Genomic DNA, 72089 nt, shown 5'->3' with positions numbered 1-72089 from the left:
AGGACATTTTCAAGGTTGATAGAACGCTTTAGGCTATGACCAAGGGGAGGGAATTGGGTAGTAAGGATATGATGACTACGCGCTAATGTCACGTGTAGCCCTTCATTGTGGAGTGATTATCGGGCATTGTGTGGGGTGATCCTGTAGGCTAACCAACCTTGTACCCCCTTTCCAACTCCCGTTGTTTAAATGAATTTGCTTTTCTTTATACATGTGCAACTTGTTCAAACCTTTTCCCTTGTTTTATCACTTGAATCATACATGTGCTTAGAATGTCAAAACATGTCTTTGCTTGCAAGTACGTGGTGAAACTGTTTATCTGTTTGTTTGACTAATTCACATGAATATAAGTTCGGCCGGGACCCACCGTTGTGGACCGCGAGGGGTGCCTAACACCTTCCCCTCAAGGTTATCTTGAGCCCTTACCCTAAATCTCTGGTAATGCAGAACTAGTCCATGAGTTAATTACTCTAGGTGCCCTAACGCACCATAATCCTTTAGGTGGTGACTCTTCAAAACCCAATTCCCAAAAGGAAACGAGTCGATTCCCCCATGAAAATGTCGAAACCCGGACCTTTCTCCGCGAGGAGGGAAAAAGGGGGCGCGACACCTTTCTCTCCAGCTCGGTTAAGTTTCTCATCCATTCCGCACTCATTGACTCGATCCTGATGGCGTTCTGATCCAAACTCAGCTTGCATCGACCGCACCCTCGCCTGAAGATGCTCACACTCTGCGGAAACTCCTTTGCCCACTTCAAGTTCTTCGTCCTTTACGCGAAGTTGCTCCTCGAGCTCGCTACTCCTGCGAATAGCCTGCATCAGCTCCTGATCCCGCTTCTCCAGTTCCTCACTAAGGGATCGATCACCTGCATTCGCCCTCAGTTGCTCGTGCATCTCACGGCACTTGTTGCGGTAGCGCCGATACTTCTCCAACATCGTCAGAAAAATCTTAGCTCGAGTGTCGGCCCTACGAGCACTCTCAATCTCCACCATGTACGTCTGAAAAACCAAAAAATTCTATTAAGGCCAAGATCGACAAGGATGAAAAGAGCACAATAGGAAAGAGAAACTTACCCTCAGGCCCATAGCGGCCACCTCGTGCATCAAATCGATGTCACGAACGTCCCGGAGAGCTTCACTCTCGGCGGTAGAACACAAAAGGTCAAACTACAAAACCAGGTCTTCCGTATCCCCCAAGAGGTTAATATCAGACGAGATTTCAAGTATACGGGATGGGCCTCCCGCATGTACCACCGTACGGGTAAGGCCCTCTTCAAACATCTTGACGTCATCATGATCAAGATCAGACTCAGATTCGTAGTCATCAATCACGACACTTTTTCCCCTCTCTGCGGCCGAAGAAGAGGCACGACCCGGTCCGGATGATGAAGGCCCGCCCAAAGTAACTGTAGCAGCCTCGGGACTACGACTCCCTATCGTAGTAGCCTTATCATCATTTATGACTGTCGGAGTCTCTGCCGATGGGTCGGTCGCGGTGACAGGATCTCTGCAGACAGGTTAGCATCATCTCCTGCCTCAGACTCCGTCGAGGGAAGACCGCCTTCTGAACAGAACACGGCTGAATGAGCCATTTCAGACTCTACTTGCCGCCTCTTTAATGGCCCCTCCCCGTGCTCAGCACGGGAATATCCCCCCATTGGATGAGTAGTAGGGGTCGAAGTCTCAGATCGAGGGGCAGCTTCCGTGTGCACGGCTACGATCGTAGATTCGGCTTGAGCACCCCTCGCCGAAGGTCGGGTAGTAGACCCTGAGACGGGGAGAGCGGACGTCGTCGAATGATGAAATGCAAGTGGAGGAGCCCTCGCCCTTCGCACTCTCCCTGACATCGACGAACGTCGTATAAGCAACAAAATCTAATCGTAAAGTGGAAAACAAAATGGACTTTACTTACCAGTAAGGGGCTTGCGTCCATATTTCTCATAAAAGGATGACCATGCGTGAACCCCCTCCGTATGAGGAAGGATAGCATTTACCCACTCGCGGATATCGTCAACAGGCGCGGGGGGTAGTCTCGCGGCTGCAAAAACGAAAACAGTTTAAACATTTCCAAAAGAAAATCGGTTGGCCATCACTCCGACAAAAGATATAGAAACTTACGTGCGAAGTTCCATCTCTCGGGGAACCCCTCAGGATCCGCCACAAGGTGCTCGGTCCGCACATAGAAATAGTTCTCATAGAAATGACGGTTGGCTCTGTCATCCATCTTTACCACCAGACTCTTCATCCCTCGGTGGCGCATATAAATCATCGTACCACGAATGAGTTGAGGAGCAAAGAGATTGAGCATGTGCCTCAACGTGATCTCCCGACCGGCAAGCTCCGCGAACTTGAGCAGCATAAGGAACAATTTATACAGGTACGGCAAAAGTTGAGCCGGGCACACCTCGTAGAAACGGCAAAAATCTACCACCAAGGGAGGGAGAGGAAGCGTATACCCAACAATAAAGGGATAAGCATAGAACGCACAATATCCTGAGCGATCAAAATGGATAATATCATCCCCCACTGCTGGCAACATTTTGACGTGGTGAGGGATCCCCCATCTGGCCTTCAGCTCCGCGATCCCCGCCTCAGTCATAACTGAAGAAGCAGGTTCCGGCTCTTCTCCGGAAGGACTGCGGAAATCGTTCCACGGCTTTCCAGGACGAGGCAATATCTCGGCCGCCGTAGAAACCCCCTCATCCTCTATCACTTCTACTCCTCCGGGAGCAAGAACATCATTTTTCGGCGCCGGAGTTGCGGCAGGATTGCCAGCACGGGAAGAACTACCAGCCATTTATCTCGACTTGAAAGAACGAAGAAACTGAGATGCCGATTTCCAGCTAACAGAATAGAACCAACACTCTGAAGTATTGGAGAAGAAGTAGATCCACAAAATTCTTTTAACAAAGGCAAAAGTGTGCCAATCGAATGGTGTTTTTCTCCTATTTATAGGGACATAAATGCTCCAAGCGGGAAACCCAAGAGTCGCCAATCGAAACTGATAGGGCATGAAGCGGTTCAATCCCCAGGGAACGGGTGTCATAATGACAGCAGCCACAAACGACGTTTTAAACTAAACAATGTTCTGATTCTGAAACGGTCGCGACGGTCCGAAGGTATCGTTGGAGAGCCGCGCCGTTATCTGGATCTACAAGCTATGCCCAAGGCGCGAACAGTCAGATTTCTCCTAAGTGTTTGAAATCGTAAATCTGCCCGCCGGTCCCGACAAGAGACGACCTCGACGACCGGAGGGACTAACTGTATTGGTCAAAATCTGACCATTGTGGTCGATTCAACTGGGATCCCGCCTAAGTGGCGGGATAGTGAGAAACGTCACAACTTGCTCCAACACGAGTACCTACAGTGCACATTATAAGTGAAAAAACAATACTCAAGTAACGACGAACACGGTCGTGGTAGGGAGGCCCATCGGCTAAGGAATGTAGCAAGGACTCCAGGACTACATATACAGGAGAAATCCTCCAAGTGAAAGGGGGCTTCGGGGGGGGTTCTCTTCCTCTCTCTCTCTCTCTCTCTCTCTCTCTCTCTCTCTCTCTCTCTCTTCTGCAGCTCTCTTAGAAGAAAGGATGCAAGTTGATCATCCTCACTATATCATGTAAATTCATCATCCCCACTAGATCATGTAAATTAATCATCTCCATTGTATCGTGAAAGAAGAAATGAAAAGACATCAATAAGATTGATTGCCCATATTTTATCTTATTCATCGCATTCAGATTCATTTTTAGATCTGGAGTTTATTACGTTTGACTAAGATTTACCCTTCATTATCATTAATTGCTTTAATCGAAAAGGTTTTGACATCATTTGGTCAAACACACACAGAATCTTTTATCTTTCAATATGCAATTTTCTTACTATTATCCTTTACAAGTAGACCCCTTATGGAAAGAAAAGAAAAAAGAAGAGGAAAATTGTATTGTGTTAATAAAAAATTCTAATGTAGTAGATCCAAAACTTATTATTTGTCAAAATGTTGAAATTGTTAGAAAAAATTACAGAATATGGGACGAAATAATTAGGCCTTGATAGTATAGCCACTGTCCTTAAGGAATTTAAGCCTCCCAATTTCGTTGCTGCAGGGATTATGGCAGAAATCCTCGAGGATCCTACAAAGCCTCTGAAATTTGATTATCAGCAATTAACTCAAATTTCCACTATAACAAACTTTGTGAATTGTAGATAGCAGAAAGAAAAGATGGAAAACTGTTATTTTTCTGATAATTTTCGTTTTGGAGAGGAATGAGGCATTTATAAACTCTTTTAGTTGTCTTTTAGAATTAACAGACTCAACCTTTGCCAACATGCACCTATTAAAACCAATAGTCACCTTTTTGAATTTAAAAGAAAATTGTTAAAAACGTTTTTCTGAAATTTAATTAAAAAATGTTTTAAATTAATTAATAAAATAATAAGTGACTAAAATATTAATTTCGGGCTATTTAATTGACCCAAAGCCCAATTGCCCAATCTGCCCAAGTGCCCTATCTTGACTATTAATAATAGAGAAATTTTCACAAACCACTATTGTTTAGTGGTTATTAGCTAGTTGTAGCTACCATTTACTATATTACCCCTTATAGCTATGTTTTTGGTTTTGCTAGAGTGTATTCGATGTATTTAAGCTACTGTATTCATGAATACAGTAGCAAAACTCGACGTGAAACAAGGGAATACAGCTAGGCAATTATTGTATTCGACTGTATTCACGATATGTATTTGTGAATACAGTAGCGTAAATAGCGTAAAGTAGGGCTGTGCACGGTCGGATTGGATCGGATTTCGCACATTTCGGATTCGGATTTCGGATTCTAGAAAGTGTAATCCGAATCCGATCCGAATTATATCGGATCGGATCGGATTTTAAAGTTTGGATCGGATTGGATTTCGGATCGTATTATTATGCCTCAAAGTTGCAAACTAATATGTATATTTTCTTTATAAAAGAGGCAATACATTGAGAAAGATTCATGTTTATGCAATTATGAGAGTACTATGGTGCCAATATAGCTAAATCTAGCAATTGTAAAGGTAATAACTTGGAGGAAGATGTAAAGGAAGTACTGACTATCCGAAATTAAGGTAGTATTTATACATCGCCTAATAATTTCGAATTTTGGATCAGATCGGATTAAAATATACCAATCCGAATCCGATCCGAAATTAAAAATTTTAATAAAAATAATCCGAAATCCGATCCAATCCGAAATCCGAAATTTAATGGATGGGTTTGGATTTCGGATATCTGATCCGAATGAATAGCCCTAGCATAAATCGTGGTCTATTCAGCTGTTTTTAAACGAAAAGTGAATCAATTAACACAAATAGACTACTAATATAACTCAACAAACTCAAATATAAATCTGAATACATAAATATATTTGAATACATAAATTATATTAATTAAAAAAATATATGAATATATTCATGGAATATAGCGAGACAGTGAACACAATGAAATACATGGAATACAACGAGATACATATTTATTGAGTGGCTCATCAGGGTCGATGTCAAGCAGCAAAAGATATAAGTAATAGTTAGTATAGCTTTGGAACTAGCAAATGGAATATTCCTTCTATTGTAACTTTTAGGGTTTTCTCGGGAATATCCCATATAAAGGGTAGGAGAGATAAGTCAAGGGCATGTAATATTCTAATTTCATAAGAACACTTTTGAAAGGCAAGCTCTCTAGATAAATACAAAGAATAACTTTCCAAGGGAGATTCGATCCTGATACTCAATCTATTGTCATTTCCACCAGATCCGAGAAAGTGTGTAATATTCTCTCATATTCTTGTCTTAAATCACTGTCAGAAAAAGGAATCATCTACCTCATTCAATATTGGTTGAATCATTCTCCCTATTTATATTCATTGCCATTTAACATATTTATTGCTTATCATTACTCCTCACTCATTCATAACATCATCATTTAATATACACTGTATTAAATCGGTTTTAATGCAATCTCACATTATTCGTACAAACGCTTTTCAGATCTAGAAATTATTATGTTTAACTAGAATTTACCCTTTAGCTTCTTATTTAATTAGTTTAACAAAAGGTCTCGTACTTTTTGGATTAAATAATTTGGCGCCGTATGTGGGGAATTTTCTAGTAAAAATTTTAGTTTCTTCTAGATCTAAAAAAAATATGCAAAAAACTCCACACTTGTGTACACGAGGCTAACATGGCAGGCAACGGAGAAGAAAAGAGGAAAGCAATAGCCGACCTCACCACCAACCTCCTTCATACCATCAACGAAGTCAATGAAACGGAGGGTGAAGACATAACACCAGATACCTGTCCTAGGCGAAACAACTCGCCCCCTCTTCACGGCAGCATCACAGCCTCACACGGTAAAGGGACCTCTACGTCCACAACGGAAAAGGCATCATCGGTAGTAAAAAAGCTGCTCAAGGCATGGTTGACAAACACATTGACCAGCATTCTCGACAAGCCCGCTCAAAGGCCGAGCCAAGAAGATGAAAGAATTAGCGTTGCGTCAGCGGCAGGTGAGCAACATGCCCCCTCCCCCCATAACAGGTATTACTCACAATGTTAGTGATGCAGGTAACAACACCCTCATAGCCATTCTGAGGAAAATGGAGAAGATGGATAACGAGAAAAAATACTCTACGACCAAATGAAGGAGCATTAAGAAAGGGTAGACAAAATACTGGGCGCTCCAAAACTCCTACCAAAAAGGGATGCCGGTCAGTTTGTTGAGCAGCCATACAACGACAAAGCTACCACAAACAATACACAAAACCTTCAAAATACCGCCGTACCTGAAAATATACGACGGTGTAATGGGCCCGAAGATCATGTGACTCATTATGTCACCACAGTAAAGGGAAATGACCTCGGCAAAGAGCAAGTATCATCCATCTTGTTGAAGAAGTTCGGCGAAACCCTCACCGGGGGTGCGTTAACTTGGTATCCACAGCTGCCGGCACGCTCGATTGAAACATTCAAAGAAATGACCGACAAGTTCGTAACAGCCCATGCCGGAGCAAAAAAGCGGAGGCATGGGTAAATGACATATTCGCCATCAAACAATCACCTGGAGAGGGACTAAGGGACTTCCTTGCCCAATTTAACCGAGTAAGGATGACCCTACCACACGTACCAGAAGGAATGGTCGTGGCAGCCTTTCAAAACGGGCTGAACAGAAGCGGTTCGAGGGCGACCGGAAAGCTGCTAAGCCGCCTCATGAAGGATCCCCCGACCACTTGGGATGAGATACATAATGTCTATTACGCCAAAGTGCGAGCCAACGAAGACGATCTGAATGGGCCAACCCAATGACTAACTTCGATACAAGCTGAGTCCAGAAAGGATCGGAAAAATGACAACAGGAGAGATCTAGCAGGACCACGGCCTAATCAGGAGAGACATCAGCCCTACGTCAGAGGCACCCTCATGCCGCCCCCTCGCCATGACGAAGGCCCATCCAGGCCACGAACAGGAGCTCACCGAAGTGAGAAAGGTATGCCCCCCTATTATCCGCTCACAATTTCTGTGTCTCCCCCTCCGAAATATTCTATGCACTGGAGAAGCTCGGCCCAAAAGTGAAATGGCCACAGAAGATGAGATCCGACCCGAACACAAGAAAGTCAAATGCTCTCTACGAATTCCACCAAGAGCGGGGTCACAAAACTGAGAAATACATGGCCTTAAGACAAGAGGTCGTGAACATGCTTCACCAAGGGCACTTGAAAGAGTTGATGAGCGATCGAGGGAAGGCCAACTTCGCCCATGGACGTGAACAGCACCATGGACCACCCAAACCACCCTCCCCAGCTCGAACCATTCAAATGATCATCAGAGGGGACGATGACGCGTCAATCAACAGCGTGAAGTTCACCACCACCCACAAACTCAAACGGTCGATCACTCCTGAACGATATGAAGAAATCGAAGAAAGTATCATCTTCGATAAGTCGGATACCTACGGTTTAGATTTTCCTCACTATGATGCCCTTTTCATTACTTTACGCATCTTGGATACTGATGTAAAATATATTATGGTCGATGACGGGAGCGGCGCGTGCATCATCCACCCTTGAGTTCTCACCCAAATGAAGCTCGAGGATAGGATAGTGCCATGCTGCATCACACTAACGGGTTTTAATAATGCAGTTGAGCAGACATCTGGAAAAATCACGTTGCCCGTCCTGGTCGGCGGCATCACTTTGGAGACCACGTTCCACATCATGGACCAAGAAACAACGTACAACGACATCATAGGTCAACCTTGGATCCACACCATGAAAGTCGTCCCCTCCAGCTTATATCAAGTCATCAAATTTCCCACCCTTTGGGGGGTATTGAGCATCCAAGGAGAACAATGCATTGCCCGAGAATGCTACCGCATCACCCAAGACTGCACACACACCCAACAGTTAAAGGATAAAGCCAAAGAAGCATAGCAATCAACAGGGTCGAAGTTGAGCGAGGACGAGAAGGATGTGATCAAAGATCCCGAAGTTGTAGAAGTTGTAGGATCTACCGTAGAAGACCTCGACCTCGTCCAACTCTATGATGACGACCACAACAAGAAAGCTTTCATCGACCACAAGCTTCAAGAGCCAAGTAAATACGTCACTTCTTAAAAAGTAACGTAGACATGTTTGCTTTTTCCCATGCAGACATACCGGGTATCCCAAAGGAGATAGCAACTCACAAGCTGAACGTCTACCCATTCCACCCCCGGTAAGACAAATCAAGCAGAAATTCAACGACGCCATAAATAACGCGGTCTGCGAAGAGGTAGAGAAGTTGTTGGAAAACGGCTCCATCATGGAGTCGAGATATCCTCAATGGGTCGCCAACGTGGTCATGATGAAAAAGAAAAATGGAAAGTGGCAGATGTGTGTGGACTTCACAGACTTGAACAAAGCCTGCAAAAATACCATGTCGACATCTGTAGGTTGTTACCTGAGTTCGATGAATGCCAACTCGACCAAATCCCACGAGCACAAAATATCAAAGCAGACGGCCTTGCCAAACTGGCAGCGGCCACCAATTGCGTTACCATAGAATGGAACGTGGTCACTCTCCTCCACCCATCGATCGATCAAATAGAGGTACGTGAAATATAAACTTGACTTGGGACTGGCACAATCATATTGTCACATATTTGAAGGACAGCGTGCTCCCAGACGATAAAAAGGAATCCAAAAAGCTTCAAATACAGGCGGCCAGGTACAACATCATCAACAACGACTTGCACAAAAGAACGTATGGCGGCCCCCTAGAAAATGCTTAGGCCCAAACCAGACGCAGAGCGTCCTCGAGGAAGTTCACGAAGGTCAGTGCGGAGCTCACACCGGCAATTGAGCTCTCATCAGATGCCTCATACGAGCAGGCTACTACTGTCCCACAATGAAAAAAGAGGCTGCTGACGTCGTAAAAAAATGCGAGCAATGCCAAAAGTACGCCCACATGATCCACCAAGCGAGCGAGCCCCTCCACTCAATCACTTCGCCCCGGCCTTTCATCAAATGGGGAATGGACATCGTCAGACCCCTCCCAGCGGGACGAAGTAATGTACGATTTCTCTTAGTTTTAACCGACTATTTTTCCAAGTGGGTAGAAGTAGGTGCATTCACCCAAGTACGTGAGCAAGCAGTGATCACCTTCATATGGAGGAATATCGTGTGTCGTTTCGGCCTCCCCAAAGAAATCAGTTGTGACAACTCAATTCACTAGAAAAAAGATTGTCGAGTTCTTCGAGAAATGGCATATTAAAAAATACTCTCCACGCCATATCACCCCGCATGTAATGGGTAAGTGGAATCCTCCAACAAGTCAATATTGAATATCATGAAAAAGAAACTCGAAGACGCCAAGGGACTATGGTCGGAGTTGTTGCCGGAAGTGCTATGGGCATACCGCACGACGCCGAAAACAAGCACAGGAGAAACACCTTACTCACTGGTCTATTGGACTAATGTCGTGATACCGGTCGAGGTCAGAGAACCAAGTCTAAGGTACTCACATGAGAGCGGGCCGAGAAATGATGAAAGAAAGTGAGAAGACCTCGATGAGGTTGGAGAATGAAGAGATATGGCTTACATAAGAATGGTCGCTCAGAAGCAACAGGCAGAGCGATACTACAACAAAAAGGCCAAGATCAGACCACTCAAAGTCGGAGACTACATACTCAAAGCCAAAACACAGGCAAACAAGGACCCACGTGAAGGAAAGCTAGGAACTAATTGGGACGGCCCATATAAAATCACGACGGCAGCAAGCAAAGGGTCATTCCAACTAGAAACAATGGAGGGAAATCTATTACCAAACAACTGGAACATCGCCCACCTCAAGTACTTCCACTTCTAAGGAAAGATGTTTTCCGGGCCGTACTCTTTTTCCCTCACCTAGGTTTTGTCCCAATTGGGTTTTCTTAGGGAGGTTTTTAACGAGGCAATAAGGAGGACATTTCTAAGTTTAAGGCTCGAGCAGAATAGATTACAAGTTGGCAAGTTCATTGCTCGACCCCTCGAATACTTCTGCGGGCCGAACGATAAAGGGACTAGATAGACTGGGACTGGAATACCAGCCCGAAAAATGTGTAAACTTCTCCAATGTATATATGTAAGCAAAGCATACAAACACATGATGTTCTTCTATCTCCACCAAGTTTTCTCAATGCACTCATGTTCGACCTCGTTCGAATCATATGCGAGTCAACATTCGACCTCGCTCGAATCGACTCATATTCGACCTCACTCGAATTGACTCATATTCGACCTCGTTCGAATCAACTACGAGTTAATATTTGACTTCGCTCGAATTGACTCATATTCGACCTCGTTCGAATCAACTACGAGTCGATATTCGACTTCACTTGAATCGACTCATATTCGACCTCGTTCGAATCAAATACGAGTCAACATTCAACCTCGATCAAATCGACTCATATTGGACCTCGTTCGAATCAACTACGAGTCAATATTCGACTTCGCTCGAATCGACTCATATTCGACCTCATTCGAATCAACTATAAGTCAACATTCGACTTCGCTCGAATCAACTCATATTCGACCTCGCTCGAATTAACACATTAGACCTTGTTCGAATTAATGTAACATTTGACCTTGTTCGAATTAATGTAACATTCGACCTCGCTCGAATTAACACGTTTGACCATGTTCGAATTAACTAAAGTGACGTTTGACCTTGTTCGAATTAACTCACAATCGGACTCGTTCGAATTGATACGTTCGACCTCGTTCGAATTAGTGAAGTATTATATTCGACCACACTTGAATTCAACTTATACTCAACCTAACTTGAGTTTTATTTACAAGTTAACTTCGTTTGAGTTAAGTACGACGACATGGGGCTTCACCTAGATTCAACCAAAGATATACTCGACCATGTTTGAGATAGCACATACCAACACAATTATTCTAAAGCAACTATTTAAAGAAAAATAAAAGACCCAATAACGTACAACAAAGGGTTGTGATCATTCCATTCAAAAAAGTATCTTACAAAGGGCCAGAAAGACGCCCACAAAAAACCTAAGTACAAAGTACTACTCCATATCGTCCCCACCTTCATCGCTGCCGCCTTCACCACCCCGGCCCAGTAGCGCCGTCTCCGCCATCGTCTTGAGGATATTCTTCTTCGTACTAGGCATCCTGCTCAAGATCATCCAATTCTTCCTCCTCCTTGCCGTCGCCGGCCCCTGGAGTAGCTGGGTCATAACCACAAGCAATTCTAGCCGCACATGCCTTGAAACGAGCATCTTCAAAATCGACCTCAGGAACCTTCCCCGCCGTCATCAAATTCTTAAAAATGCCTAGCTGAGCCTCGCCGTGGATCCACATCTCATATAAGTGTTGCGGAACATCAGGAAAAGCAGAATCATGAGAGGATGGTCGGGCCAATAGCTGCGCCTTCTCGGCCTCAAGAGCAGCGACTTGATAACTAAAGTTTGAAACCTCTCTCTCGAGCCCACCAATTATCTCATCAAGTCGTGCCTCCTTGAGCACAGCCATTTTCGCTTCACTCGCCCGTTCAGATCTAAGGACGCGAATGACCTCCTCCAATGGCGCCACCCTCGCCAAAGTCGTCGTCCTGGCCTCCCCGGTCCTCTCCAACTCTGCCATTTTCTCGATCAACTCATCACATAAGCCGTTAGCTCTGATCGAACTCTGCTCAAGCTCGGCTCGCAGGGATGCCACTTGAGCTTAAAGGTCGACACACTCAACCGCGACCCCCTTTCTCACCTCGAGCTCATCTTCTTTGGCTCTGAGCGCCCCCTCGAGCTTGCTACAGCTACCAATAACCCTCACGAGCTCATCATCCTTCTGCCCCAACTCATCTCTAAGGGATTAGAAATTGTCGTCCGCGTTGAACTAGGCACGCATCTCATGGTACTTGTCACGATACCTGCAATACTTTAAAACCATTTCTTGAACACAACCTTTCGTTTCTCCTCTCGACGGGCGCTCTTGATCTTCGGAATTAGAGTCTAAGGGAAAAAAAGAAAGAGCCGAAAAGAGTTAGTAAAAATAGAAAGGGGGAAGGACGCAAAGTACAAAAACAACAAAAAGGAAAACACACCCTCAGAGCCATTCCAGATACTCTTAATGACATATCGGCATCCTTAAATGACTGTAGAGTCCTGTTCTCGGCGCCAGAGCAAAGAGGGACCAAAGAGGGGACCACGCTCTATGTGTTAGTCAACAGGTTGCATTCCAAAGGGATAAATATCAAATGAGAAGATCATCCATTCTCACCTTGACCCGGGTAAACCCCTCATCGAACATCTTCTCCTCATCGGGGTCGATGTCAGAGCCGGATTCATAATCATCTACGGCCACTCCTTTCTCCCTCTCTTCAGCATAGGAAGGAAAGTCAACCCACCTTGACGTTGACGGATCACTCCTCGGAATGACCTCAACTGCCTCTGATCGCCCCCTCCTTCCATGGAAGCAATCTCCACATTTGAAGAGGGCACAGTCTCTGCGTACAAATCCATGCCGCTCTCCGTTACGGCTGCAGCCCGCTCGGGGTCACCTTTTGCTGGCTCTTCATTCTCTATCACCTCGTCACCAATCACTATTCTCTACCTTTTTAGCGGGACCACTTCCTCCTCAACCCGAGACGACTCGTCTATTAAATGCAAAATTGGAGAATTCAGAGTCTCCACTGAAGGGGCAGCCGCCCGACGGCTAGGCCTTTACAGAGTCGGAGTCTGAGAAGAAACAACAATCTGAACGGACTCGCCTGCAGTTGCAGCAGGCAGAGATCCGGTCGAGGCACCCGACTGACGAAAAGTGGGAGTACGAGCCCTCGTCCTCCTCGGAGACCTCCTACCTATCAACAAAGAAAGACTGGGTGAAGTAAAAAAGGAAACGATATATGAAGGACGAAGCAACTAATGTCGAAACCAGTAGACTCACCGGTCAGAGAAGGTTTACGTCCAAACTTCTTATTAAAATACGACCACTCACGGATCCCCACCGTGTGCGGTAGAATTTGGCTCACCTAGTCGTGAATGTCGGCGACCAACATGGGAGGATCCTTCTCGACTGCGTAAAAGGGGAAGAATGATTAAGCCACCAAAGAGACAACAAACATTCAGTTGGCAAAAACACTTACGAGCGAAGTTTCACTCCTCGGGGAAACCATTGGGGTTCGCCACCATGTGCTCCGTCCTCATGTAAAAGAAATTAACCTAAAACTGATGATTTGTCTTATCGTCCATCTTCACCACTAATCCCTTGGTCCCGCAGTGGCGGAGGTGTATTATTGTACCCCTATGAAAACTTGGGGCGAAGAGGTGTAGTAGATGGCGAAGGGAGAACCCGCGGTTGGCCAGCTCCGCATACTTCGTCGGCATAAGGAACAATTTATAGATATACGGGGAGAGCTGGGTCGGGCAGACGCCATAATAGCGACAGAAGTCCTCCGCTAATGAAGGAAGAGTAAGTGAATAACCCACGACGAATGGATACGCGTAGAACGCGCAGTATCCAGGGAGATGAACTTGTACCACATCGTTACCACTCGGGACAAGGTCGATATGGTTTGGGATTCGAAAATTTAGCCCTAAGTTCAACAAGGACTGTCGCATCCATGTAAGAAATAACAGGCTCAGGATCTTCTTCAGGGCGCTTCAAGAAGTCCGACCTGGCCCTTTCTAAGCGTGGAATCATTTCATCCACGGTGGGGAAACTCTCATCTTATACAGCAATGGCTTCTCCTTCTTCATGAGGGGGCATGGCCACCGTCAATGGAACAGGATCAGAAGTTCCCTCAAGGTTGGAAGATGCACTAGCCATCCTTTGTTATATATATGTGAAGGAACTGTGAGTGCAAAGTGATGATGGTAAGAGTTGCTAAAAGAAGGAATGCAGAAAGAAGAAGAAGGAAAGAAGATATGCAGGTTCAATAGGCTAGAAAATGTAAAGTTTCCTTCAAAAGGCTTCCCCCTTTATTTATAGAGAACACTGGCGCACAAATCGAGAGAAACAATTGTCAAATGCACTGGGATCGAAACATTAGGGACACGGGAAACGAGGCAACGCATTGGAAAGAGGCGTAATGATGACGCATGGAGCTGTGGCGTCTTTTCTGAACCGATGTCATTAAGCGTGGCTCTCAAAATGCCACGTCATCAACTCAGTCGCAATTCTGACTACTCGACCTCCCTAAATTGTTACTAACAAAGGCTGCTCATCGAGGTCGACCAAAAGGTGGCCTCGATAAGCGGTGGGACTAACTATATGGGTCAAAATCCGACCGAGGAGATTTAGCACGAGAAAGGTAATTATCGTGAGAATTGTAACTTATCATAGACAGTTCGGCCGAGGTCGATCAGTGGCGAATGGAACCAAGTGTTGAGTAGCTCATCAAGGTCGAGGTCGAGCAGTAAAAGATATAAGTAACAGTTAGTATAGCTTTGGAACTAACAAATGGAATATTCCATTGAATATTCCTTCTGTTGTACCTTTTAGGGTTTTCTCGGGAAATTCCATATAAAGGGTAGGAGAGATAAGGCAAGGGGCATGTAATATTCTATTTTGATAATAACACTTTTGAAAGGCAAGCTCTCTAGATAAATACAAAGAACAACTTTCTAAGGGAGATTCGATCCTGATACTCAATCTATTGTCATTTCCACCAGATCCGAGAAAGTGTGTAATATTCTCTCATATTCTTGTCTTAAATCACTGTCAGAAAAAGGAATCATCCACCTCATTCAATATTGGGTGAATCATTCTCCCTATTTATATTCATTGTCATTTAACATATTTATTGCTTATTATTACTCCTCACTCATTCATAGCAGTATCATTTAATATACATTGTATTAAATCGGTTTTAATGCAATCTCACATTAGTCGTACAAATACTTTTCAGATCTAGAAATTATTATGTTTAACTAGGATTTATCCTTTAGCTCCTTATTTAATTAGTTTAACAAAAGGTCTTGTACTTTTTGGATTAAACACAATTAATGATATATAAGTTCCCCAAAAGAGATTTTTGCTAGTTCCTTTGAAGCAGAACTTTTTTAGTGTAGAGATTTAAAGAGCTTTAATTAAGTTTTATTCAACCACTATTTGTCTTTTTATTTATTAGTACCAATTTTATAAAGATATGGTTTAAAAAAGATTCATATAGCTGACTCCATAATTAAATTGGGGAATATTGATTGATTATTTTAGACGATAGGATATTATTACTATTTATTACTCCTTCCGGTCCAAAATAAGTGATTTTTTGGATGTTTTCACACAGATTAAGAAATCCATCTTTTAACATTAATTAACAATGAAATTGACCATATTGACCTTTACTATCTCACATAAACACTCTTAACTCATACTCCAACACTATTTACTCCAAGGGCAATGTAGGAAAACAATAATTAATTCATTCTTGAAATCGGAAAAATCACTTATTTTGGACCACAAAAAAAATGCCAAAAAATCACTTATTTTGGACCGGAGGGAGTAGTATTATTAATTCTAAGATTAATATACATATTTATAGGAGTACTATATATTTGGAATTAGTAAAGCTTGTAGTGGAGGCGTGCACACTATATCAAAAGCAGTAGGCTTAATACCGTTAAACCCAAACGGTAATAGGCGTAATTGTCTAAAACACAAGTACGACCGTTGATCTAGAACTCCATCAGACGGCTAAGATTTAAAGGGAAAATAAGACCGTTGGGAGTGAAGCGCCGATTGTGCAGCTTCAAAAAGGGTGTATTCTTCACTTCTCCCAAGTATCTCTTCTTTCTCTCAAAAACCTTTCGGAGAAAGAGTTTCAAGGTTTCCTATGGCTTCAAGAATCGTTCTTCAACAGCAGAATAGAGGTTAGATTTTTTTTTTAAATAAGCGTTTGATGTTTTCTTTCTTTCTATACTATACTTATCTTTTGATTCTTATTTTTTCTTTTCATTTTGATAATATTTCTTGTTCATTTGAATAAATTTTCTGAATCTCATTTGGTTCAACGATTTCTCAAGTTCTGTGATGGATCCTTCGATTACTACTGACCCAAGTCGTTTTTTCCCATTAATTGTGTCTTATAAATATGCTTAAATTAAATGTAAACATAATAATACTCTCTAGTGGTATTGATAAGCTTGAACTAATTGGACATTTCTGCGATACGCTTTAGAATTTTTCGTGTCCAAATGACTAGCTAAACATTCCTAAATGCAATGAACTTTAGATGTAAATCTGAATAAAAGAAAGAATAAACAAAACACTGTTAGTAAATTCATTGTTGGAGACTTAGAGCGTGATCTGATGAGAAATGGGGCCTATTGCTATTCTATATGTGGGTTTCTTGTAATATTCAGGACATAAATTTGCATTGTTTTGGGTGAACCAATCGACCTATTTTGGCTATTTGTGATATAGTTTTCAGTAAATGATGCACATCTAATCTTTATATGTTGTTGTTTTACCTTTTAAAAAAAAGAAATGGAATGGTTGCGTTAAGATTAACCTGATGAAAAAAGCTGTGGCCAATTGGTTTTTGAATAGGTCTTTCAGTAAACTTTCAGGGACATAAACATTTCTTATTGGGTGAACCATCTATCATGTTAAATGATGTTACGTATAATATCACTCTAAATATTATTGAACGTTAGTGGTATTTCGTTTGATACTAAGTAGATAGACTTTTCTGTACCATCCATTGTTATAGGGTGAACCTCTTGAAATGTTGATGATAGATGGTTCACTATATGATGTTACATAATCAACTCCATAGATATGACTATGTATTGAATGTTACTGGTATTTCATTTGATACTCCTAATATAGATAGACTTTTATATTGTTCAGGTGAGGCAGTCCCTGGGGCAGTAAAGCAGAAAAAGAATATGGCACCAGAAGGGAGAAATAGGAAAGCGCTTGGCGATATTGGGAATGTGGCTACAGGTCGTGGGGTCGAAGGAAAAAAGCCACTTCCTCAGGTATATCTCGCCCTTAACAAGGAGCTTTTGTGTACAATTGTTGGCTAATGCACAGGCTGCAGCTGAAAATCAGAAGGTTATGACAACAAAAGTCATAATCTTTCTCTGCATTTCAATCTCTATGATCTTATACTAGTACTGATTTTGGTTGTGGACTTGTGGTTTTTTTGCTGTTTGCAGAAACCTGTGGCTGTTAAGGTGAAAGGAGCAAATGTTGCTAAAGTACCTGCAGTAAGGAAACCAGCTCAGAAGAAAGCCACAGTTAAGCCAAACCCCGAGGATATTATTGAAATTAGTCCTGACACCCAAGAAAAACTGAAGGAGAAGATGCAAAGGAAGAAGGCTGATAAAGACTTATTAAAACAGAAAGCAACTCTTACTTCAACTCTCACTGCTCGAAGCAAGGTTTGTGATTGAGGCGTAGTTTTATTGTTTTGTGCTTTACATTATTGTATCTGATTTTCTTGTCAACTTTATAAAGGCTGCATGTGGTCTGAGTAAAAAACCAAAGGAGCAGATAGTGGACATTGATGCTGCAGATGTAAACAATGAGTTGGCAGGTGTGGAATATGTTGAAGACATTTACAGCTTCTACAAACTTGCTGAGGTATCCATTGTCTTGAACTTGAGCTACATATCAATTGTTGCTGTCTATATTTTTTTCTTGTTTACTAACACATTTTGATCAACTTGAATATTTGTACCTGTTTGTAGAATGAGACAAGAGTTCATGACTATATGGATTCACAGCCTGAGATAAATGATAGGATGAGAGCAGTTCTGATTGATTGGTTGGTTGAAGTCCACCAAAAATTTGAACTTAATCCAGAGACTCTTTACCTCACAATCAACATTGTCGATCGCTACCTTGCTGTGAAGAGTACATCAAGAAGGGACTTGCAGCTAGTGGGCATCAGTGCCATGCTCATAGCCTCCAAATATGAAGAAATTTGGGCTCCTGAGGTACATTTTCGGAGCTACATCAAATAGGATTTGCAAGTCTATGAGCTGCTCATGGCTAAAGCTAACAACTTTCTGAATGTTAAATTTGATTTCAGGTCAACGACTTTGTGTGCATCTCAGACAAAAGTTACACTCATGATCAGGTGTTAGCTATGGAGAAAGAAATTCTTGGGCAATTGGAATGGTACTTAACAGTCCCAACACCTTACGTATTCCTTGCACGTTTCATTAAAGCTTCTCTACCTGATTCAGAAGTAAGTTCTTTGAAATTCTTGGATATTTCTGTCACCATGAGTTTAAGGTACTAATTGACTGACTGTTTTTGAACCCCTTATAATATCAGATTGAGAACATGGTATATTTTCTGGCTGAGCTGGGGTTGATGAATTATGCAACCATTATCTACTGCCCCTCAATGATTGCTGCATCAGCAGTCTATGCTGCTCGACACACCATCAATAGGACACCATTTTGGAATGAGACACTTAAGCTGCACACTGGTTTCTCAGAATCTCAGCTAATGTGAGTCAGTCTTTTCTATACTACCTTTGTTCTTCTTCCAACTTATTTGGATTGAGACGTAGTTAATTGAATGATTGATTTTGGGACAGCGAGTGTGCAAGGTTGTTAGTGAGCTATCACTCTGCAGCTGCAACTCACAAGCTAAAGGTGATATACAAGAAGTACTCCAGTCCGGAGAGAGGTGTTGTTTCATTACTAACTCCAGCCAAATCCCTGTTGGCTGCTGCATCATCATCAAGTGTGTCATCGGGGCGACGCGATTTAGGCAAGAGCACAGAAGCAGCAGCAACATCATCATCCCCTATGGTGGTGGTGGGTTGTCAAAGGTGCCACATGTATGTCATGGTAACTGAAGCTGATCCAAGATGCCCCCAATGCAAGAGCGCTACTACTAGGAAGATGACTTAAGTTGGTTTCATTAATCAAGAATCCAAATTGCTTGCTAGGTTTCATTTTGTTTCTACAAGTCGAGCACTACTTGAGCTCCATAGTTGTGACTTAGATTTTTGTTTCTTGATTAATAGGAGTATTCTTTTTCCAATGTTGTGAACAAAGGAAGGAGGGAGCGTACTTTTCAGCTTTATCTCCTACCTCAATTGGCCAAATAGATCTGTTGACATGATATATTTAGTTCTTGAAAATTGCAGACTTGTGCATAAAGTTCATCAACAACTTCCCAAAAATATAAATTGCTACAGAAACCATTTTTAGCTCCCCTGGTGCATCTAAAGACATTTTGCCCCGTTGATTTTGATATGCAAGTTTTCCAAATTATTTGGCAAGAAATATATAAGAAAGACATTCACTAAAACAGTTCAGACAAAATTTTATATTTGCTACCATAAAAAGGAAAATGGGGCAAAAGAAAAGCTAACAAAGACGTAAAATTTTCAGTCCTTAGTAGATAATTTGCTGGAAAAAAAATAAACAAAATTTAGAAGAAACCTACAACTTAAGGGAAATCCGCTTTGGGAGCTGTTCCCCTTAGGCACCAATGTATATCACCGAAAATTCTTGATTCATCATATAGAGTATTTGCACTTTAATAGCCTGTTTGGCCAAGCTTCTTTTTGGGCCAAAAGTGCTTTTTTTGGCTAAAAGTGCTAAAAATTGAGGTGTTTGGCCAAGCTTTTGGAAGGAAAAAAAGTACTTTTGAGGAGAAGCAGAAGCAGTTTTGGAGAAGCAGAAAAAAGTAGCTTCTCTTCAAAAGCACTTTTCTGAGAAGCACTTTTGAGAAAAATACACTTAGAAGCAGTTTTAAAAAGCTTGCCAAACACTAATTACTGCTCAAAAGTGTTTTTCTAATTAATTAGCCAAACACAAACTATTTCTCACCAAAAGCACTTTTTTAAAAGTACTTTTGAGAAAAACACTTCTCAAAATAAGCTGATTTTAGAAGCTTGGCCGAATGGGCTATAAATCTTATGAGTCGACCTTTAGACGATAATACTGTCCAGTTTACTGGGCTGTTAGCTTATTAAACACTTACCTACTGCTCCCGCCACCTGTTTGGCGGGCAGAGGGCTCGTTATCTAGACTTTTTTCTCTGTTGGGGCCCTCCTATTACTATAGCCATAAGCTATGGAAGCTACAGCTTACAATCGCTGGGGTCCCGATAAAAAGGTAATTAAGAAAGTGTACAAATAGCCTTTTTTAGGGATGCTATTTAGAGATTAGCCATTATTTATTGTTCTAAAATTTTAAACTAAAAATCGTAAGTTCAAGATATTTTTATCCTGAAAATTTTAATCGAAAAACTAAAATTCGGAATGTAGTGCCTAATTCCTAAACAACAACCTTTTAGAATGGCTACTTGATGTCATTTCTACAAAAGTAATGGTCCAATTACGATGAGCCAAGAAGGAAGTGGGCCATAGCCAAGGGGCCTGCAGTAAAAAAGTAATGGTCCAATTATTATGAGCCCATAAGGAATTGGGCCATAGCCAACGCAAATATGAGATCCAGTCCTTAATGCCCACCCAATGCGGTGAACCATACCCACGACTGCTCTGTTAAGTCAGCCGATAACAATACCCAAACGGGTAGGGAAAATCTCTACTTGCCAGAGTATTGTACCGGACCTTCATACAATCGTGTGCTCGGCACAATTCATTATGGGTAATTCACAATAACACAGTTCCATTACTTTATTACTCCCACTTGGGTTACAGGCCCACGTTACAGAGCCCAGTGGCACTGTTCTTCCTGTGCTTTGCTTATAAAGTATGCACACACACTTCTCACTACGGTGTGGGACAATGCAGCATTATCACTTTGTCCTCTAGGTTGGGAAAATCAATTTTTCTCATCTCTACTTTTGTGCTGTGATCATGCTTTCCTTGAGCCGAGAGTATCGGAACTAACCCCTCTACCTTCACAAAATAGGGTAAAGGTAAGATCTGCGTATACACTATTCTTCTCTGACCCCACTTGTAAGATTATGTTGTTGTTATTGTTTATCTCTATTTTTGTTACTTATCTCAACTTTAAAAATACAAATATTATCTCTCTCCTATCTCAATTGCTTGATAATTCTCAAATATGTATTCAACTTCTAAATTATCAACTTTCAATTTCCAAAATTTATAGCATTGAAATATCTTTTTCATCTTTTCTTTCATAATCTATGTTATAAACTCATAAACATTACATGTGAAGTAAAATAAGTAATAATCAAGTATATTCTGCATTTGTTCTATTTTATGTGATATTTATTGTCACGACCCCAAACAGATGGGCCGCGATGGGCACCCGGGACCTTACTCAATCGAGTACCAACGTAATGTATCTTTATTATTACATCATTATATACACGTGACATACGAGCCTAATAGGCCAACATGATCATTTATAAACTTAAAACATAGTCCTATAAGGCCGTACAATCTTTCACGTACACAACATATGTCTACAAGCCTCTAAGAGTACATAAATGTCATAAAGGTCGGGACAGGGCCCCGCCATACTAATCAGTACATATCCTAATCATATTGACCACATAAGCAACTCTGGAGCAAATGGAGCGCACTAACATCTTCCGCTGAGCTGATAGCTTACTTGACGGACTCTCGACCTGTCTATCGGGGCTTGCGGGCATGAAACGCAGCGTCCCCAGGCAAAAAGGGACGTCAGTACAAATAATGTGCCGAGTATGTAAGGAATGAAAATCAGTAACTAGTAGACATGAGAGAAACATGGAGTAAAAGACTCAACATGTATATCTGAATAACTCTGTGAATCATTTAATATTATAATGTCGTGCATATGCGTATAAATGTCATACCATGCATGGGTATATGCGTTCATAACATCATCAAGCCTCTGAGAGCATCCCATCATGTCATCTCGGCCACTGTGGGCAAATCATCAACGTATACCAGCTGATTAGGTGGTGGTGCGTATATAACGCCGTAACCTTTTCCCATATCCCATATAAATATAATATACATATATACGCGTATATTACGCCATCTGGTCATGGGTCAATTTACATGTATAAATGCATGAAATGCATAAGAAATACGTTAATAAGATTTTATCGGAATGCCATAAAAATCAATATGCCTTTCGGCTAAACTTTATCAAATACGTATTTTTCTGAGACCCATGAACAGAAAATATAATAATAATTCACATGGGGAATCAAGAATATAGACACCCCTAGTATTTTTATGAATAGAGTCATTTATAAAAGTTGCGTATTTTGCTCGTTTCATTTGTATCGTATGGATCATGCCAAAAGGAAAGAAGGGATAGCCTTAACATACCTGGAGTAGAGAAAAATTCGTATAATATTCTTGAAAAAGATTACACCGTACTCCTTTAGAACCGCAAATTTTACTTTGCTACGGTTCTAACAATTCTCGATATAACTGTTTGCTAGAATTTCGTTGGAGGCTTTTTCAGTTGAAACTAGCGTCTGTGCTTGAAGATTTTGAATTAGGAAGAAAGAATTATAGTTCAACTTGTTATTCTCTGTCCAAATGAACCAATCTTTTTTAAAAGAGACCAACTTTAAAAGAGACCAAACATTTTATATACACTTTGAATGCTTAAAGGTTTTGCACGTTACATTAGATAGCCACTGATCTCATGTGACTACTTAGTCATTGGTTTTGTTAGCTCCCTTTGCTCCCACGTCTTATTCTCATAATAATTAACTAGGTGATATCTCGTTACCCGATAATTAACCAATTACCCGTATAATTAAGAATTATCTCAAGTTACTTAAAGTACTACTTATTTTTAATATACTTTATACATTATATATTTACGGTCATACGGTACCTTTTATGGTACTAGTCCATAAATATCGAGTATTATAGCTCGAACCGTATTTTATCCCAAATCGGCCACCTTCAACGAAACTTGCTTTCTTTAATTCGTGTACCCTTTATCTTTCATGACACTTACTTATTGCTTGTTATAAATAGCATAAATATGTTAATATCAAGATAATCTCATCCCCGAGTCTACGTCGATTAACTGAAGACGAAACTTTAACGTACGAAAAAAAAATACGGGATAATATCTCATTTCTGAGCTTTCATCAATTTACTTATGGCGTACTTTCACGTACGAAAATATGGGGTGTAACATCATTCCCCCCTTTGGAACATTCGTCCTCGAATGTTGATTGGTGCACTTATCATTTTTATAGCCTATGTCTTCCGAGTACTTTATTACTCTCCTTGCCATATAGGCAACTGTTCTGTGAATAAATCCAAAGGCCAGGGCATTCCCCCCTTTAGGCCTCTTTCTCGCGCCACGGTCTGTGATCGGAATTCTTCCAATATCGTAACTCTTGCCACTTTTTGTCATGTAGCATGTATGACTTTTTCTTTGTACGTACGCCTATACGACTCTTCTCTCCTCTTTCCTCCAGATTTTAGACAATCTCTAGGCCTCACTTTGCAAACATATACAGAGCTTGATAAAATGTCCCTCTGAGCATCTGTAGGTATGCTGAAGTTCTTCGCTCGATACTTTGTCGAACTTACAAATATTGTTATACCTTATTTCATAGATCTGCTTATCCATTCGTATGACTTTACAGCATCTAGGTAGGCCATACTATACCATAATTCTTACTTCGATTTATTGTTACTGAGGTCTGCAACCAAACTCTGGGTTGCTCTTGTTGCTTATCCTATATGCATAAAGTTAATTCTTTTAACGCTTCTTTCTTACTGCTTATCTTAAGAATGATGGTCTAATCTCATCTCCTACTTTATATCTTTTATCCATCCATTGTCAATTCCACTATCAGGGCAGGATTCCATTTTTTCTAGATATTATTAGTCTTAGACTCCTTTGAGTTCGTTCAGGCTATACTGAACTTTCTATAACTTAGAGAAACCATTAGCTTTCTCGTTTTCATGGGTTTAATCCCGAGGACTTATCCGTTCTCGTCACCTTCTCACTCGCCCTTTCTCATTTTTACTCTTGTCATAAAACTTTGTCGCTTTACTATACTTTAGCTTGGGACCTATACATATTTATTTATACTATTCGCGGCCTTCCTTCAACTTGCTTGCACCATAGATTTCTTACGTTATTCTGGAACATCAAGCGAGACATCATACCGTCTCTAACTCTTCTTTACTCTCTTAACTAGATCTCTCGGCACTTAGAAACCATAGGCTGGAAGGTACGCCATTGACGATGCTGCTATCATTCCTGGATATTGAATCCTAGTGCTTCTAGCCTTCTATCCGAAGCATGGACTATTCACGATCTTCTTCCTTTGAGTATCTTGTATGTCGTTCACCTTTACCTTACTTACCTTAAAATCTCGCATCGTATCTTTTATCTCTTTCATGACCTCCCTTCCACATAGGTATAATTCACGTCCATAACTTAAAGCTCTATTATAATACTTGCACCTCTAGTGCCTATACAATCCGGTGGGAGGTCCATACTGAATTCTTATGAGGCTAGTATTTTTTCTAACTGGCTTTATTATAGAGCCGTTATAGAGTATGGTTGTTGTACTATCCCTTTGGTACCTCTGATATTAAAAGTGAACCTATAATGTTCTCAATCACGATTTATATAATTTTCGTGGTCCAATAATGAGATTCCTGATTTACTTCGTTGATGTATCTCCTTAGTTTTCTCCTTTTTCTGATCAGTCTTTATGTAGGCTTAAGCTACCTCCCGATATACGGTTCATGGTATTAGTTATCATGTTTAGCCTTTCATGGGCGCTGAGGAATATCCATGATACAATCCTTTAATAATTCAATCCTTCGTCTATGACCTGAGCTCAATTTCTTTTCTTTTAACTTATACCAGAATTTTCTACGGCTGTATATGCTGCATGTATAAAACTCCAAACTCTTAAGTGCGTTCATAACATAACTAAGTCTGGATCATGAATCGAATAATTCTTTTGTTCCATCTCATCTTTCTTCAAACGTAAGCAATTACTTTTCCTGGTTTTTCTACCCCTTCTTGCGTGCATACTTAGCTTATCTTGGTGCTCACGCATATTGGAATTATATACAACTCGTATGATCTTGAATATCACTTATGATTTAACTTCCCGCTCATTAGCCACAGTATGTGCCACTTTCTTTTGGAGTGCATACAATTTTGTCGTGAGACTATTGTTACACAACCATTTCTTCTTTAGGTCATTGTGCTTTGGTTGAAGCCTTCTTCCCTTATTTCCTCAGCTAGTCTTTCATTGTAGTACTTAGGGGGGGGGGGATCCTCTGACTCTTGTAAGACTGCGAGCTTATCACATCGTATGCCTGACGGAATTTTTGATGTTCTTACTCACCTATAATTACCCGTAGTTACATATCTCCACGCCATTGTGCTTGTAGGGTTACTTCTGAAATAATATTCCAACTGACTTCCCAGTGGTACTCTCTTTTTATTTCCGTAACACTCATACGGTATCTTTATCTAACCAACTCCTATCCGAATATTTCTCAAGGATCAAGGTGTCATAACTGCAAGGCTGAATTCCCCATATTGGGGTTCCCTATGATTATCGTGCTCGATCTGTTGATTTGTCTGTATCCTCTTGTCTAGCCATAGCTAGGCTCTTCCTGAATCAACTACTAACTACTTGTTGGCCCATTCCCGTATCAATATTCCTTGTAATCTTTCATGGGTTATTTCCTTTGTCTTAACTTACCTCTCGCACTGGCTCCTGATTAATCAATAACATCTCGGGCAGGAACCCTTACTTTCACTCCTTGACATTGTGTTTACATAATGCTCTGGTATCGTAGCATATCTGTAGGCTTTGAATAAGTGCAATCTCATCCCTTTTTCATTTTATCGCATTCTTCCTTTACCATTCCATAATTACTACAACCACTTAATTCTGACTTAATGCCACATCACTCCGTATTTCCCCTTTAGGGAAGTACTAATATTTAGTGCTACGACGATCTAGCTATAGATGTTTTACCTCTTCATCGTTGGCGTCTTCTCACATTATCGATGACCCTTACTCGCCTTGCGGTAATCCTTCTGTACCAAGGATAACGAAATTCATTACTTGCGAGGGAAACACCTAGTGTAACTGGCACCTACAGCCCTTTAAGCTTAACTTTGCTCACATTGCTTACTTTTAGGACAACGTCTTCCTGAATAACCACTCTCTGAATTCCTCATGAATCTTTTTCTGTGGTCCATTCTATTATCGCCGGAACGCAATCATGATGCTGATTATTATCGAATTACTTAGCCCCTAATTCATGTTTAGTTTATCTTGTTCACCAGCCCATACTGATTTCTATTATTCTAGGGATTAACTCTCCCTTCTGGTAGTCGCATTGGAGTCACGAACTTATTTCTCGAAATGAGTATATAACTTTATGGCCTATATTCTTTTGTTGTCTTGAGGCCTATTACCTCTCATCTCTTCCTTCACCTGACTATGGACCCGGTAATACCGTCATCTTTTTAATCTACCGTTGCCATCCATGTATCGCATCTTACTCATAATTCTTCCTTATCTCTCTTCTCATTACTCTGCTAATATTTCTGCCTATCCCTTTCTTGTGAAAACTTCAGCAAGACATTCTTTTGCTTTTTGCTCCTCTTGCTTCATCCATCGGCTCTTCGGGTTGCTCAACGTCCTTGCTCTACTAGGGACGAAAGTCATACTAAAGTAATATTTATTCCTTCCAGGCTTTCAGTGCCTATCTTCTGAATTTTTTTTTGATCATGCCGGTATTCACATCTAATTGTAATATTCTAGAGTGCATCATCTGGGTGTCTCACAAGAAGATTTATTAGCACATTTGTAATACCCTTCGGAAATGTCAACTGACACAAATAATCCATTCACCATTTTGGGTTTCTCTAACCCCAACCGGATCCTGATGTTCCATCCTTTTCTTAAACTACACCTGTTAGCCCCTATAGGGCATAACTAAGATGGGTACGACCAATTGTACATACCTCTGTTACTGTTGAATATAACTCAAAAAGCTTATATTCCTCTGCCTGAATTATAAGCACCGTTAACCTTCATCAACTGGGCGCCTCGTACTCTTCTTCATCTTACTTCTTTTGCTTGTTGAAACTTGTATTTATCTTCTGAATCTCTCATTGTCTTTTACCATTAAGGTGGATATGTATTCTTGCCTCAAGACTCAGGCTTACACCTTTCAGTACGCACATGATCTGCTAAAGACCTCACATTTACTTATCATAAGCATGATGCAAAGTTGGGTTCCTCTGACTCAACTCTTCCATAGCCATGTCTTTTACCAACCGTCTTTCTGGATATAGGTATCGTCTTATTACGCATAAAATAGAAGTTAGGAATTTGAATTCTTACAACTGAGCTCTACCACACGATCTAGAGTAAGAAGAAAGAGTGACAGTCCTAAATGCCATGTAGCCTCCTGCTTATAAGTGTGGTGCACGTCACACCCATAAACAAGACTCTACTAGACACGGCTTGTAGACTCCCTAGGACAGAGCTGTTGATACCACTTTTGTCACGACCCCAAACCGATGGGCCGCAACGGGCACCCAGTACCTTACTCAACCGATTACCAACGTAACGTAATTATTACATCATTATATACACGTGACATACAAGCCTAATAGGCCAACATGATCATTTATAAACTTAAAACATAGGCCAATAAGGTCGTATAATCTTTCACGTACACGACATATGTCTACAAGCCTCTAAGAGTACACAAATGTCATAAAGGTCGGGACAAGGCCCCGCCATACTAATCAATACATATCCTAATCATACTGACCAAATAAGCAACTCCGGAGCAAATGGAGGGCACCAACATCTTCCGCTGAGCTGATAGCTTACTTGATGGACTCTCGACCTGTCTATCGGGACCTGCGGGCATGAAACGCAGCGTCCCCAGGCAAAAAGGGACGTCAGTACAAATAATGTGCCGAGTATGTAAGGAATGAAAATCAGTAACTAGTAGACATGAGAGAAACATGGAGTAAAAGACTCAACATGTATATCTGAATAACTCTGTGAATCATTTAATATTATAATGTCGTGCATATGCGTATAAATGTCATACCATGCATGGGTATATGCGTTCATAACATCATCAAGCCTCTGAAGGCATCCCATCATATTATCTCGGCCACTGTGGACAAATCATCAACATATACCAGCTGATCAGGTGGTGGGTGCGTATATAACGCTGTAACCTTTTCCCATATCCCATATAAATATAATATACATATATACGCGTATATAACGCCATATGGTCATGGGTCAATTTACATGTATAACTGCATGAAATGCATAAGAAATATGTTAATAAGATTTTCTCGGAATGCCATAAAAATCAATATGCCTTTCGGCTAAACTTTATCAAATACGTATTTTTCTTAGATCCATGAATAGAAGATATAATAATAATTCACATGGGGAATCAAGAATATTGACACCCCTAGTATTTCTATGAATAAAGTCATTTATGAAAGTGCGTATTTTGCTCGTTTCATTTGTATCGTATGGATCATGCCAAAAGGAAAGAAGGGATAACCTTAACATACCTGGAGTAGGGAAAATCCGTATAATATTATTAGAAAAAATTGCACCGTACTCCTTTAGAATAGCAAAATTTTACGTTGCTACCGTTCTAACAATTCTCGTTATAACTGTTTGCAAGAATTTCGTTGGAAGCTTTTACAGTTGAAACTAGCGTCTGTGCTTGAAGATTTTGAATTAGGAAGAAAGAATTATAGTTCAACTTGTTATTCTCTGTCCAAGTGAACCAAGCTTTTTTAAAAGAGACCAAACATTTTATATACACTTTGAATGCTTAAAGGTTTTGCACGTTACATTAGATAGCCACTGATCTCATGTGACTACTTAGTCATTGGTTTTGTTAGCTCCCTTTGCTGACAGGTCTTATTCTCATAATAATTAACTAAGTAATATCTCGTTACCCAATAATTAATCAATTATCCGTATAATTAAGAATTATCTCAAATTAAATTACTTAAAGTACTACTTATTTTTAATATCTTTTATACATCATACTATTACGGTCATATGGTACCTTATATGATACTAGTCCATAAATATCGAGTATTATAGCTCGGCCCGTATTTTATCCCAAATCGGCCACCTTCAACGAAACTTGCTTTCTTTAATTCGTGTACCCTTTATCTTTCATGACACTTACTTATTGCTTGTTATAAATAGCATAAATACGTTAATATCAAGATAATCTCATCCCGAGTCTACGTCGATTAACTGAAGACGAAACTTTAACGTACGAAAAAAAATACGGGACGTAATATCTCATTTCTGAGCTTTCATTGATTTACTTATGGCGTACTTTCACGTACGAAAACATGGGTGTAACATTTATTTCACATTTATTCGTTTTAAGAAAATATTAAATTTTATATTTTAAATAATTTAATTTTAAATTTTTTTATTTAATCTTAGATGACATGTTTTAATAGTTATATGATATATTTAAAATCACAAATTTTTAAATTTGTTTGTTTTCAACTCTAGATTAGTGAAACTAACATAAAGTACAACTGAGGAAGTGTTACGAAACTAAGCTCAAATTAACAATGTGAAACAAACAAATAGACAAGAATGTAAAGAGAAAGAGAGGCGAGAATCTTATTTCATCAAATGTTCAAGTATGTACAATGCGATGTTCAAACCCTCTATTTATAGGATGACATTGAGGTATACAAAGGGATATCATAAACATGGTATTAACTATTGAGATCATGGGGAAGATCATGGAGGAGGTTATAGAGTTATGAGAGTTACAACTATAATGGTGAAGAATACTGGGAGGTTAATGGAGAAGAATAGTGGGAGTAACTTCTTTAAGAATTATAGACATCCACTACAAAATATAATATTTCACAACACTCCCCCTTGGGTGTCTATAGATAATGTGCCTCGTTAAATCCTTACTAAGAAAAAACCTAGTGGGAAAAATCTTAGTGAAGGAAAAAGAGTACACATATCTTGTAATACGCATTACTTGCTGCCTCATTAAAAACCTTGCCAGGAAAACCCAGTGGATAAAACATTAGCTAAGGGAAAAAGAGTACAGCGCGTATTTGCCTCCCCCTGATGAAAATATCACTTTATTTCTCGGAGACGGCGAATTCCAAGCTTGTATAACAACTTCTTTGATATTGAGATCGGCAATGCCTTGGTGAATTATTCCGTCATATTATCACTTTAACGAATTTCTTGAACATCTGTTTCATCATTCTGTTGAAGATCGTCTCTGCAAAGAAACTTTGGCTAAATGTGCTTTATTTTGTCTTCTTCAATATATCGTTCTTTCAATTGAGCTATGCAAGCAGCATCGTCTTCAATATTATTGGAATCGTCTCTTCAAAGAAAAGTCACACGTCCTCATATGAAAATAGATTGTTTGAACAACGAACTATGCCGTGCATTTGTATAACCAACAAAACCTTGACAATATTTGTTAGAATAAACAAATCTATATCAAGGATTCCTTTTTGCAATATAATACTAATCATATTTCAATATCTCCATATAGCCTTTATACTTTCAGCTGTTGGGACTATTCGTCCAGCTTCATATTTTTCAGATGAAGTCAATTTTCATTGCATATTATTCATTTGGCCAATTATTTATCTGTCCAAATTCCATGACAGATTTGAGCTCAAGATCCTCGTCAATATTAATAATATTGAGCGCTACATTATATTAACAACATCGTCGACGATCATTTTACATCGGTTCCATCATCACACAAGAAAGACATAACTTATCGATCATTATTTTCAGGTACCTGAGCCTCTTCCATGAAGTCTTATAGATTGTTATGTCGTGGTGCTCTTCTAGAGCACTTGCCTCTTTATAATGACCATCTTGATCATTTGCTCCCCTCCTTCTTCAAGGAGTTTTATCTTTGGAACCAACGTGTCATGGACTCTGTCCATCTTAGACTTTATTTTAGTTGGAGCATTAGCAGCTGAAATATGACATTTAGCTTTGGGTCAGCAGATGCCCCTGGCAATATTTTGCAACTGAATTACCACTTGAACTTCAAGTTCACATTTTCTTGTACGAGGATCTAGATGTACTCATAATAATTCGTTCCACGTATCACTTTTTCAGCTGCCTATTTTCTCCCCCTAATGTTGGAATCACCAACACATTTTCCAACCTTCTTTGTGAACCCATATTTGTGCATTGTAATGGGATAATTAAATCATATTTCACATTCATATTTCTAGATGGAAGTTATTTGGTTTCTGACCCTGAACCAATTGTGACAGGGAGAATTTTTCACACAACTTGTCCGCTAGATGCATACAAGTGCTATTGTATATTAAATAATACACCTCATACCAAATTTCTATTTGGGAGTTTTATTCTCATAACCAATGGTTTAGCTTAATTGGAGGCATACAACTTCTGCTAAACCAACTTAGATCTAAACCAGCATTATCAAGATAAATTTATATTCTGGACTGTGCTCTAATAATTTGAGCAATCAATCTTGCAAAATCCAAACTGCAAGTTGATAACAAATGTACATGTGACCATACAACAAATGCATCTATTAAAATCATATAATAGTAAACGGTCCACATGGCATATATATATATATATATATATATATATATATATATATATATATATATATATATATCACATTTTATTCGTTCTAGATTTTAAGGGATTCAATCCCAACCTTGACTGGTATATCATGAGAATAAGTAGCACAAGAGAATTCTTGAAGAATCTTCTATTTCTTCAATATATACCAATGTGAATTCTCAATTAATTTTCGCATCATAATTGACCGGGATGGCCAACCGGTCGTGCCAACTAATATTTGTTTCAGTAAATATTTAATTTACTATGGCATGTGATTCCATCACCATGCTTATACATCTGTAGTACAAATAGAAGAAAAATCAGGTAACCTTTCATATTTACCCGGTATGATTATAGTAATATGAAGATATTCAATCTTCCTTTCATTTATAGTCTCGATATGCCAACCACTTTGGTTAGTATATTTGAAACTCAAAAAGTTCCTTTTTGAGACTTACTACCACCAATGCCATGAATAATTTTATTTATTCAGGTAGTAACAAATTCGCTCTTTCGGAGCTCTCAATAATTTTGCACTACAAGTTCTTTTATAACACCATCCAAGTGGTGAATTTTTCCTCCACAGTAAAAATTATCTTATCATAATAATTGTCATGGTCAAAATCATCATAAGAAAAATCTTTTTTTGCTTTAATTTTGCCTTTAATAACTTTTTATAAGGCATGGCAAAATATTTTCGGCTTACCACATGTACACGACCAATGACATATTCGTGTAACCACATCGTAATGTTCATGATCTTTCTTTCTCTCAAACCTCTCATAGACGTGAGTTGTAGTATTAATTTAACCATGCATAAATACATTCTTGTGCATAATTTGTATCACAAATATATTTTTACACTCACTTCAGGAATGAGTCTGCATTTACAATGCTTATCACAAGTCGCATTCTTTCAAAAAAAATAAATTATAATCGTCTGATCGTACCTCATATTTACAGACCATATTGATACACAATTCCTTCACCTTTGAAGGATTATTTTGAGAACCTTTATTGTTCTCATTTTTATAATTACCATAATGATGACTATTATTACTTTGGTCTTTGGCACGCCCACGTTCATTAGTGAACCACTTGTCTTCATTTAGATTTATTATGCACCGCTATCACATTCACTTCAAGAATGGAGCAAATCAAGTGGGACAAGCTTCATGCTTTTTCATAAAAAATACATTATTTTTTATTAGTCATCATTAGATCATCAATATGGTGCATTTGGATTAAAACCCAATGCCTTACCCATATAAAAGCATGCTAGGCCATAATAAGTTTGGACTCAAATCCAACTCTTATCACCATAGTGCATCAGGACTTGAACCCGATGTCTTACCCTTATAGTGCGCTGGGACAAATAAAACGAATTAAGTGGTGCACAAATATGATATAAAGCTATCATAGTAACTTGACAAAATTCGTTAATTAGATAGTACCGAAATATGTCTAAATCGCTGGTATGTCCAGTTAGTATGTTATACGTCATAAAATTATACAAGTCAATTAGCATGAGTTAAAATGTACTAAATGCATCTAGCAACGATACTGGTTAATATGAATACACTTATTACACTAAGGTCTTTATCATGCAATTTCAGTAACAATTTAGCTATGTGATTTGACATGCTATATAACTAGTATTGTAAAATAAAACTTATAACCTATTGAAAGATTATATTAGATCATCTATTTGACCCAGTAGAAGTGAAAGTCCACAAAAACATAAATTTGAAGAAAAGAAATCATGCTATGACAAACGGCATCGACAACGTCATTGGCAAAAGAAGCCTCAGTGTTAGAGATACAAACCTTAGTTAATGGCGCAACCATTTTATAACTCTTTACTTACTGTATTAATCACCACAACTCACCATAAGGTGTGTTAGCTTCGTATTTTTTCTGGGAATGAAATTGAATTGCCTTGAAGAATCCAGCGGTGACAGAACAAAAATAAATAGAGGCTCGTCCGCTTCGTGTTTATATTTTGTGAGCAATTCGTGCTGATAACGTATTACGAAACTAAGCTCAAAATAACAATATAAAACAAACAAATAGACAAGAATGTAAAGAGAAAGAGAGGCGAGAATCTTATTTCATCAACTGTTCAAGTGTGTGCACTGTGATGTCCAAACCCTCTATTTATAGGATGACATTGAGGTATATAAAGGGATATCATAAACATGGTATTAACTATTGAGATCATGGGGAAGATCATGGAGGAGGTTATAGAGTTATGGGAGTTACAACTATAATGGTGAAGAATAGTGGGAGGTTAATGGAGAAGAGTAGTGGGAGTAACTTCTTTAGGAGTTATAGACATCCACTACAAAATACAATATTTCACAACAGGAAGTATTTAATAAAGGAAAGAAGAAAAAGGAAAAACGAAACTAGAAAGGGGTATTTTTTACGTTGTGTGAATCATAAAAACACTCTCTCTCAAACCCCCCCGAACTCCATACCATGGAACCACCGTTGATCAAACCACCACTCCTACAGGTGAAAACACCACAACACTCCTACAAGGAAATGCTCCTAGACAAACAAGTGTGTAACCAAACTAACTACTACGAAATGGAAAATCAACCATCACCAGAGTTGGCTAAAGGGAAGCACATTGAAGGCTCCATCCCCCTCTCACCAGAAGAGAAGGAACGCCTCTATGCACCTTGGAGGTACTCAGTAATTATCAAACTATTCAAAAGAAAGATGCCTCACTACATGCTTCGATCTAAACTTATTGACCTATGGAAGCCATCTGAACAGTTAATCTTGATTGACCTAGGATGGGACTTCTTCATAGTAAAATTTAGTTTAGAGGAAAGTATGGTTAAGGCACTACATCTAGGGCCATGGTTCGTTTCTGGACACTTCCTATCCGTTCGGAAGTGGGAACCAAAATTTGTACCACAGGAAGCCACCCTTACTTCTACTGCCATTTGGATAAGATTATCCCAGCTGCCAACAGAGTTCTATGATAAAATCATCTTGAAAAAAGTTGGAAGGAAATTAGGAAAACTCCTAAAGATTTATCAATGCACATCCTCTACCCTAAGGGGGAGATATGCACGCATTTGTATCCACGTGCCACTGAAAACCCCAGTGGAAACTTCAGTAATCATAGGAGACCACAAACAATCAGTGATCTACGAAGGTGAAGGAACCCTATGTACCAGTTGTGGCAGGATAGGACACACTACTGTAAGGTGCAACTATAAACCCCACTCCTCCTCAACAGCCAATGATACACAAGAAGAAGCTCACCAAATGGAACCAGCCGCAGAGGCAAGTGAATGGAAGATTGTCACCTTCCCACGAAGACGCAAGCAGGGACAGCCAAAGGCACCTATCCCCATGGAAGGTAATGTACCAAAATCACAACATACTCCACATGCAGAAGAGGTACAGGTAAACATGTTCGACGCCATTTCAGGTAAATTCCTTCAAACAAAAACTTTTAATTATAATTTAAAAAAAACCAACATACAGTACTCAAAAAAATAAAAGAAGGCCACTAGGCGCAAATAAAACAACCACCGGGGACCATCACATGGCCAAACATGTGCTTAACCCAAGCCCAAGGGACCAGCCCATCATGGGAGCCAAGCGAAAAGCGGGGCCAGATGCAGAAGACCCTACTGTTTTAAACAATCAGCCCATTTCCCAAACGGAGGCTAGCCCAAACCCCAATGATTCAATCATCACACTGGGCAGAATAGCCAATGGGGCCTTTTCCCTAATCTCGAACAGATACTCATCCGTGGGTACCACTGACACCCATTCTCCCCACACAACCTCTAAAGCCTATGTTTCCCTTGCCAAAGCTACTGAAGCACCCGATAATGGAGAAAACCCAAGCGACAGAAATGGTACTCGAGTACCCTATCTGCACTCCTCTCCCTCTCCAGTCGAAAAGACCACAACCGTCACCTCCATTACATCCCCAATTAATGAACAAGTAACACCCCCAATCCCAACACCCGGAAACCCTTCCACTGTCTAAGATGTGACACCAGAAGGGTTTATGATGGGAAGTCGGTCCTTAAACACCACTCCCATCCTTACCCAAAGTAGCAAATCCAAGAAACACAAAAATGGCAAAAAACTTACTACCAACCACCATCTCCACCCACCCACTGCCACCGGACCACCAACCGGCCTCCTGGTTGGAGGTCGCCTTGCAGGGTTAAGGGATTTCATACGACTTCACTCTGGACAACAGGAAGGTGACGCTGATAGTGCAAAATCCGGCACACCTAGCCAGAGTGACAGTAGAAGCCCTGAACAAGGCCTTAGTGGCATTTGGCCCTCTCCTATGGCAATCGATGGCCAACACCGATAGTTCATCACCGACTACCGACCCACAAACCCTCAACAACCACATTCTCCAAAGTTTCCAAGCTCTCCCCTTCTTCCCAAATCTGATGAAAGAAGACCCAGCGGCTGAACCAGTATTCATCCCGATCGACTTGTCAACAACGCCCTCATCATCCACGCCAAAGAGAACGAACAAACCACCACCACTTCAGAACATTTAGCAAGGAGTCTCCAAAGCACTGGAGCTACTGAAGAAGAAGGATGCCACAGAGGAGCTGGAGCAGACCTACCCAACACCAAGAACGGAGTCGATCCTGCTAGACTCGGTAAGATCAATCGAATTCAGCATGGAAGTGAGCGAAATAGTAGTAGTCCTGTGCCCCAAGTCCATGTCCAAGTGTGGAATGAGCCTAGTCTCAGCCCAAACACATGGAGCACTGAAACCACTACTAAATCTCACACCCATTTTGAACCTGAAGAGGAAATCCCCTCCCCCACAAGTGCCAGGTCTGCCAAACCCAACGAGCCCTCAAGAGAGAGCTCACCAATCGCCCACATTCCCAATGATGAACTACATCATATGGAATGTTAGGGGTGGAAACAGTGCCGAATTCAAAAGGCACTGCCTAGAGATGGTGAGGATGCATAAGCCGACATTGTTAGTCCTTCTTTAAACTAAGATGGCTGACCATCAGACCTTGGCCCGGACACTAGACTTTGATATGATCATCCAATCTCCAGCGGTCGGTCTTTCTGGGGGAATTGTGTTCATATGGAAGGAAGATCTTGTAGCGGTTGAAGAGGTGGCCACTACTCCCCAAGGTATACATGCAATGGTGAAAGTAAGACCCGATCACCCTCCTTGGCTTTTTTCAGCTATTTATGCTAGCAACATCTTAGCAGAAAGAAAGCTCCTATGGGAGCAGCTTATCACCATCTCCAATACAATAGGAAATAACTGGTTCATAGGTGGAGACTTCAATGAAGTCTTAAAGGCCAGAGACAAGTTTGGGGGCAACCCTATAAACATGAAACGCAGTAACCTATTTTGGAACTGCATAAATAAGTGCCATCTAATTGACCTAGGATATAAGGGAAGCAAATTCACTTGGACCAACAAAAGGTACTCCAATAGGACTTCCCTAATCCTAGAAGAATTGATAGGTGTTTTGCCAACGAGGGTTGGATTGAACAGTACCCTGAGGCAAGTGTACAACACCTACCTAGGACCCACTCAGACCACTGTCCTTTAAAGATTCAAATGGAAGGGCCCCCAAGTAACAAGCCCTCTAGGCCCTTCAGATTTGAAACAATGTGGGCTAGCCACCCTTCCTTCCCCACCATCATCAATCAAGCATTATCTGGCCAAATCCCCCTAATCCAATCCACTGCTAAATTCAAAGATCTGGCAACAAAATGGAACCAGGAAGTCTTTGGAAACATTTTCCACCAAAAGAACAGACTCCTGGCCAGAATCTATGGCATACAAAAGTCCCCCAGCTACCAATTCAGTAGCTTCCTCCAAAAGCTTGAAACAGACCTTAATGGGGAGCTAAACCTCATCCTCAGGAATGAGGAAGACTTCTAGAAGCTCAAGTCTAGGATCAACTGGCTAAATGATGGTGATGCCAGTACTAGGTTCTTCAACACTTCTACACTCAATAGAAGGAGGAGAAACAAAATCCTATCCCTCAAGGATGAGAATGGCAACTGGATCAATGATCAAAAGAGATCCAGTCCACCATTGTCACCTTCTTTACTGAGCTCTACTCAACCTCCCACTCTGAAGTCCCTTGGACAACCACTCACCACTCCATCATGGAACCTACTCTGCACCAAAACCACAAGGTTTTCATGGACAGGCCCCTCCACATGAGTGAAATAAAAAGGGATATCTTCTCCAGCAAACCCTTCAAAGCACCAGGACCTGATGGTCTCCACCCTTTCTTCTACCAAAAATATTGGGACATTGTTGGGACTCTGTCTCAGAATTCTGCCAAAAATGCTTCAGCACATGCTCCATGGATAACACCATGAACCAAACCCTCCTGTGCCTAATTCCTAAAAGCCCACAAGCTTCAATGATAAAAAACTTCAGACCCATTGGCCTCTGCAATACCATCTACAAAACTGTCACAAAAATCATAGTGAATAGGATAAAACCTATCCTGCACCACATCATAGGGCCAAGCCAAGCAAGCTTCTTAACCAACAGAAGAGCCTGTGACAATGCTATCATTGTCCAAGAATACATCAACCATTTCAGGAAAATGAAGGGAAGAAGTGCCAATATGATCCTAAAAATAGACCTAGAGAAAGCCTTTGATAGGCTGGAATGGTCTTTTATTAGAGATAACCTAGATGCCTTCAATTTCCCCAAAGGTCTGTCCAAACTCATCATGTCATGCATAAGCACCTCCTCCATCTCAATCCTTGTCAATGGAGGGAAAACTGATCCCTTCAACCCTTCAAGAGGCATCAGACAAGGGAATCCCATGTCACCATATCTATTCATTCTGTGTATGGAAAGGCTCTCCAGATCCATTGACAAGGCAGTCATACAAAACCAATGGCACCCCATCAGCATAAGTAGGTCTGGACCAAAAATCTCTCACCTCTTCTTTGCAGATGACCTCACCCTCTTTGCCAAAGGTAACATCAGGAACTGTAATACAATTCTCTCCATATTACATGACTTCAACAATCAGTCAGGATAAAAAAATAAACCTAACCAAATCCAGAGTCCTGTTCTCCTCCAATATTACCCAAGATACCTCTCATCAACTCACCAACCTCCTATCCATCAAACACACCACCTCCTTTGGAAAGTATCTTAGTTTTCCAATTTTCCACAAGAAACAATCAGCCTCAGACTTCCAGTTCATCATTGATAATATGCAAAACAAGTTGGCTGGCTGGAAAACAAAGCTCCTCAACATGGATGGGAGAACAGTCCTGACAAAAACCACTCTGAGCTCCATCCCAAGTCATGTAATGCAATACATTGCACTGCCAACCAAAATAACCAATCAAATTGATAGAATTCAGAGGAACTTCCTCTGGGGTACCACCCCTAAAAAGAAAAAGCTTCATTTGATTAAGTGGGATGTAGTTACTAGAACCAAACTTGAGGGAGGACTAGGGATGCAAAAAGCTAGCTTTAAAAACAAAGCTGCTTAAGCTAACCTAGCATGGAGAACGTACAAGAATACTAATAGCCTTTGGGCTAGAGTCCTTATATACAAAAACTGCAACATGTCCAGACCTACTCAGGCTGTCAGACACCATGGGAACAATAAATCACCTACTTGGAAAAGTGTACTAAAAGGTTGGGAAACATGTAGCAAAGCCAGTAGATGGGTAGTTAATAGGGGAAATAGGGTCAATTTTTTTAATGACACCTGGATTCCTAATCAGCCTGCACTGAGACAAATGATAGAAGGACCCCTAACCCAGAATGACCTTCAAATCAAGGTGGATACAATCCACAATTTGGGCAACTGGACCTCCCTCCCCATATCCTAAACATCCTTAAGTCTGTTCTTATTCCCAAGGTAGCCACTAAGGAGGACAATTTAATTTGGGGCCTCATATCCAACGGGCAATTCTCCAACAGCTCTGCATACTCCTTCATAAGCAAAAGTACACAAGCTTATTCTCCTGGAGAAGAGGACCACTTCAAGTGGATCTGGAAACTCCAAACCCCAAACAAAATAAAGTACTTTACTTGGCTCCTAATGCACAAAAGACTACCCACCAGGAGCTTTCTACACTCTATCGGAATAAACTGCCCCCTCAATGCCACTACTGTGGTTTTGAACAAGAAGATATTGACCACATCTTCTTCCTATGCCCCAATGCTGTCCATTTTTGGACTGCCATCCAATCAAAATCTTCAGCTCCATCATCCTCCAATCTTCTCACTAGTAGTCAACCTTGGCAATCAGTCTTGCCAACCCTTAAAGGTGTGAAGTACAGTGACTACCTCAACTGGGAGAGTCTCACTCCTTACTGCCTCTGGCACATCTGGCTGACAAGGAACAACAGTGTATTCAATAACAAAAAAAAACCCATCAATGCTAATAACACAATAGCTAAGGCTACTGAGTATCATGTGCTTACTAATAACAATTTTCAACTTTGTACTCACCAAATAATGCTTAAATGGACTCCTCCCCCAAGAGGCTCCTACAAATTGAACACTGATGGTGCAGCAAAGGACAACCTAGGAATGGGTGGAGCTGGGGGAATCTTCAGAAATCATAACGGAAGTTGGATTTTGGGCTTCATGGAAAACTTACCCCAAACAACTAACACAGGGGCTGAAATTAGAGCCCTTATCAGAGGTCTACAACTAGCTGAACTAAACAACTTAGTTCCGCTACAAGTAGACACTGATTCAGCAGAAATAATCAATATGTTGATTAATGGAAATCTAATATTTGACCCCCTTATTTGTGAATGCAGATTGCTGATTCAAAGGATGGGCAGCGTGGTAGTGAGGCACACATACAGGGAGCAAAATAGGGTAGCTGATGCGCTGGCGAAGGAAGCAACTAAGGAAGTTTTTTTGAACAAATCACTATCTCTAGCAGTTCCGGTGTTTGCCAATGATGTATTTTGGGCAGACACCCTAGGAACTGAACTACCTAGATCTTTTGTGGGTTGTAATATAAGTACAAATATGCAAAACTTTGCATCTATGGGGGCCATAAGGTACCCCAGTAACTCCCAATGCAGTGTAACCCCCCCTGTTTAACTAGTTAAATATATTATCCCTTTGACCAAAAAAAAAAAAAAACTAGAAAGGGACGGCTAAGGCACGATCCATTTGAAAAATAAGAAGTTTTGGTGGACAAAAACGCAAATCCAAATAAAGTTGGGGACCTGAATAGTATTTTACACTTCTTTCTCCAAAGTGCTAAACCTCTGTTAAGGGTTTAAAGTTCAAACACCATTGCACTGTCCAGAGCAGCAGCAGCAGCAGATACACAAAGAAATTCAATTCAATTCACAAACTTTTTCATCAAAAAACCAATTTTCGTTTCTATTTAATTTATTCAATTTTGAAAATGCCTTCAAAGAAGAAGAATCAGAAGTCAGCATCAAGGCTTTCACAGTCAGAAGTTAGTTCTATAACTACTCACTCAGTTTCATCGGACGGTGAAGAATTCAGTGAAGAAGAGATTAGAAGGTTCCGTCTTGAAGAAGCTTCTAGAAAGTTCCCGTCTTTGATTTCGAAAACAGCTTTTATTGGTCGAATTTCAGAAGATGCTGTTGAAACTGTGGATACTAAAGGCTGTAAAATTTGGCTTTCCGAATCTTCCATGCTTTCTTCTTCTATTTCCCCTGGCTCCATTGTATCGGTAAAATTTGTTTTTTCTTTCATCTCTATTGTTCTAATTCAAAAATAATGCTATTTTCCCCCCTCTAAAATATGCATATGAATTTCCCTCTCGGTGTGTGTTGTGTGTGTGTGTGTGTTTGTGATATAAATAATTCTTATTGTGCCTGAATTTGGTTAATAGACTTAATTCATTTGTAACTAATTTGAGTTCTATATTTTTCTTGGTTTATGACTTGAGCTCGACTTGGAACTTAATATGAGCCTCTTTCACCCGAAAGAATGTCCATGAGAACAATTAAAAAAGAGCTGCATTTATTTTCTCTTTCACATCTGTCAAAAGAATTATCCTACAGAAGATGTTGGCCATGTGACACCAGATTACAAACTGAAAATCCAAACCACAACTTTGCCGATGAAGTAGCTTCTGATATGGATCGTTGATCCAGATAAATGGTGAATAAGGGGAAAATTTTAACAATTGTATAACAACATAAATTTTAAGGAAATATTTCTTATAAAAGAATAGATATTTGAGCTGGTTTGTGATTTGGGAAAGGGGCGTTGTCAAGGGATGTGCTTTTCGGGTGCTATGCACATGTTTTTGTTAGTAGATTTATGGATGTGCTGCATAAGTTAATTGTAAGTGTGTGTAATCAATTTTCAGCAATACTATGGAGTTAAACACTTGCTGGTTTCATAGAGTTTGATCTTATTTTACTTTCCAATGTTAACAGGTATCCCTTGCTTCTTCGAGGAAATATGAAAGTAACTTCCTGCTTAGCTCATTAGTAGATGAGTGTACACGGCATTTTGGGCTTGAGGATACAGAAAACGTGGCCCATGAAGCAGGAAACTTCTTTGCTCTTGCGACTGTTTTCCCTTCTTGTAAGGTTTGGATGCAAATATTTGTTTCATTCTTCCAATTTCTTTCTATCCAGTCCCTGTTACTTAGTTTGGAAAATAAGCATATAAACCTGGAGATTGTTTAAATGTTTATTTTATCCTGAACTTGAAAGGAAAACACAGCAATGTTCCAGAGCGATTATTAGGCTTCATGAAATAGTTATAATATTTTCCTGAACCTGATGTTAGCTTATAATATTTGTTGAATCTGAGTATTATTTTAAATACTTATTCTTTCGAAAGTATTTTGAAGGGAGGTGGATTGTAACACCAAATGATAGAATTTTCACTGACTTGACATTGATCTCTTTGCAGGTTTTAAAAGATGGAGCACGATTATCTTCAAGCCTCTCATGGAGTATGGGTTCTCCTGCCTCAGGTAGGATCATTTTTGTTCATCCTATCGGGGATCATACCATAAGAAGTATTGCAAATGGAAGCAATCGACTGTCCAATGATAAAGTTAGTTCCCTTTCCGTTAGTAAATGCGAGGAACTATCTTTGTTGCTGGTATCTCGTAATGGAAAATCTGCGATAAACAGCTCCATATCCCCTCAATATTCAACCACTGAAACAATAAATGATCGAGCTGAGTCTATGAGGGTTTCATCTCCAAGGACTCCATTACACTCTCATTCTAGACTTAATTCTCCTGGCACCAGGGAGTTCAATACGCCCAAGGATCAAGAATCAGTGTCAATTTTTTCTGATGTAGGTGGCACGTCTAGCAACATATTCAATATAAGAGAAGTTTTGGTAGATGACCATTCAAAGAAACTTGTACAAACCTGTACAGCTTCGTGGTTGTATTCTCGTATTTTACTCTCTGGAAATCTTGTGATTGCCCCACTGCTTTCAAGGCTGTGTTTTTTCCAAGTTACAGGTGCTTCTCCTCAACAAAGTTTGGGGGAGTATGCGAATGTTGCTTTCTCTGTAGATCACAAAACAAAAGTAGTTCTACATTTACCCCAGAATACTGATATGGGAACTCCCATTAGAAGATTATCACCATCAGAGCTTGAACATAGAAATATCAACAGTAAGGATGGAGTTGACTACCCAAAATTGGGTGGTCTTTCTGAAGAATTTGCAGTTCTAATGGACATAATAATATCATCAGCTGTGAAAGGTACTATGGCTAGGTATGCTCTCTTTCTAATGTAAATGTCAGTTTTTTTAGAAGGATATAACTTTTTTAATGGCATTTGGACTCAGAACCTATATATATATATATGCAATTTTTCCCTTAAAAAATGGTTTCGAAAATTTCTTTGCAGAAATATTCTCCTTTTTACGATAATGGGTTTTAAATTTTTCTTTGTGCAGTATGTCAAATGTTCACTGCCTTATTTGGTAGAATTTTTTTTGTTTCAACTAGTCCTTTTTTTCAGCTTGATATACAGTTACTGTGAGATTTACCGTTGTTGCAGCACATTGATAATAACATGAATATATTTTCAAATTTCCTGCCAGAAATTGAATAAGCAGCTTTCCGCTTTTCCTTTCTGTTTTGGGGGAAGAGTAATATGTTCTCTAGGAAAATCGTTGGAGTTTCTGAAAGCGAATGCATATCTCTGATGCAGGACCACTGCTAATGAGCTTCCTTACTACACCAATATAACAAAATCATTCTATTTAGAAAATGTCCTTGTCGTATTGCTTTTCTATCATATGCTGATGTTCAGTTGTCAATATTTCAGCATGGGTTTACGGCCTACAAAGGGAGTACTTCTTCATGGCCCACCTGGAACTGGAAAGACTGCTTTGGCGCGATTATGTGCTCATGAAGCTGGTGTAAACCTATTCTCTGTCAATGGGCCTGAAGTAATTAGTCAATATTATGGCGAAAGTGAACGGGCACTGAACGAGGTCTTTGATTCAGCGAGTCAAGCAGCTCCTGCCGTGGTTTGCTTTCTCACTTCTTACAGTCCAGATATCTTCTGTTTAAATAGTAAATTTGCTTGAGCTCAATTGTCACAATAGCTGAAATTGAAGTCTCACTGCTTAAAGTGTCTTAATGTGTAATGCCAACAAAATGGAAAATAGAACTTCAGTAGTAGGAAGTCACAACGAGATATCGATTCTTGTGATCTCAAGGAAAGAATCTTTTTGAAATGTAATTCTTAAAAAAAACAATCTTTTTGAAATGTATGAATTATAGATGAGAAAATAGTATATCTTTGATCGCTTTTTGGACTCATATAGCCCCTACTTGTATAGAAGATTGGGCGTCTTTTGTAGAGAATCATGTTCTGATGTAAATTCTCTACTTTTTGGTATACTTCCTGTATACGGGAGTTCTCTCCCTTTTGATTAATACAATTTACCTTATCAAAAAAAACTATGAGAAGTCCATTTAAAAGTTTTGGTGGTTCCTTTAATCTTTACCTTATCAAAAAGTTTTGGTGGTTCCTTTTATTACTTCGCATCGGTTTTGAAGGTACTACGTTTTAGTTCTGAGCCATGAATCTTATATCTAGTTTAGATCTTCCTGTTAGAAATGCATTGCACCATGGTAGTTCATGTAGCTGTAACTCTTGATTATATCTCATTCATAAATTATGATAGGCTATATATGGAATCGTCAGTGCTACAGCGGAATCTCTAAGCTAACATTTGAGCTCTGCAAGCTAGTATTATGGTTTGCTCCCTTCAACTGAATGAACTTTTTTTCTGATAGAAACAACTCGTGGATTTCCTAAAGCAATATTCTTTTTGAATAGGTAAAAGCAAATTGGTAATAGATGGAAGCAGTGTTATAAGAAAAGATTTTAAACGGAATTAAAAGATGGAAGCACTGTCCCGTCATTGTCAAGTTATGTTGCATGGACTTCTCATTATCCTTCAAGATACACAATATGTTGAGATTGTTGATTGTCTTTGAGAAGGTAACACAGAGATTATTGAATGTTGCTGTGTCAGATTCGTGCTAGGTGTCCACATTGGACAACATTAAGTTATTCTTGGACACTTGCTCTATGATGTCTGATTACTTCGGGTATTGGACTCTAGTACAGAAGATAGGAGTTGCTCTATTGCCTCAGATAGTAAACTGTGCAGATGGAAAAATGGATAACGATGTCTGAGATTGGCTTAGTCTAGTATGTCTAAACTCTAAACTATGGGATTGACACTGAATTTAGTTAACTAACCTTATTTTTTTCTTTGGCCGTATAAAAGTCAATTTGACTTCTGTATCTTTGCTGTAATACAAATCTTGGTCATGGTTTCTGCAATATATAAGCTTTCTGATATCAAGTGTCAATTGATTAACTTTTCCATAACCCAGAGCCATTTTCATTTACAGGTCTTCATTGATGAGTTGGATGCCATTGCACCTGCTCGTAAAGATGCAGGTGAAGAGCTTTCCCAAAGAATGGTAGCTACATTGTTAAACTTGATGGATGGAATAAGAAGAGCTGATGGAGTACTTGTTATTGCTGCAACCAATCGACCTGACAGTGTTGAACCAGCTCTTAGACGACCTGGAAGACTTGACAGGGAAATTGAAATAGGTCACTGCAAAATCTCCTTATAAATTATTGTTTTGGGACCTAATCATTTGCAGAAATGGACTAGACATCAAATTATGAAAACCTTAAGTCTAGATTCTAGAAGTGCTTATACCAAAGTCGCCATATAGGTTTTACATGACTATTTGTAGGTTCTTCCCGTCTTTCTTCTCCTTGACAAATATTACCAAGTCTTTGGGTGGGGATGATTCCAGGAGTTGAGCTTGATGTATGTTTGCAGGTACCTCCATTAAATGATCCTATTTGAGATTAAGCATAAAGTCTAAATTGTGCATGTAGCTAGGTAGAGATGTTGAAAATAATAGTTTAAACAGTTAAAAGCAAGTGAGATCTCATATCACGGAGAAAGTGATCCAGTGTAATTCCATGTTGATTTGAGTTTCCAGAAGTGGAAACTTTGCTACTGAAGGAAATGGGGTCAATAAAATTGTACTGGGCCTAAAAAAGAAGCTAAGTCTATTAGACTCGGAGAGAAGAAAGATTTCGCTGATTGTGTCTTCTTCTAGTGTAGTCTAGGCTTCTTGCCTCTTATATTTTTTGCTCTTCGGTATCTACTGGAAATTGTTGGACGCTCATAGAATTATTTAATCTTCTTTCTCAAGTTCCTAAGAAAGGAGGTTCACTTCCGCCCCACCCCCCATCCCCACTAGAGAAACAATAAAAGAAAAAGAACGAGAGACAGAGACAAGGAAACTCTTGTGAATGCTCATGATATGTTAAGATGGATGTATTTTTTTTCCTATTGTGGTACATTACATGTCAATTCTTCTTCTCCTATTGTAGTATCTCGTCTCTGAACAGGTTCCGACTTTTCCTGTATCGTCGTTTTGCTTCTTTTCGTACTGATAGTGAGATATTCTTTTTAATGGAATGCCTTCCCTCCCCTTGTTCAACTTATTTGTTGGTTTCTATTTTGATTTTCAACATTGTGATGGTAATTGAACGCAATTAAGGAGTCCCTACATGTAATATTGAATGAGGGCAAGACATTTCGATGCTAAGATTCTGTCACTTCATCCACCAGTCATTACTGCTGTTACTCTTCATATTCTTGCTGTGAGTCGGCTGAGCATAGTCAGTATTTTTTGCGTTAGCTATCATGTTTTTGATGTGATATATGTCCCTTTCTCATTTCATGGAAAAATATGTTTAGGCGTACCGTCTGCCAGACAACGGTATGAAATACTACATACACTGATGAGTGAAATGGAACATGCTCTTCTGGAAAAGGATGTTCAAGACCTTGCAACAGCTACACATGGTTTTGTGGGCGCTGATCTAGCTGCTCTGTGCAACGAAGCAGCTTTGAATTGTCTTCGTGAACATGTTGAGTCAAAGACATGCTTTGGCAATACTCATAGTAAACCTTCCATTCCAGCATTTGATGGACGCCTTGGCAGGAATGGTACCCATTGCTTGCGAGATAATAAAGACCTCTCTTCTGACAGTGATTTCGAGGGTGCATCTTCATCTATTTCAGAAGCATGTATCTCATCAGATATTCCAAGAAACTTTACTTGCGTGGAACAAACAGACACTCTTAGGATCACTTATAAGGATTTTGAAAAGGCTAGAATGAAAATAAGGCCAAGTGCCATGAGAGAGGTATGTTTTACGTGTTTGGAGTTTTTTTTGTTGTTAAACATAGTTATTAAATTTGGTGATGCTTTCTATGTTGATGGTGCTTTTCATATTCAGATATTTGTATGATTACAAGTTTCAGAAAACAGGCTATTTTCTAATGATTTTTGGCCAGCGAGCTAGCAGTTCTGGGATTGAACCCAGTCAAATTGCATTCATGAGTTGGTTTTTGTAAAGGGTCAACTTTTAACCTGTCTTTGGTTAATTTAGTGCGGTAGGGGTATGATGCAAGTTTAGTCATGGATGCTTACATCCTGTAATTAAGTTTATTCTGTATATAATTTGCAATTGATCATCTTTTCCTGCTTTTCCACTTGAAGTTCATGCTGCCTGTTATTTCAACTGATTTGCTTAAGGACCATTTGTAGACATCTGGAATTGCAGTCTGCCCTGTACTGACTTGGTTCCTTTAAATATCAGGTTATACTTGAGGTTCCAAAGGTAAGCTGGAATGATGTTGGAGGACAGAGGGAGGTGAAGATGCAGCTCATAGAAGCTGTTGAATGGCCTCAGAAACACCAGGAGGCTTTCAAGCGCATTGGCACTCGTCCCCCTACTGGAGTTTTGATGTTCGGTCCTCCAGGATGCAGCAAAACGTTGTTAGCTCGTGCGGTTGCTTCCGAAGCAGGGTTGAACTTTCTTGCAGTGAAGGGCCCTGAGCTTTACAGTAAATGGGTGGGGGAATCAGAAAAAGCTGTCAGAACTTTATTTGCAAAGGCTAGGGCAAATGCTCCCTCAATTATATTTTTTGATGAAATAGATGGCCTTGCTGTTGTACGTGGCAAAGAAAGTGATGGGGTTTCTGTGGCAGATCGGGTCATGAGTCAACTTCTTATTGAATTAGATGGTGAGTGTTCCACATTTAAAGGACTTCTCAGCTGTTAACACTTGAACTATATTGAAGAACATTAGTGGGTGATCTTGTTTGTTTAGGTCAGCAAGTTTAGTTGGTGGCCATTTGGCGAAGCAGCATTTGAAATGAAACCAGATTACCATTCTATCAAAGTTCCCACTTCAAAATTTAAAGGGATACATAACTACTTTTTTCATGGGGTGGGGAAAGAACTTCTAAGATAAATGAATCAAGATCAACGTCATATACTAGGCACTCTATGATTTTCATTGGGTTAGGAAATAATTTCTAAGTAATGAATCAAGATCAGCCATATACTAGACACTGCCTCCCCTCTTTGTGCCTTTTTCCTTATGCTGCGCTAGTTCCGATGTTAAAAAAACCAGGTACGTCTGGGTTAGGTATGAATGACCTGTTTAGGTGGTGAGCTTCAGTAGGGTTGAGGCTGAGGTTGTAGTGCCAAGACACAGAAATGTTACATGAACTTTTCAAGCATCACATAGGAGTATGTATTCGGGATGCATACGTTCAGGTTTTAGAAGGCTTTTCAGTGATTTTTGAAGGGTCTGGATGAAGTAACTACGCCCATGTCATTTACTTTTAACATGGCAGAGTGTATAATATAGTTTTTCTTCTTTTTTATCAGTGAGTCAATGCCATTATTTGTTCATGTCGGAAGCAGGTGCCTAAGGATGTCTTTTAATAGCCGGAGGAGTAATATAGTGCGGAGGGCTACAAGAGTGATTTGGTCCTAGAGACGTATTTTCTTGAATATCTTGTTGTTTAAAATCATTCCTAAGCATGTATAACATGAGATTCTTATCTCCACATTAAACCTGAGGCACTAACGGGTAGCTGGGGGAAGAGAAAGGCACTGACATTCCATTATATGATTTTCTTTTTCTTGACTAAAAATTTAAGTCAACAATAACAACAAACCTAGTGTAATCCCATAAATGGGGTCTGGGGAGGGTAGTGTGTATGACAAAAAATTTAAGTCCTTTAATTCAAATGCCAACACTGCCCGTAATATGGCTTAGTTTAATTGGTAGAAATAGGATCTAACGTGGCAAAGCAGTTCTAAATTGTCTCAGTTTTTTTATGTATGAGGAACTCTTGATTGTCAAAGTTTCTAATCGTTTTAAGCTGGAACTTTACATTTCTTTTGTTAAAGGTTTGCACCAGAGAGTTAATGTCACTGTTATTGCTGCAACAAATCGGCCAGACAAGATTGACCCTGCTCTTCTAAGACCAGGTGAAATCCTCTGTTCTGCTGCTACCTTTCATGTCGAATTCTGCTACTACTACCGATACCTTGTTTGCTGCTTTTGCTGCAATTTTTGTTAGGACGCTTTGATCGATTGCTGTATGTCGGACCTCCGGATGAAAAAGACAGGGAGGCAATATTCCACATACATTTGCAGAAGATGCCATGCAGTTCTGACATATGCATTAAAGACCTAGCCCGGCTAACGAGCGGCTGTACTGGTGCTGACATATCTCTGATATGTCGTGAAGCAGCTATTGCAGCAATTGAAGTAAATTTACACTTTTGTGGCTGTGTCTATACATCTCCTTCCCACCCCCTCTCTTTCTGTTTATGCATATTTTCCTCTGTACTAACTTTTTTGGTATCAGGAAAGCCTTGATGCCTCTGAAATAACAATGAAACATCTGAAGGCCGCCATTAGACAAGTGCCTCCATCTGAAGTTCATTCATACCAAGAATTATCAAATAGGTTTCAGAGGCTTGTGCACTCAAACTCTGTGAAAGATGATTAGTGTCACCAATGATTACTAATACAGATCAAGTCGAATTCCATGCTGGTATATTCTTGTCCATTGTCCTCCTTTTCCTCGGTTTAGTAATTTGTATCCAACACTATTGTCTTCCTTAACTGGCACTGGTTGAGTAATAATGGCTTGTGCTTGCATGGCACTATATTGATTTTGCCTTTGTATTACCTACTTAGCTTACACCTATTATTTTATAACTTTTTTACACAATTGTGGAAGTATGTATCAAGCTGCAGTTGGATATAAGTTTAGTTCCCTATCAGCTGTGTTCAGAATAAAGCCATTTAAAAGAACTGTTGGGGAAACTGAAGTTAGAATAAATGCCTTCTGGTGCAGAGGAAGCTAAATTTATCTATATAGTACTCCCTGTGGTCCACAATAAGTGACTTTTTGGCCTTTTTATTTTGGTTCAAAATAAGTGTCCTTTTTACATAATCAAGAATGAATTAGCTTTAGTTTTTCAAAATTTGCCCTTATTTACATACCCCAATGTGTCAAGTTAACAATATACAGATTTTAATTAAGGATAATATATAGTCAAGATACTTATTTTTTTCTAGGAGTTAGTATTTTCTTAAGGGGTGTGCCAAAGGCCAAAAAGTCACTTATTGTGGACCGGAGGGAGTAGTATATCATATAGTTGGGATTCTACAGGGGGATGCAAATTTCCCCTCTGATGCACCTATTTTATCCTTTTAGTTTGTTAATATATTCAATCCCCTTTAACCAAAAAAAAAAGTTCTTATAAACCTTTAGTAGCTTTTTACTTCTTGGTAGAAGATTTGATATAAAAGGCTGCTAGTTCAAGGAGGGGTTTCAAACTTGGATGTATTTTAATGTAGTTCTCTGACATCCAATGGGAAGATCGAGGGCGAGGGGGACTAGGCACGGGAAAACTGTAAACTAAATCAGTTATGTTTTTCATTTATAATTTAAGAAAGTAGTCTAATATGATAAAAGAAAAAACACATCCTATTAGATCAGGAATCTAATGTATCCATATCTACATTCTGTTCCATGTACTTCTCAAACCTGCAAACGAAGTGCTTTTTGACCAAAAGATGCTTCAAATTTAGAATGTTGAAAACTATCTGATTCAACCATAAATCAGTGAGGCAAAATCCTAAGGATAGAAGCGACCTGATTAAGTACTAACACTTCTGATTGTGGATGCGAAATCTTCCATAAATATGTTAATTATATTTCTGTCATCTAAGTATTGGATTGTGACTGATTGATTCCCAAAAGCTGATTTGTTAAAAGGTGCTTCAACCAACAGACACTAGACTCTTCTTTTTGTTTGCAGCATGGTCCTCCTGGAATGCGGACACTTGATGTCACAATGTGAGATTTCTAATCTTAAATTCAGGATACGTGGATATTGATTAAAATAAATCATCAAGCAATGCATGTTAAGATGTTTAAGTATGTTATATATGTATTTTAGTTTAGTAACATTCTTATTGCACAAAATCACTACATATTATTGGAAGCACTGTAGAAGCAGAAGAGCTTTATCTTTCTCTTTATTTTCAAATTATTTGTCAAGTCAATATGGTGCATTGAGCTTGCTAATTTGCTTCTGACTGCTTTCTCGAGGATGTCTCCTTGTATGAGTTCCTAGAAATCTTCCTTATTCCAACTTGTTTAGCAAATTCATATATCTTCATGAAAGTAAGCATGGACATAAAATTTCTCCCTTGAAGTGCGACCTTTAATCAATTGTGGTATTTCTTTTATCACCGCCATCTAGATCATGATTGGAGTCTTTGCACAGATGGATGCTGTTGCCATTGTTTACATATGCTGCCTTTCACGAATCTGCATACCATTTTAGCTCCAGAAATATACAGCACGAAGAACATATTTGGAATTGATCTCCAAAAGCTGTTGATTAGATGCATCAAGGGAGAGTCCGTTCTGTATAGTGAAGGTCATGAACTTCTGGTTGCAGAAGCCATCAATGGCAAGCCAGAATGAGCACCTATTGGTCGCTACAGGGAGGGCAATGTTTCAGGAATTGATATTTCAGTCTGATCCTTCGACAAATTGTTTGCAATCAAGGCGTCCATACTCATGAAATGTTTGATATGATGCTGTTATTAAGTAGATAGAGAGGGAGCTCCACTATCGGTATACATCTGGGGTTTGACAAGAAAACCAGAAGTCTGCAGCATATACAATGCCAGTTTCATTCATTCATGGTATCTTTTGTATTATGCATAAACATTTTTGTTAGCTATATACAACCAAAGTGGGTTTACATTAATATTCTGATTGAACAGGTCTTTCACATCCTTTATATGTAAGCCAAATCACAGATTAGCTAATGTTGATTGGTGATGTTTTCACTAGTGGATTGTCCAATTTGGAAGCAAAAGATGTTGCTAGTGACCATTTCGCATTGCACATAGCCACATAATCCTTGTTATTATAGAAATTATAGGTAAGACACTCAATTTGCAGTAAAGTAAGAATATTACATATACTTCAAATGGGGTCAGCTTTCCACTTTCCTTTTCTTTCATTCGACTTCATCTTGTTCTCTCTCTCCTCCTTTCTTTTCTAATCATAATTTATTTTTGGGAAAGTGTTTCCCTCTTTCCACTTCATAATTTTTATATCCTCTATCCAATCATAATTCCTGTACAACCTCATCTATGTTTCTGAAACAATGTACAAACAGTATTTTTAAAAAGAGAATCTCTTGACCTTTGACTTGAGCTGTAAAAGCACCTTTCGTGGCCATCTGATCAGTTCAGTGGTTTGGGTCGTGATTTATAAGCGTAATAAAGTTGATGTCGGATTAAATTATAGGAATTTTTACATTCTTATGCCATATAGGAAACTATATTACCCTCAATGTTTAAGGTTTGATATAATTACATTTAGTGTACCTAATTATCAATTATATAGCATTAGTGGTTTTTAAGGGTATTAATTACACTCCTAATTTAATGGTACCGTATATTCCTTCTAATACCACTCCCCCCCACGTTTCTCTCTCCAATTCCCACACCTTCATTCACGTTTCCCTCCCACACCCATGATTTCTGTATCAAAATTCCATTATTTCTTCCATAGCCAAGGCACTGTCGGCTCCTCTGTAATCTTGTCCCAATGTTTTTGTGCCCGGGGAAGATGAGCACAAGCCTAGTCGATTTGATGGTTATGATTTCGGGTTCCTTCAGTAATATAAGAGGAAAGGAAAAGAGAGCAGCAATTCCACCATTAACAGCCATTAAAAAGCTTTGAAGCTTTGAATTCAATTTTGGGTTTTCAAAAATCATTATTTGTTTGGATTGGGTGTTGTTGTAAATAATTGGGAATATGATTTGGAGTTTATATCTCAATTTTGAGGAGTTCTGGTGAAGATTAGACTTGGTTTTGGCTGAATTTCAGATTGAAACTCGAAGAAGAAGAAGAAGAAGAAGACATGACATACATTATATTGCAGCAATTGTAGATAAATTGTAGACTGTTGTTTATTTATTTTTGAGCTTTTGTGTTTTTTGTGTTAAAAGTTTTGATGGGAGCTTGTTATTCCACTTCGTCTGTTTTGGAGCTAGCTTGTGCAGAAGAAGATGTTTTTTAAGCTATACCTTTAAATTCAAGAAAGTATGGTATTGTATTTAAAGAGGCGTGAATTTGTAGAATAGGTTGAATGTGAGGAATGAGTCAAATAATACTCACAATGGCTTGTTTTCTACATTTAATCTACAACAAAACTACATATCATTTGAAAAATTAATATGAAAATACAGAATTTCCATGTTTCTACAAATTATCTACAAAATTTCTACAAACTGTTCATAACAGAATTTATCTTTATTTTCATGCATGTTCGTCTGGAACACTAAAGTTACTTGATATGCCAACATCTCCCGTTATAGAGGAATACAACTTATCTACAATTTTCTACAACTTTCACACATTATTTCCACCCAGTGAAATATAACTACAATAACATAAAACTTACATACAAATTTTATACAAAATTTATACAATATGTCTTTTGTATATTTTGTATCTGATTTATACATAGTAAAAGTAATTTTCATACAACTAATTATATATTATACAACTTATCTACAAATTATCTACAATTTTCTTACATTATTTCAACTAAGTTATATACAACTACAATATAATACCACTTAAATATAATTTTTATACAATGTTGTTCAACTTTCATACAATAGTTAAATGAATAAAAGAAAAATAAATAAACAACATAATACAATTTATTCTATAATTTATCTACAATTTATCTACAATTTCTGCAATATAATGTATGTCATGTCGTCTTCTTCTTCTTCTTCTTCTTCTTCTTCTTCTTCTTCTTCTTCTTCTTCTTCGAGTTTCAATCCGAAATTCAGCCAAAACCAAGTCTAATCTTCACCAAAACTTCTCAAAATTGAGATATAAACTCCAAACCATATTCCCAATTATTTGCAACAACACCCAATCCAAACAAATAATAATTTTTGAAAACCCAAATTTGAATTCAAAGCTTCAAAGCTTTTTAATGGCTGTCAATGGTGGAATTGCTGCTCTCTTTTCCTTTGCTTTGTATTACTGAAATTTGGACATAATTGCGTTTGATGTAGAAGAATTGTAGAAGATTTAGTCGTTTTTGATTTGTGAAATAAGAAAAAAGTTTGAAACACAGTGTATCGAAAAAGAAGAGACGCTAAATTTGAAACGAAACTGACGAAGAAGATTAATATGCGTGATTTGCGTTGTGGAAGATCTGGAAGAATATTTAATTCCTCAATTTTAGCGCACCTAAATAAGGAAGCCTACAGCTACAATGATTCCTTATTTAATGCATTGTCTATATTTTGTAGAAATACTATTAGCATGAAGGGTAATATGCAAACTATGAACATATTTGGTAATATAGTTTCCTATATGGTATAGGAACGAAAATTTTCCTAAATTATAACTTAAGAAAACACTGAAGATTAACTAGTACTCCCTCCGGCCCACAATAAGTGATTTTTTGGCTATTTTCACACAAATTAAGAAATTTACCTTTTAAAATTAATTAGCAATGAAATTGATCATTTTAACCTTTACTATCTTTTTACATAAACACCTCAAACACATACTCCAACAGTATTTACTCTCAGGGCAATGTAGAAAAAAAAGTAATTAATTCATTCTTGAAATCTGGAAAAATAAGATATTTTGGACCACAAAAAAAGGCCAAAAATTCACTTATTGTGCATCAGAGGGAGTACATTATTATCTTAAGCATTTTCAAACTCTAAAACAAATGTTACCTTAATATTGTAAAAGATTAATTATAGTCAGATGACTTTATACTAATAATTGAGCTATCATAATCTTTTTCTTTTATTCAAACTATAACCGACAAAGCCAGATCGATACTTGGTAAAATCTCATTAAGATCTCATGTACTTTCCCTCTCTGGAGACTCTTTTGGTAAGCAACCAAAACATAAGGAAACCTTAAATCCCGCAAAAATGTCATCACATTAGTTATAAATTTGCTCACAGATCCTGTTTCTACCAAACCATTAAATTTATCAGGGTAAATTGAGATGAAAATACATATACTGTAGTGAAGTGTTAAGTGTATATAATATACTCTCTGTTCCAATTTATCTGGCGGAATTTAATTCAATGCAATTGTTTGCAACAAATTTTTTGTGATACAAAAATAAAAAAGGGAATATGTGGCCTTATTTTATAGGTGTAGCTAGAATTTTGGGTAGAGTACCCTCCAAGCTAGGGTTTCAGGTAGAGTAGGTTCCAAGTTAGGGTTTCAGATAGAATAGCCTCCAAGAAACCTCCTTGGACTCTACTTGTAGTAACTTAAATTTAGGATTTTGCCCAACTTTTATATGGATTTGATCGATAAAATTTTGATGTCTATATCAATGTTTAAAAAAGCGAATCAGTAAGAAAATAGTATATCACGTAATATAATACCCTATTTGTTTTAATTTATGCGAACCTATTTGATTGATCACGTAGTTTAAGAAAGAAATAAATATATTTAAGTTTTGTGGTTCTAAACAAGTCATAATATTTGTGTGACTATAGTTCTTTTGAAACTTGTGGTGTTAAACATGACAGAGTATTTGTGTGGCTACAAAAACTTCTAATTGAGAGAAAAATTGAAAGTTTAAGTTTAATTATTTTCAAAATTAGTAGGCAATTTGGACACAAAAATTATATATGATTTTTGAAAAATAGTAGTATTTGGAGTTAAGTTGAAAAATGGTATTTGAAATTTGATATTATGTTTGGACATGCATTTCAGTTGAAAAAATATTGCAGTTTTGTGAGCGAGGAAACAATAAATTCTTGAAATGAATTTTCAGAAACTTGAAAAATTTTATGAAAAAAAGAAAAAATATTTATGGACCAATTGGTCCTTAGAAATGAATTATTTTTGTTTGAATCGAACAAAAAAGAAAAATAAGTACACATAAATAAATTGATAATATTTTTTTTCTATTACATACTCCCCCTACTAGCCACCCTATAACCCTACACCTACCCCACCTTGCTTCTCATCCACATGGCCCCTAAATTTCCACAAAATATCATAACAAAAGCATCTTGTAACAGTAACATTAATACTTAAAAAGCTGAAAAGAAACAAGATCCACTTCGAACCCCTCTCCACAATCCACCCTCACTCTCCCTCAATCCTCTCCGTTATCCACATTTCCAAATTTCCAAAGTAAACCTTCATTTTCTCCCTCACCCAGAAATCAAGATTCTTCATTACAGAGGAGGAGAGTGAGAAAAAAACAAACACACATCTCATAAAAATCTCATCTTTCTATGTTTACACTTGTCTTTTTCCCACCCCATATCTTCACATACACTCTCTTGTCTGATTCTAGCCTTGTTTTAGATTCTTTTGTCAATCTTTAAGTTCCCATAAAGGTGAGATATTTTTTTGTTTTTTTCTTGATGACAGTAATATTAGAGCTAATTCATATACTCCAAGCTATCCACCAAGTTAGAGCAATCATAAAGTTGAGATCTTGACCCAGATAATTGGTTGAATATCCAAAATTTGGTAAGGAAAATGAGGGAAGAGGATTCAAATTGGTTTGCTAAATGGGAAGAAGAATTGCCAAAACCAGAAGAGTTAATGCCTTTATCCCAAACCCTTATATCTCCTGATCTTGCTATAGCTTTTGATATTGCTAACCCCACTAGCCCAAATAATCCTCCAAACAAACAACAGCAGCAGCAGACTCAGATTCCTCAATCCTCTCAACAGCAGCCTAATTCATCAGCTGAATTTGAGTCTTCTGAATTGAATGGATTAGGAGGTGGTGGAGATGAACCAGCTAGGACAATAAAAAGGCCTAGGCTTGTGTGGACCCCACAGCTGCACAAGAGGTTTGTGGATGCAGTTGCTCATTTGGGGATCAAGAATGCTGTCCCAAAGACTATAATGCAACTGATGAGTGTCGATGGCCTAACGCGCGAAAATGTTGCTAGTCATTTGCAAAAATACAGGCTTTATTTGAAAAGAATGCAAGGTCTTTCTAATGGTGGTAGTGGTGGAAACAGTGGTCAATCTTTATCAGGGGCAGGTGTTGATTCTGCAATGGACAATTTGTTTGCTAGTTCACCAGTGCCAGCACATTTTTTGCATCCGGCCGGGAGGGGTAATCCTGACCAGTTCTTGCCATTTGTGCCAGTGTCATCAATGCAGCATCATAACCATCATATGGGAGTGGTTGTTGGACACCATCATCCTCAAGTTCAACAGCAGTATAGGCAATTTGGGTCACCAGCGAATGGACATTTTGATCATCATCCATTTTTGTCTAGGCAATCACAGCAGCAGGTTCAGAGGATGGGGACATCAGTGCATAATGGTAGTCCTGTGGTGTCACCTTATGTTGATGATGTGGATTCTTCAGCCGTGCCCGTCAATGGGAGAAAGGTCCTTACTCTGTTCCCAACAGGGGATGATTGATATCAGGGTAACTGTTGATTTTAGCCTTCTGCAAATCCTGTCAATTTGACTTCCATGTATTCTAGAATTTGTGTTGAATAACATTTGGTCTTTGTTTTAGTACCTTTTATTGGACTAGTGGTGTTTTATTGTAAATGTCAATATGGAGTTGTCGGTATGGTCTTCAACTCTTCATGGAACTGTGAATCCCCTTTTCCCACTACATTATTCTCTTAAGGTCAAACTCTGTTACTTTTCGGAGAATTAGGATTTGGTGCTTAGTATCTGTTATGAAACTGTTCAGTTAGATGAGTTCTACTATTGTAATTATGTTGTGATAGCACTGTGTTTTCTATTGTCAACTTCATTTAGCATTCTTTCTATCCTGCTATCAGCAACTAGTTATCGATGTTGAACATGATAGTCACTTTGGGCGCATTTATGTTATAATCTGACTCGGAATAAGCAACAATATTCTCAAAGTATATGGATCAATATGGACAAGGTTTCTCTATTAGTCTATTCCCTAGTTGAAGCGTCCGGTTTTCCTCAAATTTTCTCGTTCTTGCTGAGGTAACTGATATCAGTTGCAGCCCATGACAGATTGCTAAAATTGTTCTGATGAAATTGAATACTTGGTTATTAGCAACAGTAATGGACAGTGATCAACTAAGTTTGTTGGCTACTTTCATGAATCTCCTGAATAAGAACTTAGTTTTCTTGTTCCTGGTTTAGCTTAAAAGTGAGTCTGCTTCTTGTAAATTATGTGATTGGATCGAGGACTTGCAACTCTTTTTGTTAATCTTTTAAAACACTAATCATTCTGATGCCTTAGCAATGTGTTCATTTTTAATGAGCCATGATCAAAGTTCTCCGTCTGTGTAACTTGATTACTCCTTTGTAATGCTTATTGCCTTTCAGAATTGGTGCTCCATTGAAATTAGTCGCCAGATAAAAACGGGTGAACTATCATGTATATTCCACTCTATGTTTGCTTCTTTTGCTATGTATAAACAGCAAGCTGCCCCAAGTTGCCACTTCAATAATCAAGACTGAAGGAATTAATTTCACAATTTTTTTGAATATTGTCGCTTTACTTCCGACTATGTGAAATATTGTAGAGATGCATGGCTACTGATATTGTTGATTATAACAAAGTAGGCAAAAGTTTGTATTACATTTCAGCTACCAAATTTATGTAATAGAAGATATTTTCAGTCTTTCAGGACAACTAAAATCTAGTTTAGCGATGTTAATCATATGCAACAAATGAGTAAATGACCTCCCAGCTTTTCTGAAGATCTTTTTTTGTCTTGTTTAACTGTCCCTTCTGCATTAATCATTATTAGGCATGCTGAAGTGTGTTTGTCTCTGTTGGTTTGGGGAGAATGGGTACATTTCCCCCCTCTGAAATGCCAATATAAGTAGAGACCACCACATTTTAGAAATCTCAGTCCTCAGTTTTCTAGCTTGAAGTGGTAGTAAACTCGTCAAGTGCACGAGCCTTGTAATCGTCTATATTTAACGATTTACATTAGATGAGGAGACATTTTCTTATATGGTATTTAGCTCCTTTGACATCTGTTTCCGCTTCTGTGTAGAAAACCTCACCGGCGCTTCCTTGTTCCGTTGTTGTCTGTCTGGTCACAAGTGATCTACCTTTTAGATGTTTTTTTTGCTTTTGTCAAAATCCTTGCTCCTTTTTCTTCCTGCTCTTTACTCTTGGAAGTGAGTTAGGAATTTCATCCTTAAAATATGCAGGGTCCGAGGAAGGGCGCCATCCCGAGGGGGTGTGTAGGCACCTTGGCTGATTCCGTGGCTTAAATCCGTGACCTACAGGTCATACACGAAGACAACTTTGTTATTGCTCCAAGGCTCCCCTTCAGTCTAGTCTATTGAATGACTCCAACAAAAGGGCAGCCGGTGCACTATAAGCTCCCACTATGCGCGGGGTCCAGGGAAGGGCCGCTATGCGCGGGGTCCAGGGAAGGGCCGGACCACAAGGGTCTATTGTACGCAGCCTTACCCTGCATTTCTGCAAGAGGCTGTTTCCATCGCTCGAACACGTGGCCTCCTAGTCACATGGCAGTAACTTTACCGGTTACGCCAAGATAGATAGATTCTTCTGCTTCAGTTGCTAGTACCTCAAAGAATTATGTAAATGTTACTGGTTAGATATTAACACAATGATGTATGACTTTTTTGTTTCTTTTCCTCTCAAAACATACTGGCTTGCCCTTGTGGCTAATATTTTTCCTTTCAACTTTAAAGTATTTTCTTACTACGTATATGGTGCTGGCTGTATCTACAGTATATATAATTTGCATTGGGATTAAGCTTTGGAATTCTACTCAACATTGGTTGATTTTCACTATCATTCAGCATAATGCCAAAAATGTACTGAAAACTGATATAGAAAGAAGATGCTCAGTTTTTTGAAGTCTGCATAACATCTTGTTACCTTCTTAAGTTCTACTTTACTGCAATAGTTTTACCTAATGATGTGGTTTTAAAACAGACGATTGTTTTCCCTTTAATCCTGAGTGAAATAATTTAAGTCTTTGAAAAAACATATCACAGATGCAGCTTATATTAACGGAGACAAAAAACTATTTAATGTAATATAATAGATGTGTTATTAAACAATAAAAGAAGAAGAAAAGTATTGCAGGGAAAAGTGGGGAGAGAGAATTCTTATTGATATTTGGAATTAATTACAATGGTATAGAACCCTCTATTTATAGGGAGATGGTGACTTAGCCACCAAGTAATAAACCCTAGAATCTCTCTAAATATAGACATTCACCACAAATATAATTGTATTTATAACAAGATGTGTTTTTACCCGAAATGTGCACTTTTTTTTGGCACATGCTTTATATATGCATATTTGCTTGTTTTGTCACTGCTTTTGGCTCAATAAAATGCGATAAATATGCAAAACGAATGTGGAATGCGATTTAAGGATAAAGCATACCAGAACACTGAATTTCTATTTTTATCAAAGAGCAGCCGTAAGTTTCTTAATTTATCAGAGAAATTGACAAATCATTTATTGTACAAGGGGATACACCATAGAGAAGAAACCTTATTATACAAGAATTATATTAATTTTTTTAAAAGAGACTTATATGTAACTAATAAGTAAGTCCAAAAAAGGGAAATCGAGAATTTGGGGGGGTGGGTGGTGGGTGGGTATGAACACTCAAGAATATGATGGAAAACTGTATGTGTATTGAATGCCAAGCTCAATTTAAATACAAGTCTTCCTAAGAGTACTCCTTGAATTAGGAGACTTATTCAAATCAAAACACTATCTAAAGCTAACTAACTGAATGATAAGTATGAACTAAAAGGATAACTCTAAATCTATATCTAGTCTAAAGATAAGCATGAAAGCTAAGAACTAATCCAAAACAACTAGGTACAACTGTTGTTCCAATACGCCCCCCTCAAGTTATGCGATGTGTAACTAAGCCTAACTTGAACAAATTTCGGTCAAAGGCTGGTTTGGCAAGTGGTTTGGTGAGCGTATCAGCTAGTTGGTCAGCAGAATGAACATGAACAACTTGAACCCCCTTCTGTTGAACATGGTTGCGCACAAAGTGAAAGTCCACCTCAACATACTTCATGCGACTATGAAGGCTTGGATTCTCGCTTAGGTAAGTGACACCAATGTTGTCACAGTAGATCGTGGGAGTATCCTTGATAGGAAGCTTCATCTCAAGCAATAGGTTTTTCACCCATAACAGTTCAGCAAGAGCGTTGGCAACAACTCTATATTCAGCTTCAGTTGATGAGCGATGGACAATTTTATGCTTTTTTGAAGACCAACTGATGGGGTTGCGATCGAGAAATAGAATATAGCCAGATGTGGAGGATCTGTCAGTGAGATCTTCAGCCCAGTCGGCATCAGAATACATGTGCAGATTAAAGTCACAATTTGGGGATACACGGAGGCCAAACTGGATTGTACCACGGAGATACCTGAGAACACGTTTCACAGCATTCCAATGTAGGTCTGATGGTGATTGCATAAATTGGGACAGTTTATTAACCGCATAGGAAATGTCTGGCCTATTAAAGGACAGATATTGAAGTCTGTCTAGGACTCGGCGATAGCGAGTTGCATCTGTAAGGTCAGCCCCATCATTGAGTTTGAGTAAGTCGGAGTTACTAATTGGTGTTTTAGCACTTTTACAATCAGACATCAATTCTGCACTGAGAATTTCATTGATATAATTTGCTTGAGATAGAATAATGTCGTCTGAACTGCGAATCACCTCAACACCAAGAAAGTAATGAAGGTTTCCCAAATCTTTAATTGAGAAGCGAGAAGCAAGGGAAGCTATAACCTCATTCACAGTGATAAGATTGCTACCGGTGATGATGATGTCGTCAACATATACCAGAATGAATATGAAACCAGTGTTGCTGATCCTAACGAATAGAGAGTGGTCCGATTCAGTCTTGACAAATCCCATGTACAAAAGATGTCCTTTGAGTGCATTGTACCAAGCCCGAGGTGCTTGCTTCATGCCATAAATTGCTTTGCGCAACTTACATATATGAGTCGGGTTGTCGGCACAAGTAAACCCCGGAGGTTGCATCATGTAAACCTCCTCTTCAAGATCACCTTGAATAAATGCATTGTTGACGTCAAGCTGGCGAATGGGCCAGTGAAATCGTAGAGTAGCAGCAAGAATGATTCGGACAGTGGTGGGTTTGACTACCGGACTGAAAGTCGAGTGAAAATCAACACCCGACCTCTGAGTAAATCCCTTTGCAACTAGTCTCGCTTTGTAGCGATCAACCGAACCATCTGCTTTCCTCTTAATCCTGAAAAGCCACTTACATGAAACAACATTTTTAGAAGGATCATTTGGAACTAGTTCCCAAGTACGGTTATTCAGCAAAGCATCAAATTCTGATTTCATAGCTTTTCTCCACTCAGGATGTTTCTCGGCTTGTTTGAAGGTATGTGGTACAAGTGAGGTTTCTAAATGAGCAAGGTAGTCAAAAATTTGCTTTGGTTTTTGAATGTTATTCTGGGAACGGGTGATAATACGATTGGGAGGGGAAGGGCAGCGGGAAAGTATGGGTTCGACTGGTGGGGCCGCTTGGTTGCCGCTGGTTCGAACAGAGACAATAGGAAGAGGTGCCATAGGTTTGGATTGGGGTGTTCTGCGGTGATATACTCGAAGTGGGGGAGAGATTTGTGATGGTTTAGATGTAGAAGATGGTGAATTTATAGGTGTGTTGGGGTTTGGTGGTTGACGGACAGTGGTCGAAGGTATTGGAGAAGATGGGCATGGGCAAAGAGACTCCTGGGCAATGGGAATTATAGAAGAAGAAGAAGAGAGAGGATTACCTGGAGTTGAAGTCTTGGAAGAGTCTGAATTTGCTTCTGCCACTGGCACGCCGGAAATGGAGGATGGGAGTGGTGGGTCAATTTGGTCTAGGGAAGGAGATGTCGTTTGGGTTTGGGGTTCTGCCACTGGAGTTGGTATTTCAATGTGTATGGGGAGGAGGGGGGGGGGGGGCAAGTCTAAAAATTAGAAACATTAGTGGTGAGATTGGGTGTATTACAAAATGCATTAGTTGTCCATTCCAGGTGCCTTTTTTGAATGGTAATATTAGAGAACAAAGTTTTGAAAGGAAAGTTATTTTCAACAAAATGCACATCACGGGATAAATAAATTTTTGTTGAGATTGGATCAAAGCATTGGTGGCAGTGATGGGACAATGAAAAACCGAGATAAACACATAGGGTGGATTTTGGTTCAAGTTTATTTTTAGAGTATGGTTTAAGCCGTGGATAACATAAACACCCAAAAATTCTTAGAGAAGCATAATCAGGTGTTTTACCAAATAATTTTTCAAAAGGAGAAATATTATTTAAAAGTATGGTAGGGAGTCGGTTAATGAGATAGACCGCATGGTGACAGGCAAAGGACCAAAAAAGTGATGGCAGAGACGCCTCATGCAAGAGTGTTCGTGCAGTTTCAATAATGTGACGATGCCTTCGCTCATCAAGAGCAACTCTTTGAGGTGTATAGGGTGGAGTGGAAAGGTGTTCGATACCGTGAAGCGAGAGATAAGGGTCAAGACTTTTATACTCTCCTCCACCATCAGTATAAAGCGATAGAATTTTGGTATCGAAATGTTTTTCTATCAAAGGATGGAATATTTGAAAAATGTCTCTGACTTCAGATTTATTTTTAAGTATGTAGAGCCAAGTGTATCTTGTGTATTGATCAACAAAAATACAGTAATATACTTTTTTATCAACAGATAACACAGGAGAGGGTTCCCATAAATCACTGAAAATAATTTGAAGAGGTTTAGAGCTTTCCAGAGTTAATGTGTGAAACGGATGTCGATGGGCTTTATTAGACAAACAAGAATTACAATAAAGAAACTTGTCTCGCTCAACAAATGGGAGCGAGAATTTATTCAAGACATATGCAAGGACTCTAGAATGCGGGTGACCCAATCTTTGGTGCCAAGTGGTCAGGGAAGTTGAAGCGGTAGATATGTGAGCTTGTGGATGTGATTTGGGCCACTCATACAGTCCATTTCTGGTCCGGCCTCGTGCCAGCGGCGTTCGCGTTTTCAGATCCTTCACAAGAAAAGAAAAAGGAAAGAATTCAAGAGATGTTAGATTGTCCTGACAAAATTTAGAAACAGAAATAAGATTTCGTTTGATAGCTGGAGCACATAGAGTGTGAGTTAGCTTAAAAACATTATTTGATGCATTTAACTGAGTAGAACCAATATGCGAGATGGGAATTTTGTTACCATCACCCATGGAGACATCCTCGTTGCCGTGATATGGTTGGAGGTTATGAGGTTCGGTTGTGACATGGTGTGTGGCACCCGAGTACACTATCCACGGGTTGGCAGTAGTGTTGAAGCCTGTGATATAATTGGCTTTGGCCTCAAAATGATTGTGTGATTTGGATCGACATACATTTGCAGTATGGCCAATCTTGTTGCATAATTGGCAACGAATAACACCCATGGGGTTATTGTTTTGGGGTTGCCACTGGGTGGATGAGTTGGAGCGAGTATTCTGTCGCCATGATTGGGAGTTGTTGTTGTAGGATTGGCGGCGATTGTTGCGATTGGTGGCAGTGTTGTTCTGTTTGTTGTGAGTAGCAACCGCCGCTGTGATAGGACTAAGAGTTTTCTTAGCATCCTCATGTTGGATAAAGAGCTCGTGATCGAGCAATTTTTCATACAATTCCTCATAGGTGACAGTGGTGTCACGTGCTCATATGGCATCAGATATCTCACGAAACTCAGGGCCAAGTCCACTAAGAATCTTGACGATAAGTTCAGAGTTAGTGACCGGAGCACCTGCAGTGGCAAGTTCATCAGAGAGGGACCGAATACACTGAAGGTACTCAGTAATAGGAATGTTGTCTTTTGTGATTCGTGCAAGTTGGTCACGAAGGCTGAAGATCCGAGTCTGGGACTTGTTTGCATAAGCAGTGTGCAAGGAGTCCCAAGCATGTTTGGATGTGCTGGCAGCAGCAACTGTGGAAGCAATGGTAGGGTCAACAGACGCCATAAGAGCGTTCTGGATGAGTTGATCCTGATGGAACCAAAGCGTATAAGTAGGATTAGGAGTTGTATTGGTGCCAAAAGTAGTTGTCGGTGTGGGAATTAGGGTAGACCCATCAAGGTGACCATAGAGATCATGGCCGTGCATAAGTATGGAGAACTGAGCTTTCCAAGTGGCAAAATTGTGACTGCCACTAAGTTTGATAGGTAGTTGGGAAGCAGGGTTGAATTGGATGATGGTTGTGGTGCCGTTAATGTTGTCGGCATTGACAATTCTGGTAGTGTTTCCATCTTTCGTCATTGGGAAGAAGAAAAAAAAATTGGATCGTGCTCGTTAGAGTTGTATAGGCTCAGATACCATATGAACACTCAAGAATATGATGGAAAACTGTGTGTGTATTGAATGCCAAGTTCAGTTCAAATACAAGTCTTCCTAAGAGTACTCCTTGAATTAGGAGACTTATCAAATCAAACACTATCTAAATGTAACACCCCGTACATTCGGACTAGGTATGGATATGTTAAATGGGTATTAATTTGATATTTTAGACATATGAAGTCCTAGCGGGATGATTGTGGGTGAAAATAGTTGTTTCAAAATCAAGATGGAAAGTGAGGTGCATAAGATTTGACAAAATCGACTAAGTTTGCAGAAGGTCTGTATTCCATCAGTGTTTAGTGAAAATGTGTAACGAATTTGAGAAAACTTAAAGCATGAAAGTTGTAGGCCTTTAAAATAGCTTTCCAACGATATATTATGGAGCCCGAACGGATCTCTGTGTAAAAAGATATGTGCATTTTTCGGAACAGTACGCGTATGCGCGAACACTCGCGCGAACAAGCCTTCAGGTGCGCGAACTCGCGCGTGGGAGGCAGTGTTACTGCCGTTGAGCGCGAACTCTCGCGCGAACAGGCCTCCAGGTGCGCGAACTCGCGCGTGGGGGGTTGTTTTAAAGCTATATTTCGTCCCCCACAACCCCAAAACATAAAAACTTGCTCTAGAAAGGGGAACTCTCAAAAACCTAACTCCTTAAGGGTCCTTCCACCACCCAAGGTAAGTTCTAATGGTGATTTTAAGTTAATTTTAATTTCTCAACATCTTATTAACATGGGTAAACCCTCCATATCATTAGATATTCGATTGGGACACCATTGTTGAGAGAAGAAACCCTAGAACTCGAATTCAAGAAGATTGAACGTCAAAAAGGTAATATCTTCACCCTCTAATTAATTCTAACATTGGTTTAATAATTATAAACCCTAGTTCATGAGATATGAGTTGATGGATTTGATAGAAAAGCATGAAAAATTATAGGATTGGATTGTTGATTGTTGATTATTGATTAAAGATATCGTTTATCTTATGGGTGATAAAGAAGGGTATTGAACATAGCAATTTGATGCTTTAGAATTTATCTAGTAATAAGAGAATGGGTCATTGGGTGTAGAGACACCATTAATAAGGACTATGAAACTTTATTTTCACCAAGTGTTTGATAAGATGCTTAAGTGACCAAAACATGAGAATCATTGCTAATATGGAATCCCTTTGACTTGTATTGATTTAGATTAAAGTTGAAAGGGGTTGACAAACGTTGTATTATGCTCAAGAGCAGGAAGTTAAGGTATGTGAGGCTAACTCTCTATGTTTGGGAATTTTAATGATTCTCCCTACACTACGTTTCTTTTACAACGTATCAATTGCCTCAGAAATACAGTTAAGCCTAGTTCCTTGAATAGTTGTAGAACTTCTATTCTCTAGCTTCATAACTCGTTCATGACTTTCATTATGAACGTTGTAAGCTCAGTTCGTATTCAATATAGACTTGGGTTTGATTCCCCGAAGTCTCAGTATAGCTTACTCAGCATGTCATAAACAGTTGCAGTTTCAGTGTTCATAACCAGTTCAAGAATACATGTATCATTCCAGTCCTATTCAGTATTCCAGTATTATGTAACTCAGTAGAATTCAATATTCCAGTATTATGTAACACGGTATGATTCAGTATTCCAGTATAATGTAACTCAGTGTGATCCAGTATTCCAGTATCATATAACTTAGCGTGATTCCGTATTTCACTATTATGTATTGCAGTATGATTCTCAGTTCCTGATTTTAAATCCCTGAATGTTGAACACCTATCTTTGGGCCTGAGGCCGCAGCTAATGCTTTATGCATCTTTGGGCCTAAGGCCGCAGCTAATGCTTTATGCATCTTTGGGCCTGAGGCCGCAGTTTATGNCACTAATCAATCATGAATTAGCTTAAGACGAGATTACCTTCGCTAATTATCGTGGGGTCGGATTCTGACCCATACAGATTTTATTTCAGAAAATTCAAGATAAATTGTTGTTAGATGCTTTCTCTATGCTACTCGAACCCCACCATTTTCCAGGACAAGGGCGAGTAGTTCCAATTGGCACCAGATTCGCGCCTTGCTAAGACGTAAATGTAATATGTATGTGGGAAAGCTGACAATAGGCTAGCGCGGTTTCCTTTCTTGCTTAGTACTTCCTTTCGTTTCAATTTATGTATCTAACCTTCTTTTTAGTCTATTTCCTAAAGAATATATCTTTCTTAATTTAGTAACTCTTTAAATCTAACTTTCTATATGACCTTTTAATGCCACAAAATTCAATAGAATTTTTGTACATTACACATTACTTTACAACTTGTTTGGATGGTTGTTATGTATTGTGTCATAATATATTGTATAGTATTATATTATATTGTATTGTATCGTTTTGATGTATACAATGTTGGGATAGATTGTATTATTTTTCGTCATTTCATGATGTCATGCACTAATAATATAAAGAATAAACTTGTAATATTATAAAGAAAAAGTATGGTACGAGGTACTTGAACCCCCTTCTGTTGAACATGGTTGCGCACAAAGTGAAAGTCCACCTCAACATGCTTCATGCGACTATGAAGGCCTGGATTCTCGCTTAGGTAAGTGACACCAATGTTGTCACAGTAGATTGTGGGAGTATCCTTGATAGGAAGCTTCATCTCAAGCAATAGGTTTTTCACCCATAACAGTTCAGCAAGAGCGTTGGCAACAACTCTATATTCAGCTTCAGTTGATGAGCGATGGACAATTTTATGCTTTTTTGAAGACCAACTGATGGGGTTGCGATCGAGAAATAGAATATAGCCAGATGTGGAGGATCTGTCAGTGAGATCTTCAGCCCAGTCGGCATCAGAATACATGTGCAGATTAAAGTCACAATTTGGGGATACACGGAGGCCAAACTGGATTGTACCACGAAGATACCTGAGAACACGTTTCACAACATTCCAATGTAGGTCTGATGGTGATTGCATAAATTGGGACAGTTTATTAACCGCATAGGAAATGTCTGGCCTATTAAAGGACAGATATTGAAGTCTGTCTAGGACTCGGCGATAGCGAGTTGCATCTGTAAGGTCAGCCCCATCATTGAGTTTGAGTAAGTCGGAGTTACTAATTGGTGTTTTAGCACTTTTACAATCAGACATCAATTCTGCACTGAGAATTTCATTGATATAATTTGCTTGAGATAGAATAATGTCGTCTGAACTGCGAATCACCTCAACACCAAGAAAGTAATGAAGGTTTCCCAAATCTTTAATAGAGAAGCGAGAAGCAAGGGAAGCTATAACCTCATTCACAGTGATAAGATTGCTGCCGGTGACGTTGATGTCGTCAACATATACCAGAATGAATATGAAACCAGTGTTGCTGATCCTAACGAATAGAGAGTGGTCCGATTCAGATCCCATGTACAAAAGATGTCCTTTGAGTGCATTGTACCAAGCCCGAGGTGCTTGCTTCAGGACATAAATTGCCTTGCGCAACTTACATATATGAGTCGGGTTGTCGGCACAAGTAAACCCCGGAGGTTGCATCATGTAAACCTCCTATTCAAGATCACCTTGAAGAAATGCATTGTTGACGTCAAGCTGGCGAAGGGGCCAGTGAAATCGGAGAGCAGCAACAAGAATGATTCGGACAGTGGTGGGTTTGACTACCGGACTGAAAGCCGAGTGAAAATCAACACCCGGCCTCTGAGTAAATCCCTTTGCAACTAGTCTCGCTTTGTAGCGATCAACCGAACCATCTGCTTTCCTCTTAATCCTGAAAAGCCACTTACATGAAACAACATTTTTAGAAGGATCATTTGGAACTAGTTCCCAGGTATGGTTATTCGGCAAAGCATCAAATTTTGATTTCATAGCTTTTCTCCACTCAGGATGTTTCTCGGCTTGTTTGAAGGTATGTGGTACAAGTGAGGTTTCTAAATGAGCAAGGTAGTCAAAAATTTGCTTTGGTTTTTGAATGTTATTTTGGGAACGTGTGATAATACGATTGGGAGGGGAAGGGCAGCGGGAAAGTGTGGGTTCGCCTGGTGGGGCCTCTTGGTTGCCGCTGAGTCCAATAGAGACAGTAGGATGAGGGGCCATAGATTTGGATTGGGGTGTTCTGCGGTGATACACTTGAAGTGGGGGAGAGATTTGTGAAGGTTTAGATGTAGAAGATGGTGAATTTATAGGTGTGTTGGGGTTTGCGAGTTGACGGACAGTGGTCGAAGGAATCGGAGAAGATGGACATGGGCAAAGAGACTCCTGGGCAAGGGGAATTATAGAAGAAGAAGGGGAGAGAGGATTACCTGGAGTTGAAGTCTTGGAAGAGTCCGAATTTGCTTTTGCCACTGGCACGCCGGAAATGGAGGATGGTAGTGGTGGGTCACTTTGGTTTGGAGAGGGAGATGTCGTTTGGGTTTGGGGTTCTGCTACTGGAGCTGATATTTCAATGTGGGGGGGAGGGGGGGGGGGTAGCAGGTCTAAATTATTAGAAACATTAGGGGTGAGATTGGGTATATTAGAAAATGCACTAGTTGTCCATTCCAGGTGCCTTTTTTGAATTGTAATATTAGAGAACAAAGTTTTGAAAGGAAAGTTATTTTCAACAAAATGCACATCACGGGATAAATAAATTTTTGATGAGATTGGATCAAAGCATTGGTGGCAGTGATGGGACAATGAAAAACCGAGATAAACACATGGGGTGGATTTTGGTTCAAGTTTATTTTTAGAGTATGGTTTAAGCCATGGATAACATAAACACCCAAAAATTCTTAGAGAAGCATAATCAGGTGTTTTACCAAATAATTTTTCAAAAGGAGAAATATTATTTAAAAGTGTGGTAGGGAGTCGGTTAATGAGATAGACCGCATGGTGACAGGCAAAGGACCAAAAAAGTGATGGCAGAGACGCCTCATGTAAGAGTGTTCGTGCAGTTTCAATAATGTGACGATGCCTGCCGCTCAGCAAGAGCAACTTTTTGAGGTGTATAGGGTGGAGTGGAAAGGTGTTCGATACCGTGAAGCGAGAGATAAGGGTCAAGACTTTTATACTCTCCTCCACCATCAGTATAAAGCGATAGAATTTTGGTATCGAAATGTTTTTCTATCAAAGGATGAAATTTTTGAAAAATGTCTCTGACTTCAGATTTATTTTTAAGTGTGTAGAGCCAAGTGTATCTTGTGTATTGATCAACAAAAATACAGCAATATAATTTTTTATGAACAGATAACACAGGAGAGGGTCCCCATAAATCACTGAAAATAATTTGAAGAGGTTTAGAGCTTTCCAGAGTTAATGTGTGAAATGGATGCCGATGGGCTTTATTAGACAAACAAGAATTACAATAAAGAAACTTGTCTCGCTCAACAAATGGGAGCGAGAATTTATTCAAGACATATGCAAGAACTCTAGAATGCGGGCGACCCAATCTTTGGTGCCAAGTGGTCAGGGAAGTTGAAATGGTAGATATGTGAGCTTGTGGATGTGATTTGGGCCACTCATACAGTCCATTTCCGATCCGGCCTCGTGCCAGCGGGGTTCGCGTTTTCAGATCCTTCACAAGAAAAGAAAAAGGAAAGAATTCAAGAGATGTTAGATTGTCCTGACAAAATTTAGAAACAGAAATAAGATTTCGTTTGATAGCTGGAGCACATAGAGTGTGAGTTAGCTTAAAAACATTATTTGATGCATTTAACTGAGTAGAACCAATATGTGAGATGGGAATTTTGTTACCAT

The 72089-nt window shown here is 39.2% G+C and overlaps 4 protein-coding genes across 10 annotated transcripts; 3 read left to right on the top strand and 1 right to left on the bottom strand.

Moving 5' to 3' along the window:
• The first annotated feature begins 16277 nt into the window (after positions 1-16277).
• Positions 16278-19619, top strand: LOC109239525 (G2/mitotic-specific cyclin S13-7-like). Its single transcript, XM_019406105.1, has 8 exons — positions 16278-16380; positions 17363-17493; positions 17674-17898; positions 17975-18100; positions 18208-18456; positions 18552-18710; positions 18800-18978; positions 19068-19619. The coding sequence occupies exons 1-8, from the start codon at positions 16344-16346 to the stop codon at positions 19384-19386; spliced, it is 1425 nt and encodes a 474-aa protein (XP_019261650.1). The 5' UTR covers positions 16278-16343; the 3' UTR covers positions 19387-19619.
• A 21739-nt stretch (positions 19620-41358) lies between these two features.
• On the top strand, positions 41359-52828 carry LOC109239524 (calmodulin-interacting protein 111). 6 transcript variants are annotated; one of them, XR_002069915.1, is made up of 12 exons: positions 41359-41766; positions 42482-42637; positions 42966-43792; positions 44351-44555; positions 45958-46165; positions 47337-47788; positions 48245-48671; positions 49852-49932; positions 50025-50215; positions 50316-50504; positions 51781-51818; positions 52252-52828. XR_002069915.1 is itself a non-coding variant. In XM_019406100.1 (11 exons), exons 1-10 carry the CDS (start codon positions 41473-41475, stop codon positions 50457-50459), a joined length of 2985 nt encoding a protein of 994 aa, XP_019261645.1. In that variant the 5' UTR covers positions 41359-41472; the 3' UTR covers positions 50460-50504; positions 52252-52828. The 6 variants fall into 6 exon arrangements, 4 of the variants coding, with proteins under 4 accessions (XP_019261645.1, XP_019261646.1, XP_019261648.1 ...); XR_002069914.1 differs by having other exon boundaries at positions 52228-52828; XM_019406100.1 differs by lacking the exon at positions 51781-51818.
• Positions 52829-57072: 4244 nt separating this feature from the next.
• On the top strand, positions 57073-60685 carry LOC109239522 (transcription factor PCL1-like). Of its 2 annotated transcripts, none has more exons than XM_019406098.1 (2): positions 57073-58461; positions 60195-60685. In XM_019406098.1, the coding sequence occupies exon 1, from the start codon at positions 57549-57551 to the stop codon at positions 58452-58454; it is 906 nt and encodes a 301-aa protein (XP_019261643.1). In that variant the 5' UTR covers positions 57073-57548; the 3' UTR covers positions 58455-58461; positions 60195-60685. The 2 variants fall into 2 exon arrangements, with proteins under 2 accessions (XP_019261643.1, XP_019261644.1); XM_019406099.1 differs by lacking the exon at positions 60195-60685 and adding an exon at positions 59355-59373.
• Positions 60686-68338: 7653 nt separating this feature from the next.
• On the bottom strand, positions 68339-69896 carry LOC109239516 (uncharacterized mitochondrial protein AtMg00810-like). The gene is made up of 2 exons (XM_019406092.1): positions 68865-69896; positions 68339-68440 (listed from the first exon to the last, which is right to left on the bottom strand). Exons 1-2 carry the CDS (start codon positions 69894-69896, stop codon positions 68339-68341), a joined length of 1134 nt encoding a protein of 377 aa, XP_019261637.1.
• Between the last annotated feature and the right edge of the window lie 2193 nt (positions 69897-72089).

The sequence above is a fragment of the Nicotiana attenuata genome, unplaced genomic scaffold (genome assembly GCF_001879085.1).
Source record: "Nicotiana attenuata strain UT unplaced genomic scaffold, NIATTr2, whole genome shotgun sequence".
In the NCBI taxonomy this organism is placed as follows: Eukaryota; Viridiplantae; Streptophyta; class Magnoliopsida; order Solanales; family Solanaceae; genus Nicotiana; species Nicotiana attenuata.
Note: the sequence above shows the minus strand (reverse complement) of the source record. Positions and strands in the feature narration are given on the sequence as shown.

Coding starts and splice junctions, on each gene's coding strand:
- LOC109239525 (XM_019406105.1), top strand. CDS start 16,344: ATGGCTTCAAGAATCGTTCTTCAACAGCAGAATAGAG. Junction 16,381..17,362: donor TCTTCAACAGCAGAATAGAG/GTTAGATTTTTT, acceptor TATATTGTTCAG/GTGAGGCAGTCCCTGGGGCA. Junction 18,711..18,799: donor CTTCTCTACCTGATTCAGAA/GTAAGTTCTTTG, acceptor TTATAATATCAG/ATTGAGAACATGGTATATTT.
- LOC109239524 (XM_019406100.1), top strand. CDS start 41,473: ATGCCTTCAAAGAAGAAGAATCAGAAGTCAGCATCAAGGCTTTCACAG. Junction 43,793..44,350: donor GTGAAAGGTACTATGGCTAG/GTATGCTCTCTT, acceptor TCAATATTTCAG/CATGGGTTTACGGCCTACAA. Junction 50,216..50,315: donor CAGCTATTGCAGCAATTGAA/GTAAATTTACAC, acceptor TTTTGGTATCAG/GAAAGCCTTGATGCCTCTGA.
- LOC109239522 (XM_019406098.1), top strand. CDS start 57,549: ATGAGGGAAGAGGATTCAAATTGGTTTGCTAAATGGGAAGAAGAATTG.
- LOC109239516 (XM_019406092.1), bottom strand. CDS start 69,896: ATGCAACCTCCGGGGTTTACTTGTGCCGACAACCCGACTCATATATGT. Junction 68,441..68,864: donor TTCAACAGAAGGGGGTTCAA/GTACCTCGTACC, acceptor TTTACGTCTTAG/CAAGGCGCGAATCTGGTGCC.